This window comes from Corythoichthys intestinalis, chromosome 14 (assembly GCF_030265065.1).
Source record: "Corythoichthys intestinalis isolate RoL2023-P3 chromosome 14, ASM3026506v1, whole genome shotgun sequence".
NCBI classification, from domain to species: Eukaryota; Metazoa; Chordata; class Actinopteri; order Syngnathiformes; family Syngnathidae; genus Corythoichthys; species Corythoichthys intestinalis.
In genome coordinates this window covers 5,296,563-5,368,651 of record NC_080408.1, presented here as the reverse complement: position 1 = coordinate 5,368,651, position 72,089 = coordinate 5,296,563, and the positions used below count along the sequence as shown (strand labels likewise).

The 72,089-nt window shown below is 39.4% G+C and overlaps 2 protein-coding genes and 1 long non-coding RNA gene across 3 annotated transcripts; all 3 read right to left on the bottom strand.

Annotated features, from left to right (window-relative positions):
* Positions 1-3,625: 3,625 nt before the first annotated feature.
* On the bottom strand, positions 3,626-14,339 carry LOC130929467 (uncharacterized). The gene is made up of 3 exons (XR_009066898.1): positions 13,826-14,339; positions 13,592-13,756; positions 3,626-3,716 (listed from the first exon to the last, which is right to left on the bottom strand). It is a non-coding gene; the product is annotated as an uncharacterized LOC130929467 (long non-coding RNA).
* A 12,714-nt stretch (positions 14,340-27,053) lies between these two features.
* On the bottom strand, positions 27,054-56,035 carry LOC130930230 (fizzy-related protein homolog). The gene is made up of 14 exons (XM_057858027.1): positions 55,671-56,035; positions 53,521-53,594; positions 49,061-49,189; positions 48,859-48,922; positions 47,467-47,597; positions 47,308-47,390; positions 47,057-47,240; positions 46,912-46,977; positions 44,910-45,012; positions 44,644-44,828; positions 42,179-42,412; positions 36,873-36,977; positions 33,264-33,356; positions 27,054-28,634 (listed from the first exon to the last, which is right to left on the bottom strand). The coding sequence occupies exons 2-14, from the start codon at positions 53,587-53,589 to the stop codon at positions 28,593-28,595; spliced, it is 1,488 nt and encodes a 495-aa protein (XP_057714010.1). The 5' UTR covers positions 53,590-53,594; positions 55,671-56,035; the 3' UTR covers positions 27,054-28,592.
* A 1,790-nt stretch (positions 56,036-57,825) lies between these two features.
* On the bottom strand, positions 57,826-71,374 carry plekhj1 (pleckstrin homology domain containing, family J member 1). The gene is made up of 6 exons (XM_057858146.1): positions 71,009-71,374; positions 70,852-70,919; positions 65,920-65,986; positions 63,119-63,209; positions 62,693-62,756; positions 57,826-62,344 (listed from the first exon to the last, which is right to left on the bottom strand). Exons 1-6 carry the CDS (start codon positions 71,100-71,102, stop codon positions 62,252-62,254), a joined length of 477 nt encoding a protein of 158 aa, XP_057714129.1. The 5' UTR covers positions 71,103-71,374; the 3' UTR covers positions 57,826-62,251.
* Between the last annotated feature and the right edge of the window lie 715 nt (positions 71,375-72,089).

Genomic DNA, 72,089 nt, shown 5'->3' with positions numbered 1-72,089 from the left:
CTGAATTGCATCCGAAGAACACCATACCCACTGTGAAGCATCGGGGTGGAAACATCATGCTTTGGGGCTGTTTTTCTGCAAAGGGACCAGGAGAGTGTGTTCCAATTATAGGGGGATCACACTCCTCAGCCTCCCCGGTAAAGTCTATTCAGGGGTGCTGGAGAGGAGGGTCCGTCGGGAAGTCGAATCTCGCATTCAGGAGGAGCAATGTGGTTTTCGTCCCGGCCGTGGAACAGTGGACCAGCTCTACACCCTCAGCAGGGTCCTCGAGGGTGCATGGGGGTTCGCCCAACCAGTCTACGGTACATGTGTTTTGTGGATTTGGAGTAGGCGTTCGACCGTGTGCCTAGGGGAGTCCTGTGGAGGGTGCTCCGGGAGTACGGGGTACCGAGCCCGTTGGTAAGGGCTGTTCGGTCCCTGCACGACCGGTGTCAGAGTCTGGTCTGCATTGCCGGCAGTAAGTCGAATTCGTTCCCAGTGAGGATTGGACTCCGCCAAGGCTGCCCTTTGTCACCGATTCTGTTCATAATTTTTATGGACAGAATTACTAGGCGCAGCCAAAGTGTTGAGGGTGTCCGGTTTGGTGGCCTCAGCATTGCATCTCTGCTTTTTGCAGATGATGTGGTGCTGTTGGCTTCATTGAGCCGTGACCTCCAACTCTCACTGGGGCGTTTCGCAGCCGAGTCTGAAGCGGTTGGGATGACGATCAGCACCTCCAAATCCGAGACTATGGTCCTCAGCCGAAAAGGGTGGCATGCCCTCTCCGGGTCGGGGATGAGATCCTGCCCCAAGTGGAGGAATTCAAGTATCTTGGGGTCTTGTTCACGAGTGAGGGTAGGAGGGAGCGGGAGATTGACAGGCGGATCGGTGCGGCGTCTGCAGTGATGCGGACTCTGCTCCGGTCCGTTGTGGTGAAGAAGGCGCTGAGCCAAAAGGCGAAGCTCTCGATTTACCGGTCGATCTACTTCCTACCCTCACCTATGGTCGCGAGCTGTGGGTCGTGACCGAAAGAACAAGATCCCGGATACAAGCGGCCGAAATGAGTTTCCTCCGCAGGGTGTCCGAGCTCTCCCTTAGAGATAGGGTGAGAAGCTCGGTCATCCGGGAGGGGCTTGGTGTCGAGCCGCTACTCCTCCGCATTGAGAGGAGCCAGTTGAGGTGGCTCGGGCATCTGGTTCGGATGCCTCCTGGACGCCTCCCTGGAGAGGTGATCCGGGCATGTCCCACTGGCGGGAGGCCCCGGGGTCGACCCAGGACATGCTGGAGAGACTATGTCGCTCAGCTGGCCTGGGAACGCCTTGGAATCCCGCCGGAGGAGCTGGCTGAAGTGGCTGGGGAGAGGGAAGTCTGGACTTCCCTGCTTCCCCCGCGACCCGACACCGGACTAAGTGGAAGATGATGGATGGATGGATGGATGGATGGATGGATGGATGGATGGATGGATGGATGGATGGATGGATGGATGGATGGATGGATGGGACCAGGATGACTGATCTGTGTAAAGGAAAGAATGAATGGGGCCATGTATCGAGAGATTTTGAGTGAAAATCTCCTTCCATCAGCAAGGGCATTAAAGATGAGACGTGGCTGGGTCTTTCAACATGACAATGATCCCAAACACACAGCCAGGGCAACAAAGGAATGGCTTCGTAAGAAGCATTTCAAGGTCCTGAAGTGGCCTAGCGAGTCTCCAGATCTCAACCCCATCGAAAATCTGTGGAAGGAGTTGAAAGTCCGTGCTGCCAAACGACAGCCCCAAAACATCACTGCTCTAGAGGAGATCTGCATGGAGGAATGGGCCAAAATTCTAGCAACAGTGTGTGAAAAGATTGTGAAGAGTTACAGAAAACGTTTGGCCTCTGTTATTGCCAACAAAGGGTACATAACAAAGTATTGAGATGAACTTTTGGTATTGACCAAATACTTATTTTCCACCATGATTTGCAAATAAATTCTTTAAAAATCAAAAAATATGATTTTCTGTTTTTTTTCCCCCACATTCTGTCTCTCATGGTTGAGGTTTACCCATGTGGACAATTACAGGCCTCTCTAATATTTTCAAGTGGGAGAACTTGCACAATTAGTGGTTGACTAAATATGTATTTGCCACACTGTAGGTAGAGGTCTGAAATTTCAATCATAGATGCATTTCCACTCATAGAGACATAATCTAAACAAAAAATCCAGAAATCACATTGCATGATTTTTAAAAATAAAATAAAAGGGTTCATAACAAGGGCGTGGATTTGCATAGGGACGGTAGGGACATAACACTAGCAACTTTTCAGGATGGTCAAATTCTCCCCACCAACTTTTAAGCAACCTTATTTGCATAATATTATGAGTTCACTTATATACAGTGTCATGAAAAAGTATCTGAACTTTTGGAATTTCTTACATTTCTGCATAAAATCGCCATCAAATGTGATCTGAGCATTGTCAAAATCATACAGATGAAAAAACAGTGTATGCTTTAACTTAAACCACCCAAACATTTATAGGTTTTCATTTTTTAATGAGGACAGTATGCAAAAAATGACAAAAGGGGGAAAAGTAAGTAAGTGAACCATCACATTGAATATATTGTGCCCCCCTTTGGCAGCAATAACTTCAACCAGACAATTTCAGTAGCTGCAGATCACTCTGGCACACTGATCAGGACTAATCTTGGCCTATTCTTCTCGATAAAACTGCTGTAGTTCAGTCCGAATCATGGAATGTCTAGCATGAATCGCTGTCTATAGGTTATGCTGTCGCATCTCAATGGGGTTCAAGTCTGGACTTGGCCACTCCAGAATGTGTATGCTGTTCTTCTGACACCCTTCTGAAGTTGATTTACAGCAGCATCCATCCTCTTTTTAGCTTGACATGAAACAATTGTTATTTAAACGTCCATCTAGTCTGATCGATATGTAAATTTAGTTGATTTAATTAGCCTAATTTGCCTGGCAAAAGGCCGCTAGCTTAAATGCGACGAATGCTATCGTATTTACAATTCTCAGAGCAAATCGCTCACACATAACTTCACAAACTGTAGCTGCAAACTCAATTAAAATGCATACACAAACATATATTAGCTGAAACAACTTATAGCCTTATGTGGGCCAAACCAGAGCACAGCTATCCTTTATCCAATCTGAGTCTGCTTCTCAGTGATATAAGGCGACGGTCCAGCCAGACCCAACGCTGCCACCAGAGGGCAGTGTATTCTCAATCATTAAACTAAATACAATACTTTCTGACTTTATGGGCAGTTATTTTGATTTTTTTAAGGGTTGATTCAAATTTGCGTGCAAATTCTGGTTACGTCACCAGCGTAGGAACGGCACTCGTTCGCAACCCGGGGATTACCTGTATTTTACTCTTTAACTCAATGGCTGCCATTGATGGTTATACGCGTTCAATCCATTTTGACTGGACATGTATCTCCGTCAATGCCATTGTGTTAATTTCTTAAAAATCTGTAATTATGTCACAAAGGAAGAAACAGGAGGTTTTTTCTTTTTTTACACAAGACTTTATTGAAAAAAAACCACATTATTCAGATATAAATGCAAACTTTAGTGTCTAAAAATATCCGAAGATCTCCGGCCGGTGCCGAGAGGCAGACTGGGACTTGTTGTTCTTTTTGACGAGCATCGCAACAAAATCACTAGTCTTCCACTCGGCACTCGCCGCCTCACAATTCCCGCCTCCGTGGTTACTCTGCCGACACTCTGGAAAGGAAAAAAAGTTTGTTTTATTTCAATATGACTTGTTAATTTCTTAACAAGTTTGTTACAGAACATTTAGAATGTAAATCTAACTCATTTTGGTTTGCGCGCCATAGTCATGGCAATTCCATCTCATGTGGGTGGGACGATTTTTTTATTTTTCTGTGCTGCAACTAACGTTTATTTTCGGAAGATTAATTAAACAATTAATTGAATAAATGTCACTTTTTTGTCAATTACCGTAATTTTTGGACTATAAGGTGCCACCCACCAAATTTGACACAAAAACGGCATTTGTTCATAGATAAGCCGCGCTGGACTATAAACAGCAGTTGTCCTCACCGTACTATGGGATATTTACACCAAAAGATCTTAACCGGTAACACTTTATTTGACAGTGGCATCATAAGACTCTCATAAGACCAAATGAACCCCCATGAAGCTTTAAACCAATTGTCTGCAAAGCTTCATTGCTTTAAGAAGCTTCATTTAGCTATCACTGCTCCCTTGGTGGAGACCATTAACCTCTGCTGCCACCTTGTGTCAACACGGTTAGCATGCATTGCAGCGCTACAGATGTAAATAACAATCAAAATTCATGTTCTGTGCTAATTATTTCTACAGTTACTGTTCCAGTTGTTTCATTAATTGCTAGTTATGGTGTTTGGTAAGACTTTATTCGACAGTGGCGACATAAGACTGTCATAAAACCAAATGAACCCCCGTGAAGCTTGCTTCAAGAAGCTTCATTTGGCCATCAGTGCTTCTTTTGGGGGGGACAGTCAGTGCTATGCTAATGATTTCTTCAGTTACTGTTCTAGTTGTTTCATTAATTTCTAGTTATGGTATTTGGTAACACTTTATTTGACAGCGGCATCATAAAATTGGCATACAAACAAATGAACCACTATGAAGCTTTGAACCAATTGGCTGCGAAGCTTCATTGCTTCAAGAGGCTTCATTTGGCCATCACTGCTCCCTTGGGGGAGACCGTCAACCTCTGCTGTTAACACTTGTTGTCCAACATGCCTCCTAGCATGCATTGCAATATTACAGATTTAAATAAGAATCAAAATTCATTTTCTATGCTAATTATTTCTTTAGTTACTGTTCCAGTTGTTTCATTAATTGCTTGTTATGGTGTCTGGTAAGACTTTATTTGACAGTGGCGCCATAAGACTCATAAAACCAAATGAACCCCCGTGAAGCTTGCTTCAAGAAGCTTCATTTAGCCATCACTGCTCCTTTGGGGGAGACAGTCAATGCTATGCTAATGATTTCTTCAGTTACTGTTCCAGTTGTTTCAGTAAATTTTAGTTATGGTATTTGGTAATACTTTATTTGACAGCGGCATCATAAAACTGTCATAAGACCGAATGAACCACCGTGAAGCTTTGAACCAATTGGCTGCCAAGCTTCATTGCTTCAAGAGGCCTCATTCGGCCATCACTGCTCCTTTGGGGGAGACAGTCAACCTCCTAGCATGATTTGCAGTGCTAAATATGTAAATAACAATCAAAATTCATGTTCTATGCCAATTATTTCTTCAGTTAGTGCTCCAGTTGTTTCATTAATTCCTCGTTAGGGTATTTGGCAACACTTTATTTGACAGCGGCATCATAAGACTGTCATAAGACCAAATGAACCCCCATGAAGCTTTGAACCAATTGGCTGCGAAGCTTCATTTGGCCATCACTGCTCCTTTGGGGGAGACCGTCAACCTCTGCTGCCACCTTGTGTCAACACTGTTGTTGTTCAACATGCCTCCTAGCATGCATTGCGGCACTAAAGATGTAAATAACAATCAAAAATCATGTTCTGTGCTAATTATTTCTTTAGTTACTGCTCCAGTTGTTTCATTAACTGCTAGTTATGGTAATTGGTAACACTTTATCTGACAGTGGCATCATAAAACTGTCATAAGACCAAATGAACCACCATGAAGCTTTGAACCAATTGGCTGCGAAGCTTCATTGCTTCAAGAGGCTTCATTTGGCCATCACTGCTCCTTTGGGGGAGACAGTCAACCTCTTCTGTTAACACTGTTAATGTCCAACAAGCCTCATAGCATGCATTGCAGTGTTACAGATGTAAATAACAATCAAAATTCATGTTCTGTGCTAATTATTTCTTCAGTTACTGTTCCAGTTGTTTCATTAATTGCTAGTTATGGTGTTTGGTAAGACTTTATTTGACAATGGTGCCATAAGACTGTCATAAAACCAAATGAACCCCCATGAAGCTTGCTTCAAGAAGCTTCATTTGGCCATCACTGCTCCTTTGGGGGAGACAGTCAATGCTATGCTAATGATTTCTTCAGTTACTGTTCCAGTTGTTTCATTAAATTTTAGTTATGGTATTTGGTAATACTTTATTTGACAGCGGCATCATAAAACTGTCATAAGACCAAATGAACCACCATGAAGCTTTGAACCAATTGGCTGCGAAGCTTCATTGCTTCAAGAGGCTTCATTTGGGCATCACTGCTCCTTTGGGGGAGACAGTCATCCTCTGCTGTTAACACTGTTGCTGTCCAACAAGCCTCCTAGCATGCATTGCAGTGTTACAGATGTAGATAACAATCAAAATTCATGTTCTATGCTAATTATTTCTTCAGTTACTGTTCCAGTTTTTCATTAATTGCTAGTTATGGTGTTTGATAACACTTTATTTGACAGCGGCATCATAAGACTGTCATAAGACCAAATGAACCACCATGAAGCTTTGAACCAATTGGCTGCGAAGCTTCATTTAGCCATCACTGCTCCCTTGGGGGAGACCGTCAACCTCTGCTGCCACCTTGTATCAACACCTTTGTTGTTCAACATGCCTCCTAGCATGCATTGCCGTGCTAAAGATGTAAATAACAATCAGAATTCATGTTCTATGCTAATTATTTCTTCAGTTACTGTTCCAGTTGTTTCATTAATTGCTAGTTATGGTATTTGGTAACACTTTATTTGACAGCGGCCTAATAAGACTGTCATAAGACCAAATGACCCCCTATGAAGCTTGCTTCAAGAAGCTTTATTTGGCCATCACTGCTCCCTAGGGGAGACAGTCAACCTCTGCTGCCACCTGCTGTCAACACTGCTGTCGTCCAAATGCCTCCTAGCATGCAGTGCAGCGCTAAAGAAACTGTTCCAGTTATTTGATTAATTTGTAGTTATGGTATTTGGTAAAACTTTATTCGACAGTGGCGCCATAAGACTGTTATAAGACCATCATAATTATGACATGACACTGTCATGAGCGTTAATGATTGCTTATAACAGGTGTCATTTAGTGTCATCCGGCAAATTATTTCACTTTTGAATGGATGTAAAAGATCTGAGCTTGACATAAATGGAGTTAGTGACATAATTTGCCGGATGACCCTTAATGACATCAGTCATATGCATTCATTAATGCCCATGATAGTGTCATGTCATAATCATGATGGTCTTATGACAGTCTTATGACGCCGCTGTCAAAATAAGTGTTACCTATTAACCCAAATAAATAAACGAATAAGCTGCACTGGACTATTAGCAGCAGGGTTCAAAATGAGGGGTAAAAGGTAGCGGTTTGTAATCTTAAAATGACGGTACACATCGAATTGAACTGAGGCCCTTTAAATACATTCCACAATTGATTGCGTATTGAAGCCAGACATCAGAAGCGTGCGGCCAGTGAACTTTAGATGTATGAAAAGGGGAACGTGCCACCCCCACCAACTAATTTATCTGTGAAGCCTGCTGACATTCCATCCTTCCTTTGTTGTTTTAATGCCAACCTTTCTGTACCTCACCAAAGCAGAAGGCCCAAAAGAAAGGAGTATCAGTGTATCATTGGTTCATTCCATATTTGTTTTGGAATCCAAAATCGGTAAACGGATAACAACTTATTTCATTTCTCGTTTTCAAATAAGAAAATATCAGTGTATCATTCGTTTATTACATATGTTTTAGAATTCAATATCGGAAAACGGATAACGACTTATTTCATTTCTCATTTTAAATTCCAAAATTGGAAAAAAAATAACAGCCTTTTTTTTTTTTTTTTTTTTTTTGCTGTTTTGAAATCAAAAACATAATATGACAGAATGCAATTATCATGATATTTGTGGTCCGTGTACCTTGTGGCCATTCATTTTTCTTAATTTAGGAAAACAGTTCTGTTTTTTTTGTGTTTATGTGTGTTAGCAAAATACGAAAAATGAACCGTCTCCCGTTTCCCGATTAAAAACTGGTAATTCAGCAACGAAAAACAAGTCTTACTCTCCGGAGCCCCAGATAGTTTCTGGTGCGCACCAGAAACAATCTGGTAAAGATAAGCATTATATAGCATTTAAGCTAGCGGACTTTTGCGATGCAAATTAGCCAATTGTTATAAACATTAGATTATGTAGCATTTAAGATAGCAGACTTTTGCTATGCAAGTTAGCCAATTGTTGAAAAAATTAGCATTATATAGCATTTAAGCTAGCGGACTTTTGCGATGCAAGTTAGCCAATTGTTATAAACATTAGATTATGTAGCATTTAAGCTAGCAGACTTTTGCTATGCAAGTTAGCCAATTGTTGAAAAAATTAGCATTATATAGCATTTAGGCTAGCAGACTTTTGCTATGTAAATTAACCAGTTGTTGTAAACATAAGCATTATATAGCATTTAAGATAGTGTACTCTTGTTATGCTAGTTGGCCAATTGTTGTAAAGATTAGCATTATATAGCATTTAAGCTAGCGGAATTTTGCGATGCAAGTTAGCCAATTCTTATAAACATTAGATTGTATAGCATTTAAGCTAGCAGACCTTTGCTAAGCAAGTTAACCAATTGTTGTCAACATTAGCATTTTTATAGCATTTAAGCTCGCAGACTTTTGCTATGCAAGTTAGCCAATTGTTGTAAACATTAGCATCATATAGCATTTAGGCTAGCAGACTTTTGCTATGTAAATTAATCAATTGTTGTAAACATTAGCATTATATAGCATTTAAGCTAGTGGACTTTTGTTATGGAAGTTAGCCAATTGTTGTAAACATTAGCATTATATAGCATTTAAGCTAGCAGACGTTTGCTATGCGATTTAACCAATTGTTGTAAACATTTGCATTATATAGCATTTAAGCAGGCAGACTCTTGCAATGCAAATTAGCCAATTGTTGTAAACATTAGCATTATATAGCATTTAAGCTGGCGGACTTTTGCACAGCAATTGCAATGCAACAACAACAACTGGCTAACTTGTACGGCAAAAGTCCGCTCACTTAAATGCTACATAATGCTAATGTTTACATCAATTGGCTAATCTGCATAGCAAAAGTCAGCTCGCTTAAATGCTACATAATGCTAATGTTTAAGATTTAAGATTAATCAATTAACCTTTGAGTATTCGTTTAAATCTGGGGTTCCCAAACTACGGCCCGTGGGCCGAATACGGCCCGCCTCCACATTTGGTCCGGCCCCCTGAACAATACCAGAGAGCATTTTGATTTTTTTTTTTTCCCCCAATAGTGTTATTTCCTGGCTTTTTTTCTGTGAAGAACCCACAGAGGGTTATTTGGTTATTATCTATTTAATTAATAGTGTTATTATTATTTATATTATATTATATTATATTATAATTTTTATTTTATTTACTTTTGTTCCGTGAAGAATCCAGAAAGGGTTATTTGATTGTGTCTTTCTGAAAAAGAATAGTTTTTTACATTTAGGCACTCCTGCAATCGTCACACTTTTTCTGTTACAAACATACCCCGGCCCCTCATCAGAGAAGGGAAAAGTTTGGGGACCCCTGGTTTAAATAGCAGCATTGCAATGGTTTATTTTGAGAGTTTTTACATTTAGTTTGATTGATTTGGGTGGATACACCGCCCTCTAGTGGCAACAGTGAATATGACTGATTAAACTGATCAAAATGACTGAATGCAGCTGCCCCGTTTAGACCAACATAAGGAAAGTTTTTGTTTGAGCTAATGTCTTTTTATGCATTCGTAATTTAGTTTATAAGTATATTTAGCCGTTTTTTATGGGAACATGTGAAAACATCTGTTCAAAATAACATTTTCATCATGCAGCCTGTGGTGTTTTTTCTCTCTGGCGACTTTCTGTGTTGAGAGAGGGTAGGCGTGTGTGTGTATAATGTGTAAATAATGATTACGAGTCATACACACACACTCTGTCTCTTGCTGTAGCGCTCCATTAATAGTCCACTAATTAATATTAATAGTAGTAGTGATGTGTGTATTATACATTAAAATCAATTTGCTCATATATTGTTTAAGTCCAGTTTTTTTTTGTGTGTGTGTTCTTGTTCTAATTTTTTATTAATTTCAATTATATTTAAATTATTTTATATATACTATAAACTATATATAGTTATTTTTATTCTTATATTTTAACTAAGGCTGTCAAACGATTACATTTTTTAATTGAGTTAATTACAGCTTAAAAATGAATTCGTAATTAATCGCAATTCAAACCATCTATGAAATATGCCATATTTTTCTGTAAATTATTGTTGGAATGGAAAGACAAGACAAGATGAATATATACATTCAACATACGGTACATAAGGACTGTATTTGTTTATTATAACAATAAATCAACAAGATGGCATTAACATTATTAACACTCTGTTAAAGCGATCCATGGATAGAAAGGCTTGTAGTTCTTAAAAGATAAATGTTAGTACAAGTTATAGAAATTCTATATTAAAACCTCTCCTAATGTTTTCGTTTTAATAAAATTTGTAAACATTTTCAATCAAAAAATAAACTAGTAGCTCACCATTGTTGCTAATGGTGCTGAAACCCATAAAATCAGTTGCTACCAAGCGCCAGCAGAGGGCGACAAAACACCAAAAAACACAAGTAACAAATGGACATTACACTCTACTGTCATTTTAATCTGTTTTAATCTGTTAAAAAATTAATTGCCGCCCATTAACGCGATAATTTTGACAGCCCTAATTTTAACATGATAGTTATGTTGATGTTCCAATTTGCAAATATGTTGGGAAAAAATTTTTTTTTAAATCCTGTTTCATGGAAAAAAGTTTTTTTTTTTTAGCGGCTGGATTTATCTCGGGTTTACAACCCACTGTGTATTATAGCAAATGCTAATACAGTATTAGTGCTCAGTGGAGAGTCTCTATTGAGCGTGCTCAAAAAATGGATTTCACTGATGTTATAAATGACTTTGCTGTCAAAAAATCTAGGCGCATCACTGTTTGAGGGCTTGACAACCACTGGGATATGGGTGGGGCAGGCACAGTACGTTTAGTTATACTGTTTTGTTGCTTAGCAGGCAGGCATCGCACTCTCAGTTGTATTGTATTGTAGCCTACATGGAACAATAGAGGGAAATTGTTTATATTGTGACACATCACATTACAGTCTGTTAAATTTTGTTTTTAAGACAAGCCGGTGGCAGGGGTAAGGTGGGGTTGGTGGGGGGCTATTATGGTCTCCTGTCCCCGGGCCCCTGCAAGTCTGTTGACAGCCCTGGTCACAACACATTTATAAAAATGACACAAACCAAAAAACGACTAGTACAAAGATAACATTATAATTCTCTTCTCTCACATGTTTTTTTGTAGGGCTGTCAAATTTATCGCGTTAACGGGCGGTAATTAATTTTTAAAAATTAATCACGTTAAAATATTTGACGCAATTAACGCATGCACGGAATGATACGTTCATGCGTTGCAACAGTTTACAGTGACGCCATTTTAGCAAATTGAGAGCAAAATGGCAGAGAAATGTGTGTTATTGGACCGCACCTTTTAGTGGCTTAAGCTTTGGCAGCCACTACTAACAGTCACGGTTGCCCAACTTCCCGTCATGCATTTAGGCAGAGCAGGAGACAATCTTTTTCTTAACACGCCTAACTGAACGCAATGCAGAACATACTGTATACTATTTGCAGCCACCACTGACAGTCATGGTTGCCCAAATTCCCATCATGTTACTATAACTAGTATTCAGATTTATATTTTAAGAACTACAAATCTTTCTATCAATGGATCCCTTTAACAGAAAGAATGTTAATAATGTTATATGCCATCTCGTGGATTTATTGTTATAATAAACAAATACAGTACTTATGTACAGTGTGTTGAATGTTTATGTCCGTCTTGTGTCTTATCTTTCCATTCCAACAATAATTTAAAGAAAAATATGGCATATTTTAGAGATGGTTTGAATTGCGATTAATTATGATTCATTACTATTAATTTTTAAGCTGTAATTAACTCGATTAAAAATTGTAATCGTTTGACAGCCCTGGTTAAAACAAAAAAAAAGTGCAGGTAGCATTTATTTTGCATAAATATTGCGAAATATGTGGCTAGTCAGTTACGAAAATTAGCCCCTGCCATTTGTACACAAAGATGTTTTTCTGTTGAAAAGTCTTGTGAATAAATAAATCTCTGTATTTTATATATATATATATATATATATATATATATATATATATATATATATATATATATATATATATATATATATATATATATATATATAGACATAAAATAGTCTCCATTCTTGGTTAAAAGCAACAAAAAAAAACGGGTATTTATTTGACGTAAATACTGTATGTCGAAGTGCAATGCTAGTCTGTTAGTGAATGTAGCTACCAGCCGCCTGATATAAACAGAGCTTTTCCAGTGAAAATTCTTTGAAATAAATGCTTAAATCGCTGAATTCTTTATAGATATGGACGTAAAACAGTCTCGATTCTTGGTTAAAAGTAGGGCTGTCAAAATTATTGCGTTAACGGGCGGTAATTAATTTTTAAAAAATTAATCACGTTAAAATATTTGACGCAATTAACGCACATGCCCCGCTAAAACAGATTAAAATGACAGCACAATGCAATGCCAACTTGTTACTCGTGTTTTTTTTGGAGTTTTGTCGCCCTCAGCTGGCGCTTGGGTGCGACTGATTTTATGGGCTTAAGCACCCATGAGCATTGTGTAATTATTGACATCAACAATGGCGGGCTACTAGTTTATTTTTTGATTGAAATTTTTACAAATTTTATTAAAACGAAAACATTAAGAGGGGTTTTAATATAAAATTTCTATAACTTGTACTAACATTTATCTTTTAAGCACTAAAAGTCTTCGATCCATGGATCGCTTTGACAGAATGTTAATAATGTTAATGCCATCTTGTGGATTTATTCTTATAATAAACAAACACAGTACTTATGTACAGTGTGTAGAATGTTTATGTCCGTCTTGTGTCTTATATTTCCATCCCAACAATATTTTACAGAAAAATATGGCATATTTTAGAGATGGTTTGAATTGCGATTAATTACGATTAATTCATTTTAAAGCTGCGATTAACTTTTCAATCGTTTGACAGCCCTAGTTTTTTGTTTTCCGTTTTTTTTATATTTGAAAACAAAAAATGAAATATTTTTTCAGGTACGGATTAAACGATCGAATAACTGATAAACATTTCCATTGAGGTGACAAATATGGAGGTTAGAGAGCGTTTCCAGACAAGACAGATTGTCCTGCATATCCACTATGTTTCTGGGCTGGTAGCTATGCAACAGGGAGGAAAAAAAGGGGGGATGGGAAGATGGGGACACTTTAGTGTGAGGAGAATTCTGGAAATAATTCGTTTGTGTGGCGTTCAAGTACCGCTTGCTTGCGTTAATATGAATACATTTTAATTTTAAAAAAAGGGGAAAAAAAGGAAAAGTGTTTTAGATTAAAGAAGCGCCGTCGGTTGGGAGCTCTCCACTGTATCGGTGCTGAAGACGCCCTACTTTTTCCCTCCGCGTTATTATCGTGTATAAAAAAGCCACCTGTTGCTGCGCGGAAGTTTTCTCCCAAAGATTTCTTTTGACTCTTAACAGATATTTTTAAACGCTCACCTGGTATTTTTTTGACCATTTTCAAATTTTTGTGGTGGTCAAATCTCAGCAAGCTGACGACGCGATGGTAAACATTTGACGCTTGACATTTTGATTGTGCTGCTCCCCGCGTTGCGTTCACGTCGGGATGGCGTCGAGACGTCAACGCACGTTTAGATATGGACGCTGTCAAAACAAGTAAATGGGAAAGGTGGTTATTGATCGTGAGGAATGAGGGGAAGGAGATGGACTCACCGTTTTTTTGTGTGTGTAGTGTATAGTGGAGATGATGCGACATCTGGATGAGCGACCAGATTTTCTTTCTTCTTCTTGTGTGTTTTTTTTTTTTTTTTTAAATATTTTTTTCAAAATATATTTTCAATATCTGAGCCGGCATCGATGGTGTTACCGGGTAAGCTGCAGGCGGATGGATGGATGGCTGTTTTTATATGTCCGCCGCCAGAAGACAAGAAGTGGGCGGGGTTACGTCATGTGACGTAGGCATTTCCTTTTTTTTTGTAGGGTTAAAAATTATGTCGAGGGTGCGGCCCGAACCAATTTTACTAAATTCAAAGTGTGGTCAACAAAAAAAAGGGTGTTTCCCTTTAATTTTTTTTTTCTTGGGGGGGCATACACTAATCGTGATAGATCCCCAAATTATTTGATATCATGTGGCTGTTTTCATCCGTCTGCTGGTGAATTTCAATTAGTTTGACACCACACTGCAAAAATACGCCTAATTAAATTCCCTTGTTTTCAGTGTAAATATACTCGAAATAAGTTAAATTATTTGCCAGTGCTTCAACTAAATTTTACTCACTTATATTTCTTGAAATAAGAAAAATAGCTAGTTGAAAATAAGCTTGACAATTTCAAGCAATGAATTAGTATATTTAGTCTTTTTTTAAAAATGCTTTAAGCAGTCATTTTGAGTAACACTTTGTGTATAATAAGCAAAAATAACATTTTAGGCAGCAAATTAAGGAATTTAAAAAAAAAAAAAAAAAAGACTCAATGACATATCAAACAACAAATCAAGTTAGGGCTGCGGCTATCGATTATTTTATTAGTCGATTAATGGATGAACTAGTTAGTTCGAATAATCGAGTAATCGGGTAAAGAACATGAAAAATCAAAATACCTGAGCTGAGCCTCAAACGGTATGAAATAAATAAATAAATAAGGATCTACGTACTACAAAAGAACAATGGCTAACTTAAATGGCAAAAGTCCGCTAGCTTAAATGCTATACAACGCTCACGCTTTTTTTTTTTTTTTTTTTTAACAATGTTCTTGACAAATGGCACATATTCCCATTAAAAAAAAACAAAAAAAACCGAATGAATATACTAGGGTTGTTTCGATCATGTTTTTTTGCTCCCGATCCGATCCTGATCGTTTTAGTTTGAGTATCTGCCGATCCCGATATCTCCTGATCCGATTGCTTTTTTTTTTGCTCCTGATAATTTTTCCCGATCATATACATTTTGGCAATGCATTAAGAAAAAAATGAATAAAACTTGGATGAATATATACATTCAACATACAGTACATAAGTACTGTATTTGTTTATTATGACAATAAATCCTCAAGATGGCATTTACATTATTAACATGCTGCGAGAGGGATCCACGGATAGAAAGACTTGTGACTTTGTATATTGTGACTAAATATTGCCATCTAGTGTATTTGTTGAGCTTTCAGTAAATGATACTGCAGCCATTCAACCCAAATGCATGATGGGAAGTGGAACCATGACTGTGCGTAGTGCTACCAATTCATATATCTTCTCTGCGTTGGGAAATAACATAAGGTGTTAAGAAAAACATCAATTGCTACTTTGCTTCCCATGATATTTCTAATCATAAGGAGAGGGATTGTAAGGCTTTAGCCAATTAAAAAAAGGCTCCAAAAGCTGCCAAAATTCACTCTACTCATTATATGCTGGGTTTTAGCTCTCTATATTGGCAAAATGGCACCATTACAGATGGAGCGCAACAATGCATGAGTGGGTCGTGCAGCACATTTTCAAAAAAATTAATTACCGCCGTTATTGGGATAAAATTGATAACCCTGCCTTAAGCCTAAACTAAAGACTCTGGATAAGTGTAACATATTATGTCTGTAACGTTAAATACAATTAGAAAACGATTTAATTAAAAAATACATATATATTTAAAAAATACATGGCTGATATTTTTTTGCTGATTCGATACTTTGAAAATGACGTGATCGGACCCGATCGATCGGGACATCTCTAAAATATACCAATAATCTAAATTACGAATGCATTAGAAAAACCATTACCTCAAAGAAAAACTTGGCTTATGTTGGTCTTAACATGGAGCAGCTGGATTCAGCCGTGAGAAATGAGGCAGACAAAAGGGCAGTGTATCCACCCAAATCAACAAAACTAAATGCAAACACTTAAATAAACCATCACAACGCCACTTTAACTAAACGAATACTCGAAGCAGCAAAATTTAACTCGAATCTTTTTGTCTAATCAAATACTCGAGTTAATCGATTAATCGTTGCAGCACTAAATCAAGTATATTCAATCTTTTTTTTTTTTTTTTTTAGAAAAAAAGCATTAAATATGTATACAGTGCAAAAACACACCTCCTAAAAACTAGTTCAATTCCCTTGTTTTCAGTGTAAATCTATTAGAAATAAATGAAATTTTCTGCCAGTGCTTCAAGTAAATTTTACTCACTTAGATTTCTTGAAATAAGAAAATTAGCTAGCTGAAAATAAGCCTAACATACTTATTTTAGGCAAAAATTAAGTATATAACATATTTTTAAAAAAAATTATCAGAAATGTTCTTAATTAAGATGTTCAAAACATGAAAGTGTTAAAGACTATTTAACAGATTGAGTGTCAGATTATTCCATATTCCATTATTATTTCCATTATTCCAAGTAAATATTACTATTTGTTCTTATTAAGCCCATACAGTGGTATGAAAAAGTATCTAAACCTTTTGGAATTTCTCACATTTCTGCGTAAAATCACCATCAAATGTGATCTGATCTTTGTCAAAATCACTCAGATGAAAAAACAGTGTCGGCATCAACCAAAACCACCCAAACATTTATAGGTTTTCATATTTTAATGAGAATAGTATGCAAACAATGACAGAAGGGGGAAAAATAAGTAAATGAACCCTCTGCCTAAGGAGACTTAAAGAGCAATTGAAACTAGGGCTGTCAAACGATTAAAATTTTTAATCGAGTTAATCACAGCTTAAAAATTAATTAATCGTAATTAATCGCAATTCAAACCATCTCTAAAATATGCCATATTTTTCTGTAAATTATTGTTGGAATGGAAAGATAAGACACAAGACGGATATATACATACAACATACTGTACATAAGTACTGTATTTGTTTATTATAACAGTAAATCCACAAATGGCGTTATTAACATTCTTTCTGTTGAAGTGATCCACGGATAGACTTGTAGTTCTTAAAAGATAAATGTTATAGTTACAAGTTATAGTAATTTATATTAAAACCCCTCTTCATGTTTTCGTTTTAATAAAATTAGTAAAAATTTTCATTCAAAAGTAAAGTTAATATAATAATAATAAGAATAAAAATAACGATAATAAGAATAGAGTGACCAAAGTATGAGTAAGTTTTATGTGTATTTTGCATAGCTATTTTGATTGGGAATGACAGTTCACTTTGCATTGTTGTTTAACTGTGTGAGAATAGGGTCTCATTACTACAGACTGAAGTGCTTTTCTTTTTGTGAACATTTTTTTTTTTTTTTGAGAGAGATAGGAATATTATTTTTGTTGTGCTTTCACTAAATGATACTTATGTTTGTTGTGAAGTTGCCGAAGCTTATGCCAATAAACGGCGCGGTCCAAAGAACGCCTGTGTCCACTCGCCTTCATAACATATATATCTCTGAACATATCTTACCCAAAATACAACAAGAGACACATAATTGCCACTAAAAGAAAGAAAACTTACAGAAATATGTCCAATCCAACAGCATAAACGTCTCACAACTACTAATTCTCCCACTTTTAGAAGGAATAACATTAGTATTGAACGGCGCTGCCCCCAAACGGCCGGTGGCATTATCTTCACTCTTAATGTCCATAAACAGCGTCATTGTAGTCTGTTTGAGGCAATGCGTGAGCTGGTCATTCAGTGCATGCGTTAATTGCTTCAAATATTTTAACGTGATTAATTTAAAAAATTAATTAACGCCCGTTAACGCGATAATTTTGACAGCCTTAATTGAAACCAATTTTTAACAAACATTTTAAGTTAGGTGTGTGCCAATTTACTGATGAGTGGTTTAAAGCTGCCCTGCACACTATAAAACACACACCTGGTAAGTATTTTTTTTGATGAGAAGCAGTTTGATGTGCATCATGGCTCGGTGAAAAGAAATGTCTGAAGACCTACGATCAAGGATTGTTGATTTGTATATAGCTGGGAAAGGATACAAAACCATCTCTAAAAGTCTGGATGTTCATCAATCGACAGTCAGAGAAGCTGTCTACAAATGGAGAGATTTTGGCACTGTTGCTTCTCCCACCAAAGACGAAACCAAGAGTTCAGTGCAGAATACTCAGAGAGGTAAAAAAGAACCCTAGAGTGTCTGCTAAAGACTTACAGAAATCACTGGCACAGTCCAATATCTATGTGAACACATCAGCTATATGTAAAAAGGCAGTTGGACACACCACAGAGGTTTTGGCAAAATATTTTGTGGACTGATGAAACTGTTTGGGAGTCACACACAATGTCATGTGTGGAGGAAAATGGAACAGCTCACCACCATCAACACCTCATCCCCATCATGAAGCATGGTGGAGGAAGCATCATGATTTGGGGCTGTTTTGCTGCCTCGGGGCCTGGACAACTTGCAATTATTAATGGAAGAATACATTCAAAAGTTTTGTAGGAAAACCTGAGGCCGTCTGTCAGATAGTTGAAGCTAAAAAGACAATGATCCAAAACACAGAAGTAAATCAACTTCAGAATGGTTTCTGAAGAACAAAATATACATTCTGGAGTGGCCAAGTAAAAGTCCAGACTTGAACCCCATTGAGATGCTATGACATGACCCAAAGACAGAGATACATGCCAGGCATCCCAGGAATCTGACTGATTTACAGCAGTTTTGGAGAGAAGAATGGGCCAAGATTAGTCCTGATCGATGTGCCCGACTGATCTGCAACTACAGGAAGCATCTGGTTGAAATTATTGCTGCCAAAGGGGGGAGCACAAAATACTAAATGCGATGGTTCACTTACTTATTTTTCCTCCTTCTGTCATTGTTTGCATACTATCCTCATTAAAATATGAAAACCTATAAATGTTTGGTTTTAGTTAAAGCAGACACTGTTTTTTTGTCTGTGATTTTGACAAAAATCAGGTCACATTTGATGGTGATTTTATGCAGAAATGTGAGAAATTCCAAAAGGTTCAGATACTTTTTCATACCACTGTAAAAACAGGCGCTTCCAGTAGTTCACGCACAGCACAGAAAGTCTCGGGAGTCCCATCTACGTCGTACTGAATCCATTTTGGGAGATTCCGTGGGTTCCTTTGGTTTGATTTAACAGTTTTTGTCAACACACTGCTTACTTCAACCGCACTTAATGTTGTTCTGTCCAAACCGGACATTCGGAGCAGAAACTGTCAAATATGGCGCCACCCGTGTTTCACTCAGGAAACGTGTCTATAGTATTTGTTTTACCATCGCTAGACACACTAAACATGCTGGAGTGAACTTGTACGTAGTGGGAAAAGTTGATGACAGCGTTCACTTACCTTAAATTTTGTGGAAAGTGACAGATGATAGTCACGTAAATGTGAAACTATGTTGGAGGTCCTGCTGTCCTTCCTCCTCTAGGCCGCGGCCGTCTTTGTCTTTTCGGTAGCCGAAGTACTCCAATACGAGCGACTTTTTAGAGGAGGGGAGCTCAGGTGTAGTTTCACCACCTTCAACCATTGTGTGTACAGTGTATCACAAAAGAGAGTACACCCCTCGCATTTCTGCAGATATTTAAGTACCGTATTGGCCCGAATAAGACGTCCCTCTCTTTTTCAAGACTCAAATTTGAAAAAAGACTTTTTGAACACCAAATTAATTTTTATACAGAAAATAATTACAGTACATCAGAAACAAATGATTATAACAATATATTTGAGAGAAAAAGCATGTTATGTTGCCTCATTCAAATCTTAATATCTGAACATTTAAATATGTAAACTAAAGTGGAATCACATTCGTAAATGAATGGGCTTCTGGTTTTTGAAATGTAAATAAAACCAATCTATTGTGATAAAACAACAAAAGTGCAATAAATGCATTATCCATCAAAATGAAGTCTAACTGTAACTGTAGTCTTGAAACAAATCTGAATAAGGAAAAACATTGCAATAAAATAATGCAAACTGGTTAAACTTGTAGCTGAGATCTGTCATGACAGAACATTGCTTCAATGATATCTGGCGCCATCTAGCGTCGTCAATGGGTATAATGTCTAGACCGCGAATATAAGACCATCTCTCCTTTTTCAATCTTATTTCAATGCAAAAAACACCGTCTTATATTCAGGCCAATACGCTTATATAATAGAGTTAATTTATTTTTCCCTCAAAATAACTCAAAATATAGCCGTTAATATCTAAACCACAGGTAACAAAAGTGAGTACATTGCATGGGAAATTCGTACATCCCCAAATGTCCAAATTGAGTACTGCTTGTCATTTCCCCTTCAAAATGTCATGTGAGTCGTTACAGGAGTCCTGTCGGCATTGCTGCAGAGATTGAAGAGGTGGGGGGTCAGCCTGTTAGTGCTCAGACCATACGCCGCACTCTACATCAAATTGGTGTGCATGGCTGTCACCCCAGGAGGAAGCTTCTTCTGAAGATAATACACAACAAAGCCCGCGAACAATTTGCTGACGACATGTCAACAAAGCACATGGATTACTGGAACCATTTCCAATGGTCTGATGAGACATGCTGACCCCCCACCTCTTCAATCTCTGCAGCTATGCTGACAGCACTCCTGCAACAAGTCACATGGCATTTTACAGGGAAAATGACAAGCAGTACTCAATTTGGACATTTATGGATGTACGTCGTTTCTAAGGGGTGGACTCACTTTTGTTGCCAGTGGTTAAGATATTAATAGCTATATTTTGAGTTATTTTGAGGGGGAAAAAAATTAACTCAATTGTATAAGGTGCACACAGACTACTTTTCATTGTGTCAAAGTGTCATTTTGTCAGCGATGTCCCATGAAAATATATACCGTATTGGCCCGAATTTAAGACAGTGTTTTTTGCATTGAAATAAGACTGAAAAAGAGGGGAAACAACATACATCCCTAAATGTCTAAATTGAGTACTGCTTGTCATTTTCCATCCAAAATGTCATGTGACTCTTTACAGGAGTGCTGTCAGCATGGCTGCAGAGATTGAAGAGGTGGGGGGTCAGCCTGTTAGTGCTCAGACCATACGCCGCACTCTACATCAAATTGGTGTGCATGGCTGTCACCCCAGGAGGAAGCCTCATCTGAAGACGGTACACAAGAAAGTCTGCAAACAGTTCGCTGAAGACCTGTCAACAAAACACATGGATTACTGGAACCATGTCCCACCACCATGCTTGACTGTAGGCATGACACACTTATCTTTCTACTCCTCACCTGGTTGCCGCCACACATGCTTGAGACCATCGGAACCAAGCAAATTCATCTTCGTCTCATCAGACCATAGGACATGGTTCCAGTAATCCATGTGCTTTGTTGACATGTCTTCAGCAAACTGTTTGCAGGCTTTCTTGTGTACCGTCTTCAGAAGAGGCTTCCTCCTGGGGTGACAGCCATGCACACCAATTTGATGTAGGGTGCGGCGTATGGTCTGAGCACTAACAGGCTGACCCCCCACCTCTTCAATCTCTGCAGCAATGCTGACAGCACTCCTGAAACAAGTCACATGGCATTTTGGAGGGAAAATGACAAGCAGTACTCAATCTGGACATTTTGGGATGTACGTAGTTCCCATGCGGCGTACTCACTTTTGTTGCCAGGGGTTTAGATATTAATGGCTATATTTAGAGTTATTTTGAGGGGAAAATAAATGAACTCTATTATATAAGATGCACAGAGACTACTTTTCATTGTGTCAAAGTGTCATTTTGTCAGTGTTGTCCCATGAAAAGATATTAGCGCTGCAACGATTAATCGATTAACTCGAATATTCGATTAGAAAAGATCATTCGGATTAAATTTTGTTGCTTCGAGTATTCGTTTAATTAAAGTAGCGTTGTAATGTTTTTTTTTTTTTTTTTAAGTGTTTGCATTTAATTTTATTGATTAGGGTGGATACACTGCCCTCTGGTCTGCCTCTTTTCACATGGCTGAATCCAACTGCTCCCTGTAAAGCCCAACGTAAGCAAAGTTTTTTTTGGAGCTAATGTTTTTCAATGCATTCATAATTTAGTTAATAGGTATGCTTAGACGTTTTTTTGTGGGAATGTGTCTGAACCGTTTGTTAAGAGCATTGTAAAAAAAAACAAAAAAACAAAAAAAAACTGGCATTTAAGCTAGTGGACTTTTTCTATGTAAGGTAGCCAATTGTTCTTTTGTTGTACATAGATCCCCATTAAAAAAAAAAAAAAAAAGTACAGTTTGAGGCTCAGCTCCGGTATTTAAATTTTTCATGTTCCTTATCCGATTACTCGATTATTCGAACTAACTAGTCCATCGATTAATCGACTACTAAAATATTCGATAGCTGCAGCCCTAAAAGATATACTTAAATATCTGCAGAAATGCGACGGGTGTACATACTTTTGTGATACACTGTATTCTCATCGTGTCACCAACAGACGCAGGACAGAGCAATAACCGGAGAGAGAGGGGTGAGCGCTGCTGTTTGGGACATAAAAAATAGTTAATAACGCACTACGGTATGACGGAAAATTTTAGCGGTTTTGAAAACGTGACGTTTTCATACCACAGTAAACCTTAAAACTGGTAATCGGCACATGGCTATAGCTTATAGCATTAGAATTTTTGTTTACCCCAAAGCAATTTGGCGCCCCCTCCACTAGACGGCGCCCTATTTGCCTAGCTCGCCTATGCTGAGGGCCAGCACTGCGTTCAAGGCCCAGCGCGACATCTGCGCTCATGAATATCAACGACTTGTGCTCTCGTCATCTCGTTTTCCTTTTATTTTTTTGATTCCGGAAAGCTATTGAAATCATCTGCTGTGTGACAGCTCATCGCGGTGTGGCGCAAAAACCCATCCCCCACTTTTGAATGAATACAAGGTGCTTCTGGGGCGAGAGTGTATTTGTAAATAAGGCACACGAGGGACCTTTTCTGCGCTGGTAAAGAAAAAAAAAAAAATAGAAAAGAAGCCAGGGTGGCTGCGGCTATTACTTATTTCCAAAACCCTTGTTCCTTTGATACGAGCTAGTTAACGATGAAGCTGAAGAGTCGGGCTTTAAGGGAGGATGCTGCCGGGCTTTAGTTGTATAACGAACATCACACTCTGTGCCTCTTGATGGAAACATCGGGAGGTAGGATTATGCATAGAGGCGATCCCCCCTCGTTGCTTTCAGCTTTGAATGTTAACATCTGCCCACTGACAACAGCAACAGATTGAGAGTATTTCATCTGATACCTACAACATGTTGTTATAATTGGGCTGGATGGGGGGTAAAATCTCCCAAATTAGTTTTTTCCCCCCCTCTCTGTAACTTATCGACTGCCATTGACGGACGTGCAATCCATTTTGGGTACAGTGGCACCTCTACTTACGAAATTAATTGGTTCTAGAAGTAGTTCCGTAACTTGAAAAAACGAAGTAGATTTTTACATGTAAATTCCCTAATTCCCCCCAAATTCAGACATACATCTTTTATAATGCATCAAAACATATAACAAATACATGTTACAATTATATTATTGCACAATTACCATGCAACTCCTAGCAAAAAGTATGGAATCACCAGTCTCGGACGAGCACTCACTCAGATATTTTATTATGTAGAGCAAACTCAGGTAAAAATCTTGAAAAAATAATGAATTGAATGAATGAATCGAGACTGTTTTATGTCTATATGTATATATATTTAAAAAATACAGGGATTTAAGCATTTATTCACAAGAATTTTCAACTGAAAAACCTCTGTGTACACATGGCGGGGGTAATTTTCGTAACTGACTAGCCACATAGTTCGCAATATTTACTAAAGATGTCCCGCTCGATCGGCATCGATCGGGTCCGATCACGTCATTTTCAAAGTATCGGCAAAAAAATATCGGACATGCCTTTTTTTAATACTTTTTTTTTTTTTAATTAAATCGTTTTCTAATTGTATTTAACGTTATAGACGAAATGTCTTACACTCATCCAGAGTCTTTAGTTTTGGCTTAAAGTAGGGTTATCAAATTTATCGTGTTAACGGCGGTAATTAATTTTTTAAAAAATTAACCACGTTACAATATTTAACGCAATTAACGCATGCGGTGCACGACCCACTCACGCATTATCGCGTTCAATCTATAATGGCGCCGTTTTGCCTATATATAGAGCTAAAAGGCAACGTAAAATGAGTAGAGAGAATTTTGGCAGCCTTTGGAGCCTTTTTTTAATTGGCTAAAGCCTTACAATCCCTCTCTCAACAATTAGAAATATCGTGGGAAGCAATGTGGGGAAGAAATGGTAGTAGTTGATCTTTTTCTTAACACCCTATGTTATTTCCCAACGCAGAGAAGATATATCAATTGGTGCCACTACGCACAGTCATGGTTGCACTTCCCATCAAGCATTTGGGCAGAACAGTTAAATGGCTACAGTATCATTTACTGAAAGCTCAACAAATACACTAGATGGCAATATTTAGTCACAATATACAAAGTCACATTTATCATTTAAGAATTACGTCTTTCTATCCGTGGATCCCTCTCACAGAAAGAATGTTAATCATGTAAATGCCATCTTGAGGATTTATTGTCATAATAAATAAATACAGTACTTATGTACTGTACGTTGAATGTATATATTCGTCCGAGTTTTATTCATTTTTTTCTTAATGCATTGCAAAAATGTATATGATCGGGAAAAATTATCGGGAATGATTGGAATTGAATCGGGAGCAAAAAAAAAGCAATCGGATCGGGAAATATCGGGATCGGCAGATACTCAAACTAAAACGATCGGGATCCGGAGCAAAAAAACATGATCGGAACAACCCTAATATTTATGCAAAATAAATGCTACCTGCACTTTTTTTTTTTTTGCTTTTAACCAAGAATCGAGACTGTTTTGCGTCTATATCTATAAAGAATTCAGCGATTTAAGCATTTATTCACAAGAATTTTCACTGGAAAAGCTCTATAAAACCATCTATAAAATATGCCATATTTTTCTGTAAATTATTGTTAGAATGGAAAGATAATACACAAGACGGATATATACATTCAACATACGGTACATAAATACTGTATTTGTTTATTATAACAATAAATCAACAAGATGGCATTAACATTATTAACATTCTCTTAAAGCGATCCATGGATAGAAAGACTTGTAGTTCTTAAAAGATAAACGTTAGTACAAGTTGTAGAAATTTTATATTAAAACCCCTCAATGTTTTCGTTTTAATAAAATTCGTAAACTTTTCAATCAAAAAATAAACTAGTAGCTCGCCATTGTTGATGTCAATAATTACACATTGCTCATGTCATGGTGCTTAAACCCATAAAATCAGTCCAACCCAAGCGCCAGCAGAGGGTGACAAAACTCCAAAAAAAGCAAGTAACAAGTGGCCATGGCACTGTGCTGTCATTTTAATCTGTTTGCGCGGGGCATGTGCGTTAATTGCGTCAAATACTTTGACGTGATTAATTACCGACTGTTAACGCAATAATTTTGACAGCCCTAATTTTAACATGGTAGTCATGTTGATGTTCCAATTTGCAAATATGTTGGGAAATTTTTTTTAAGAAATCCTGTTTAATGGAAAAACTTTTTTTTCAGCGGCTGGATTTATCTCGGGTTTACAACCCACTGTGTATTATAGCAAATGCTAATACCATATTAGTGCTCAATGGAGAGTCTCCATTATTATTATATATTATATTTTAACGTGATGAATTTAAAAAATTAATTACCGCCCGTTAACGCTATAATTTTGACAGCCCTAGTCTACGTATATATATATATATATATATATATATATATATATATATATATACACACACGTATATATATATATATACACGTATATATATATATATATTTTTTTTCAACTTATACATTGCCCTCTATAATTATTGGCACCCCTGAAAAAGATCTTAAAGATATTTTTTTTTTAATTCAAATAATATGGGACCTTAATGGAAAAAAAAGAGAAAAATCCAACCTTCAATACAAGTGCATTCATTCAGTGGGGAAAAAAATCCCACATAAAGAAAAAAATATTTGACATCAAATAATGTGTGTCACAATTATTAGCACCCCTGGTGTTAATACTTTGTACAACCCCCTCTTGCCAACAAAACAAGGTCTGGAGACTGAGATGGCCATGGGGGGAGCTTGATTTTGTGAAATTTTTCATAGGGGTGGCCAGATGGGGCCACTTAAAATCTTGGGGTGGCCAAAACTAAAGCCATAATTTCAGCCATAATTAAATAATAATAAAAGCCATAATTTCAGGTTTTCATTATATTATTGCAGTAAAAAGGTCAGGGGAAAACTATCAGAAAGACTTAAGGACACGGCTACTGATATACTTTGGTGTATTGCGTGATATTTGATGTTACTAATGAATTAATGTGCATAGTCCATAACTGTCCAGTCAACATTTTGAGTTCCACAACAATTGTTTTATCGTGTTATGTATATATTAGGCATAAAGCGTACATTTAACTGGGGCTGTCAAACGATTAAACATTTTAATCGAGTTAATCACAGCTTAAAAATTAATTAATCGTAATTAATCGCAATTCAAACCATCTCTAAAATACGCCATATTTTTCTGTAAATTAGACGGATATATACATTCAACCTACTGTACGCAAGTACTATATTTGTTTATTATAACAATAAATCCACAAGATTGCATTAACATTATTAACATTCTGTGAAAGGGATCCACGGATAGAAAGACTTATGAAAATGTGAGTTTGTATATTGTGACTAAATATTGCAATCTAGTGTATTTGTTGAGCTTTCAGTAAATGATACTGTAGCGACTTAACTGTTCTGGCCAAATCCATGATGGGAAGTGGTGCAACCATGACTGTGTGGTGGCTGCAAATGCTATATCTTCTCTGCGTTGGGTACACGACAGGGTATTAAGAAAAAGATCAACTCCTGTCATTCTTCCCCACGTCGCTTCCCACAATATTTATAGTTGCTGTGGGAGGGATGACAAAGTTTTTGCCAATTAAAAGCACGGCCCCAATGAATGCTTGTATCTACTCCACTCACTTGACACTGCCTCTTATCTCTGTATATAAGTAAAACGGCGCCATTGTAGGCTGTTTACGGCAATGCGTGAATGAGTCGTACAGCGAATGCGTTAATTGCGATAAATATTTTCACGTAATTCATTTTAAAAAATAATTAATTACCGCCCGTGAACGCGATAAATTTGACAGCCCTACATTTAACAAAACAAAGTAAATGCATTCATTTGGGATGAAATGCATAACTGATGCTACAACAATCTAACGATATACTGGCAAGCGGGGTGGCCGTGGCCACCCCCTGGTGGCGCCACTGTAAACTCGCAGCAATTTTTTCTGTTTATTAATTGTTTTCTTGAATAATTCATATCCATGTAACGATAACTATCGCACCGCCCTCCGTGGCGTGACAATATATCAAAATTCATTCATCTAGAAGACATTTCTAAAGGGTTAGTGGTGTTTACCATCTAGTGTTTTTCTCTCCTTATTACAATTTTCAGCACAAAATGAGGCCTCGGGATATTTTGTAGCCATTTAGCTTCACGGCTGTAACAAATGTCTCCCCACCCTCACGCCTAAGACCGTGTCCGTTATTGTCTCGCAAGTGGTTAACCCGAGTTTCACCTTGCGGTAACTCGGTTAGGGTCGATCGCACGGGTGTGGCAGCAGCAGTTCACTGCAAAATTGGATGTTAAAGAGGCTCCCTCTGGTGGTCCATATGAACAAATGACAATGAAAAGCACAATTGTACAAGATATGTTTTTAATCGCCAACGACCCGAGTACAGAAAACGACATAATTCCACAATCGGCGTTAAAGTACTTCGATGGTCAATTGGCGTCCAACTCAGCAAACATGCCGTTAACCGTACAACGACTTCTTCACACAACACAAATAAATAGCCTTAATGGAAAAGTGGCACGCTTGTTTACTCGGCATTCAACCTGGGGAAATAAGTCAATTAAATCGCGCGGACGACGAGGACGGCGGCCTGGCAGATTAGACGAACCCGCGTGAAAATATCTACGCGAATCAAATGTCAGAATGCGAACAAAAGCGGAACGTTTTAGCGTGCGGCTAATTATTTTGAATTGTAAGCATTTAATGGCTCTTACTAATGACTCTGATAGGAGGCGTTTTAATTACGCGCGCTGGACAATTTCTCTTTTTTTTTTGCGCTTTCTCAAACCTGTTTTGCTTTAGCGTGATAAAACACAGCCGTAATGCAAGCCTAAACCCCTGAGGGCAAATCCAAACTCCACAGATGAAACCGAAATTTGCGACAATGCAAATAATTACAAACAGAGAAATGCAGGCTAAAGACGCAGCTAACAAAACAAAAATAAATTATTCAACAATTAAAAAAGGACAAACTCAAAATTTGGCAGTCATGCACAAAATAGGTCTGGAAAGATGATTTGTCAACATTGAATACTGCGTGTAGTCGCAGGAACGTGATGATAACCTTCAGAACTGATGTCAACACTTCAAGCCCTGCACTTGATGCATGCAAAATAGAAATTCCCAATAGTGCTGAGTGTGCTCACTATCGGATCCTGGTGAAAAGGTTGAGGACTGAAACGGACTCCTGAAAAAGATAAACAGAGGTGAGTTGACAATAATAACAAAATTCGAAACTTAAATACAGTGGTACCTCTACATACGAATGTCTCCACTAGACACATGCTGACTACCAGTTGCAAGGTACAGTATTTAAGTATTTTAGTCAACCACTAATTGTGCAAGTTCTCCTACTTGAAAAGATTAGAGAGGCCTGTAATTGTCAACATGGGTAAACCTCGACCATGAGAGACAGAATGTGGAGAAAAAAAACAGAAAATTACATTGTTTGATTTTTTAAGAATTTATTTCCAAATTAGAGTTAAGCTGGGACCACATTAACAAAGGCTACTATCAGTCACACATTGCACCGCCAGGGACTCCTGCACTGCCAGACGTGTCCCCCTGCTGAAGCCAGTACACGTCCAGGCCCGTCTGCGGTTCGCTAGAAAGCATTTGGATGATCCAGAAGAGGACTGGGAGAATGTGTTATGGTCAGATGAAACCAAAATAGAACTTTTTGGTAGAAGCTCAGGTTCTCGTGTTTGGAGGAGAAAGAATACTGAATTGCATCTGAAGAACACCATACCCATTGGAGCATGGGGGTGGAAACATCATGCTTTGGGGCTGTTTTTCTGCAAAGGGACCAGGACGACTGATCTGTGTAAAGGAAAGAATGAATGGGGCCATGTATCGAGAGATTTTGAGTGAAAATCTCCTTCTGTCAGCAAGGGTATTGAAGATGAGTTGTGGTTAAGTTTTTCAGCATGACAATTATCCCAAACACGCAGCCAGGGCAACAAAGGAGTGGCTTCGTAAGAAGCATTTCAAGGTCCTGGAGTGGCCTAGAAAATCTGTGAAGGGAATTGAAAGTCCGTGTTGCCCAACAACAGCCCCAAAACATCATTGCTCTAGAGGAGATCTGCATGGGGGAATGGGCCAAAATACCAGCAACAGTGTGTGAAGAGCTTGTGAAGTGTTACAGAAAACGTTTGGCCTCAGTTATTGCCAACAAAGGTACATAACAAAGTATTGAGATGAAATTTTGGTATTGACCAAATACTTATTTTCCACCATGATTTGCAAATAAATTATTTAAAAATCAAACAATGTGATTTTCTGGGTTTTTTCTCCACATTCTGTCTCTCATGGTTGAGGTCTACCCATGTTGACGATGACAATTTCTAATATTTTCAAGTGGGAGAACTTATACTTATTTGCCCCACTGTAAGTAGTCATCCAAAAAATGTACTGAAGTACAAGTAAAAAAGTACTTGGTGAAAAGAGAAAAGTAATGAGTAACATTGAGTAACTGCTTACATTTTTGCTTTTTTTTTTTTTTTTTAAAAACAATGGTATTTTTGTTCTTGTGTTTGGAGGAGAAAGAATACTGAATTGCATCCGAAGAACACCATACCCACTGTGAAGCATGGGGGTGGAAACATCATGCTTTGGGGCTGCTTTTCTGCAAATGGACCAGGACAACTGATCCGTGTCAAGGAAAGCATGAATGGGACCATGTATCGAGAGATTTTGAGTGAAAATCTCCTTATCGTTGTACCAGCCAGGACCGGTGCTCAAGGGCTCAGCTGAAAGATGTTTTTGTATGGAAAAATACCCAGGCTTGTGAGATGATGAGTTTCGTTTCTTGGTAAAGTTTCGTTTCACGGTGGGCTTCGGAACCGCCCTTTTCAACAGTATAAATGTCCAGCCTCTATTGTACTGCTTCGTACTTTCTGGGTGATCACAGCTCCTGGCTGGGTCGCATCATTTTGTACCCAAGAGCTCTTGTTTATCAAGCCTTCGAGGAAAAGCAATCCATGGTTGGGGTCGTATTCATTTCTGTAATCGAGCTATCGAGGTTACACTTGTCTTGGAGTTCAAATTTGAGCTTCCTTGACAGGGACCAGGACGACTGGTCTGTGTAAAGGAAACAATTAATGGGGCTATGTATCGAGAAATTTTGAGTGAAAATCTCCTTCCATCAGCAAGGGCATTGAAGATGAGACGTGGCTGGCTCTTTCAGCATGACAATGATCCCAAACACGCAGCCAGGGCAACAAAGGAGTGGCTTCGTAAGAAGCATTTCAAGGTCCTGGAGTGGCCTAGCCAGTCTCCAGGTCTCAACCCCATAGAAAATCTGTGAAGGGAGTTGAAAGTCTGTGTTGCCCAGCGACAGCCCCAAAACATCACTGCTCTAGAGGAGATCTGCATGGAGGAATGGGCAAAACAGTGTGTGAAAAGCTTGTGAAGAGTTACAGAAAACGCTTGGCCTCCATTATTGCCAACAAAGGGTACATAACAAAGTACTGAGATGAACTTTTGGTATTGACGAACTACTTATTTTCCACCATGATTTGCAAATAAATTATTTAATAATCAAACAATGTGATTTTCAGGTTTTTTTTCCACATTCTGTCTCTCATGGTTGAGGTTTACCCATGTTGACTATTACAGGCCTCTCTAATATTTTCAGGTTTACCCATGTTGACTATTACAGGCCTCTCTAATATTTTCAAGTGGGAGAACTTGCCCAATTAGTGGTTGACTAAATACTTATTTGCCCCACTGTAGACTGTGGTATGATAACGTCACGGTTTCAAAACCACAAAAATTTCCCATGATACTTTCCCTATGGTATTAGCTATTTTTTATGTCCCAAAAATGCAGGGAGAAATCCGTCACTTGCAGCTGCAAGGCTCAACCTTCCCCCACCGGTTGTTGCTCAGTGTCAGTGAGTCAGCAGTGTTACATTATGGCTGGAGGAGGTGAAACTCCAGAACTATTTCCCTCATCGAAGAAAACAAAATCGCAGGTCCTTCTCAAAAAATTAGCTTATTGTGATAAAGTTCATTATTTTCTGTAATGTACTGATAAACATTAGACTTTCATAGATTCATTACACACAACTGAAGTAGTTCAAGCCTTTTATTGTTTTAATATTAATGATTTAGGCGAAAAAGTCGAGAAAAACCAAAAATTCCTATCTCAAAAAATTAGCATATCATGTAAAGGTACTCTAGAGAAGCTACTAACCTAATCTTGTGAATCAACGAATTAACTCAAAGATTCCTGAGGCTTTTAAAAACTCCCAGCCTGGTTCATTACTCAAAACCGCCATCATGGGCAAGACTGCCGACCTGACTGCTGTCCAGAAGGCCACCATTGACACCCTCAAGCAAGAGGCAAAGACACAGAAATAAATTTCTGAGCGAATAGGCTGTTCCCAGAGTGCTGTATCAAGGCACCTCAGTGGGAAGGAAAAACTGTGGCAGGAAACGCTGCACAACCAGAGGAGGTGACCGCACCCTGAGAAAGATTGTGGAGAAGGGCCGATTCCAGACCTTGGGGGACCTGCAGAAACAGTGGACTGAGTCTGGAGTAGAAACATCCAGATCCACCGTGCACAGGCGTGTGCTGGAAATGGGCTACAGGTCAAGCCACTTTTGAACCTGAAACAGCGGCAGAAGCGCCTGACGTGGGCTACAGAGAAGCAGCACTGGACTGTTGCTCAGTGGTCCAAAGTACTTTTTTCAGATGAAAGCAAATTTTGCATGTCATTCATTCAAGGAAATTCCAAAATACCTGAAGTCCACTGTCGAGTACCCACCAGTGATGGTCTGGGTTGCCATGTCGGCTGCTGGTGTTGGCCTACTGTGTTTTATCAAGGGCAGGGTCAATGCAGGAGATTTTGGAGCACTTCATGCTTCCATCTGCTAAAAAGCTTTATGGAGATGAAGATTTCCTTTTTCAGCACGGCCTGGTAAATGGTTTACTGACCATGGCATTACTGTGCTCAATTGGCCTGCCAACTCTCCTGACCTGAACTCCATAGAGAATCTGTGGGATATTGTGACGAGGAAGTTGAGAGACACCAGACCCAACACAGTGGATGAGCTTAAGGCCGCTATTGAAGCATCCTGGGCCACCATAACACCTCAGCAGTGCCACATGCTGATTGCCTCCATGCCATGCCACATTGAAGCAGTCATTTCTGCAAAAGGATTCCCGACCAAGTATTGAGTGCATAGCTGAAATAATTGATTGAAGGTTGACTTTTTTGTATTTGTCGGATGAAATATGCAAATTTTTTGAGATAGGGATTTTTGGTTTTTCTTGACTTTTTTTTGCCAAAATCATCAATATTAAAACAATAAAACGCTTGAACTACTTAAGTTGTGTGTAATGAATCTAGAATATATGAAAGTCTAACGTTTATCAGTACATGACAGAAAATAATGAACTTTATCACAATATGCTGATTTTTTGAGAAGGACTAGTACATATTGGGCCAGTCTTGGTTTAGTGGTCTGATGATGCTTCAGGCATAAAGATTAAAACATAAAATTTGACCTGTGTATAACATGCTGTCTAAATGAGAACAAATTTGTATAGAAATTATTTTAAATTGAAATTAACAAGCTAAAACCTATCAATTTTAAAGTTGGGGAAAAAAAAAAAAAAAAGATTTTTCTAATTACAAAGGGTTAAATTAATGCACGTATGGAACTCATGGGGTTCGGTACCTTCAGCGAGGTCATTTACATGGAAAACGCGTCTCTACTAGAATTTTCAAGTTACGAAACTACTTCCCGAACTAATCAATTTCGTAAGTAGAGGTACCACTGTATGCAAAAAAAAAATAAAATAAAACGACCTTAGTTGATCTCATCTTGCTAAAGACATTCCAGAAGCGAAGAGTTTCATCTCCTGCTCCCGTCACGATCGCCTCTCCGTCAGGCGACATGGCCTGCGTTCACATCAACATCATCATTACTTGGGGTGGGAACCTCTGGGTATCTCACAATACGAAAAGATTTAGGCTTATGATAACTATGTCACTATATGGCGATACAATAATAGATCCATTCTATGATATTCTCCAATTAACAGGAAAAAAATCTCTTATCATTATGGATGTCCCGATGGCATATTTTTGCACCCAAGTAAGATTCACCTGATTCTAAAAATCTGCTGAAACGGAAAAAAATATTTGGTCTCGTTTGAACAAAAGTTCCAAACATGACACAGTACTGTACTTTTTACAAAACTTCCACTTCCGCTTTTTCCCCGGAAGTCTTCGGGTGGGGGGATTCCGGTGCCGGGATTGGCGATGGGGCGGCATAGGGTCGGTTGCCAACGGGCTTACACTCACAAGGGATTCACACGATTACTGGTTTCTAGATCACAGAGCTGAGTTGTGTACACTCCACCCCTCCCATTCACTTAGCTTATAGACTCTCCCACCCCTTCTCCTTCTTTCCCTGGTCAACAGCCCCCCCCCCACATGGTGTGAACCGGAAATACATCTGGCTGACGATAGCACCAACATATTCATAGTGTAGGCGTTCAATGTATTTTTTTGTTGTTGTTTGTGTTTCTTTCTTGTGTTTCTTTTCTTGTGTTCCCCCATAACCCCTTCTTGTTTGCTGCTTTGTCATAATAAACGAGTTATGTTGAATGATCACAATGGGAGACTCATACTCTCAATGTGAAACATTAAAACTGTTCAGACCATTCGGACACTTAGACTTCCATTCTCCGTGTCAAACAGCTGAACAGGACAGTTTAAAAAAAAAAAAAAAAACTAGAGGGATTTTCACCAGATGACTTCGATAGCTCTGTTTGGAAAGACTTTGGTTGACCACATTCTATTCATGAGATGTCCAGATCTGATCACGTTATCAGAAATAGGGCCAAACGCATTATTATTCAGAAGATCAGAATCAGGTGAAAATGATCGGGTTTTATGTTTTTTTTGCTCGTACAGCCTTTCACCCTCCCTCCTGCTAAGCGGTGCAACCAAACTGTTTTTCTTGGTCACCAGTGCAGCTGCCGTTTGGTACTTAACGATGATTGACAGGTTTGTAGCTTTTAAAGGCACAAATGCGTTAATCATCAATAAGCTTGGTACACGGTCTTAATTGCGTTGTGGCAATTCGTTCATTGTGTAAGTGAGAGGCTGTTCTTGGCGGCGTGAACATCAACGTAAAATCGAATTATTGACAGGTTTGTAGCGTTGATCTGGCCAGAGACGCCTTGGTAGCTCTACAATCAAAGGCACAAATGTGTGAATCATCATTGAGCTTGGTTCACAGTAGGGGTGTAACGGTACACAAAAATCTCGGTTTGGTACGTACCTCAGTTTTGAGGTCACGGTTCGGTTCATTTTTGGTACAGTAAGAAAACAAAATGCAAAATATAAATGTGCTAGTTGTTTATTACACACCTTTGTGCTTTCAACAATAAGAACATTAACCTATACAAAGCTAGAATTCGGCTCAAAAAGTAGTGGGTATTTAAAGATAACCCAACAACAATTTGCCTTTCAGACCCCGCATATTGGTCAGCTTTCTTTCTGAAAGAAAGAAGAAAAAAACAAGTCCTGCGCTAAAGAGAAAAGCAATCCCAATGACATAGATTTTAACATGTATTTTACAAATGAAATGCCTCAATGAATCATTTTTTTCCCTTATGAACGGTTTTCAAAAGCTTTATTGGTGGATTTTCTCAAGTTAAAGTGCCACACAGAAATTAATCAATTTAATTGTGTAAGCAAGACCTGTGTATTATTCTTATTATTTAATTACAGGTGTTTTAACATTTTATTTAAATGGACTATTATTTATTTTATTATGTGTTTAGATTTTACAAATGTGATGTAGTATGCATTTATATTGTATATTTTATGTTGTATAACTTTAGTTCCTATGTGAATATTAGTTCCTACTTGTTTTGTTGTGGTAGGAGGGTTTTGTATTGAACACGGGGCCATGTTGGTTATTATTCTAGCAGAGAAGACAGCAGTAAATCAACAAAGACAAATCAAATGTGCCCCGATCTACCACTCAAGAGATCTGATGGACTCAAAAAGTGGGTTACGATTGCATATTAGTTTGAAAATCGACCGGATCCACCGTATTTTTACACGAGTGACTTCTGGTTTGCCCGATCCTAGCTACCAGTAGTAGTATTGACGCAGGAGGGTCGCGTCTCGTGTCAAATAATAAACTCTGCCGTTCTTTCCGCGTGCGTCGTGTTGAGCCGCTTCTGGAACGTGTCTAACACGCGGCTGCACTGCGACTGGTGTGCATTAGCTGATTGACTTTAACGTCCGCATTTCCCTGCGTTCTCGCGGTGGCCACGTTGTCGTGCCGTTGACGTTTCCGGGTTATACTGTCCTCCCGTATTGGTCCTCATTATAGTAGAGAAGCCTGAGTAAATATAATCAACACAAAGAAACTGTAACCCGATCGACTCACAGCCTCGAAAAGTAAGGGTTACATTACGTCAGAAGCTCGTTCGATACACCTCCGTTCCGAACCGAGCACCACGTACCGAAACGGTTCAATACAAATACATGTACCATTACAACCTTAGTACACAGTCAGAAGTGTGCAGTGGAAAATCATTCATTGTATAAGTGACAAGCTGTTCTTGGCAGCATGAGAGTGAAAAAAAACTTTTTCTTCAGTGTCGAATCTTACACTTAAAATCAGGTGACTTGGACTCGGGTGCAAAAATATGCCATCGGGACATCCCTAGTGTTCATATGCTTCCGTTTAATCCAGGCTAAGCGGGTTTATCTGTAAATGATGAAGATTGGTGAATATAAAAGAGATCCAGAAAGTCATGTCCCTGCACAATTGCTGCTTTTATGAAGGAAAGCAAGTTTACATAAAAAAGAAAAGAAAAAGTGAACAATTTGCTAGCTTGCATAGCAAAAGCCCGCTAGCTTAAATGCTATAAAATGCTAACTTTTTTTTTTTAGAATGCTCTTAACAAATCGTTCAAACACATATTCCCACAAAAAATGGCTAAATATACCTATAAACTAAATTTCGAATGCACAAAAAACATTAGCTCAAACAAAAACTTACCTTATGTTGGCCTTAACAGGGAGCAGCTGAATTTAGCCGTGTTAAATGAGTTATGTCATATTCACTGCTGCCACTAGAGGGCAGTCTGTCCACCCAAATCAATAAAACAATTTAAACACTTTCAAAACAAACCATTACAATGTCACTAATTGAACGAATACTCGAAGCAGCAAAATTTGATTCTTTTCCAATTGAATTACTTGAGTTAACTGATTAACCATTGCAGCACTAACATGCATATCGACTCAAAACCGATGTCGACATTATCCGATATCATTTTAGAATGCTTATATCGGTCGATATTATCGGCTACCCGATAATATCAGACAACTCTAATAAATTTAGTAAAAATACTTTTTTTAACCATGAAGACTTAAGCTACTTACCAGGTAAAGAACTCTGTAAGAGTGCCCTGTAAGTTTAGCCACCTGAGTGAGGGAGGGATACTTCCACACCAGGATCTGGTTCTGGGAGTACCCATGTGTGCTGACCTGAGAGGACAAACAAAAAATACAATTGTGTCGTTGCTGCTGGGCTCACTAGGCAGTGCACTCCTGGAAAATCAAGTAGGATGAATGCCTTTTTACTGTACTAGAGGTACATACCGTAATTTTCAGACTATAAGACGCCACCCACCAAATTTGACACAAAAATGACATTTTTCATTGATAAGCCACACTGGACTATAAGCCGCAGCTGTCCTCACTGTATTATGGGAAATTTATAGCAAAAGATATTAAAAACTTTATTTGCCAGCAGCATCATAAGACTGTCTAACATCAAATGAACCTCCATGAAGCTTTGAACCAATAGGTTGCAAAGCTTCATTGCTTCATTTGGCCATCACTGCTCCTTTAGGGGAGACAGTTAACTTCTGCTGCCACCTGCTGTCAACACTGTTGTCATCCAACATGCCTCCTAGCATGCATTGCAGCGCTACAGATGTAAATAACAATCAAAATTCATGTTCTGTGTTAATTATTTCTTCAGTTACTGTTCCAGTTGTTTCATTAGTTGCTAGTTATGGTATTTGGTGACACTTTATCTTAGCGAATGTAAGATCCGAGCTGGACTTGAATGGAGTTTGCCGAAAATTTGCTGGATGATTCTTAACTCATTTGCTCCAAAAAAACGTATAAATACGTTCAATTTTTAATTGTTTCAGTGTCCCAAAGACGTATTTATACGTCTTCTATGTTTTTTTTCATAATAGACATCTCTGGGTCCTGATTCAACTGAGCTCCAAAGCACAAAGCTGAAAATCCATTTTAAAGCAATAAAACTGGCCACTGGAGGGCAGTAGCGCATTTGGTAAGACCCGCAACCCGATTCAACGGCAACGAACAGCCGGGCTGCACGGTCGGAGCGCCGGTGGAATGATGCCAGGCGGCGGACGACCGAGCAGAACAACCGGGACCACCACTGCAGCGGAAGATGCCGTTGAGTCCGAGCAGACCCTGCAGAGACTCAAAAAAATCCATCTTTATGAGATAGGCGGCGATGAGGGAAAACCCGGCTGTCACGGCGACAACAGCGTCATCTCAGTTAGTTATGTGTTAATAAATTGTTACTTTTCTATCAAAAGCTCTATTGGTCTTGTTCTTTATGATATTTTGTAAAAGGAAAACATTATTCAAGTGTTTGGGATGTAACTAAAGCAAAAAATAGCTGTGTTAAAGTCAAAGTTATGTTTGAAGTGTGTGCTTTCACAAAAAGCTCAATTTCTCTGTTTTTTTCATCAGAAATGGGAAAATTGCTCAAACTAAGCTATTTTCTAATGCTGATTTATAGAGAATGGAAAAAGATATGAACTTACTTTTTTCCTGCTGAAAGAAGAGTGTCTAATCTTTCCTTTGGTGGGTTCCATGTTTATATAGCAATAGAACAGAATTTTCTGTGGGCCTTGCAAAATCGGTCAAAATTCAGTAAAACAGCCGGTAGCGAAGGGCCTTGCTCTGGTGAAAATGACTGGGAGTGAATGAGTTAATGAGACGTGTCATAAGCATTTATTAATGCCCATGATAACGTGATGTGATAATTATGACAGTCTTATGGCAGTCTTATGACGCCGCTGTCGAATAAAGTGTTACCATCCATCCATCCATTATCTTCCGCTTGTTCCGGGGTCGGGTCGCGGGGGCAGCAGCTTTAACAGGGAAGCCCAGACTTCCCTCTCCCCAGCCACTTCAACCAGCTCCTCCGGCGGGATCCCAAGGCGTTCCCAGGCCAGCCGAGAGACATAGTCTCTCCAGCGTGTCCTGGGTCGTCCCCGGGGCCTCCCGCCGGTGGGACATGCCCGGAACACCTCTCCAGGGAGGCGTCCGGGAGGCATCCGAACCAGATGCCCGAGCCACCTCAGCTGGCTCCTCTCTACGCGGAGGAGTAGCGGCTCGACGCCGAGTCCCTCCCGGATGACCGAGCTTCTCACCCTATCTCTAAGGGAGAGCCCGGACACCCTGCGGAGGAAACTCATTTCGGCCGCTTGTATCCGGGATCTTGTTCTTTCGGTCACAACCCAAAGCTCGTGACCATAGGTGAGGGCAGGAACGTAGATCGACTGGTAAATCGAGAGCTTTGCCTTTCGGCTCAGCTCCTTCTTCACCACTACGGACCGGTGCAGCGTCCGCATTACTGCAGACGCCGCACCGATTCGCCTGTCGATCTCCCGCTCCCTCCTACCGTCACTCGTGAACAAGACCCCAAGATACTTGAACTCCTCCACTTGGGGCAGGATCTCATCCCCGACCCGGAGAGGGCACTCCACCCTTTTCCGACTGAGGACCATGGTCTCGGATTTGGAGGTGCTGATCTTCATCCCAACCGCTTCACACTCAGCTGCGAACCGCTCCAGTGAGAGTTGGAGGTCACGGCTTGATGAAGCCAACAGCACTAAATCATCTGCAAAAAGCAGAGATTCAATGCTGAGGTCACCAAACCGGACCCCCTCAACGCTTCGGCTGCGCCTAGAAATTCTGTCCATAAAAGTTATGAACAAAATCGGTGACAAAGGGCAGCCTTGGCGGAGTCCAACCCTCACTGGGAACGAATTCGACTTACTGCCGGCAATGCGGACCAGACTCTGACACCGGTCGTACAGGGACCGAACAGCCCTTACCAAGGGGCTCGGTACCCCGTACTCCCGGAGCACCCTCCACAGGATTCCCCTAGGCACACGGTCGAACGCCTTCTCCAAATCCACAAAACACATGTAGACTGGTTGGGCGAACTCCCATGCACCCTCGAGGACCCTGCTGAGGGTGTAGAGCTGGTCCACTGTTCCACGGCCGGGACGAAAACCACACTGCTCCTCCTGAATCCGAGATTCGACTTCCCGACGGACCCTCCTCTCCAGCACCCCTGAATAGACTTTACCGGGGAGGCTGAGGAGTGTGATTCCTCTATAATTGGAACACACCCTCCGGTCCCCCTTTTTAAAAAGGGGGACCACCACCCCGGTCTGCCAATCCAGAGGCACTGTCCCCGATGTCCACGCGATGTTGTAGAGGCGTGTCAGCCATGACAGCCCTACAACATCCAGAGCCTTTAGGAACTCCGGGCGGATCTCATCCACCCCCGGGGCCTTGCCACAGAGGAGCTTACCAACCGCCTCAGTGACTTCAACCCCAGAGATCGAAGAGCCCACCTCAGAGTCCCCAGACTCTGCTTCCTCAAAGGAAGGCGTGTCGGTGGAATTGAGGAGGGCTTCGAAGTATTCTCTCCACCGACTCACGACGTCCCGAGTCGAGGTCAGCAGTACACCATCTTCACTATACACAGTGTTAATAGTGCACTGCTTTCCTCTCCTCAGACGCCGGATGGTGGACCAGAATTTCCTCGAAGCCATCCGGAAGTCGTTTTCCATGGCCTCACCGAACTCCTCCCATGTCCGAGTTTTTGCCTCGGCGACTGCCGAGGCCGCAGTCCGCTTGGCCAGCCGGTACCTGTCAGCTGCCTCCGGAGTCCCACAGGCCAAAAAGGCCCGATAGGCCTCCTTCTTCAGCTTGACGGCATCCCTTACCGCTGGTGTCCACCAGCGGGTTCGGGGATTGCCGCCACGACAGGCACCAACCACCTTACGGCCACAGCTCTGATCGGCCGCCTCAACAATGGAGGTGCGGAACATGGCCCACTCGGACTCAATGTCCCCCACCTCCCCCGGGACAAGGGAGAAGTTCTGCCGGAGGTGGGTGTTGAAACTCTTTCTGACAGGGGATTCTGCCAGACGTTCCCAGCAGACCCTCACAATACGTTTGGGCCTGCCAGGTCTGGCCAGCATCTTCCCCCGCCATCGGAGCCAACACACCACCAGGTGGTGATCGGTTGACAGCTCCGCCCCTCTCTTCACCCGAGTGTCCAAAACATGCGGCCGCAAGTCCGATGACACGATTACGAAGTCGATCATCGAACTGCGGCCTAGGGTGTCCTGGTGCCAAGTGCACATATGGACACCCCTATGTTTGAACATGGTGTTCGTTATAGACAAACCGTGACGAGCACAGAAGTCCAATAACAGAACACCACTCGGGTTCTGATCAGGGGGGCCGTTCCTCCCAATCACGCCCCTCCAGGTCTCACTGTCATTGCCCACGTGAGCGTTGAAGTCCCCCAGTAGAACGAGGGAGTCCCCAGAGGGGGCGCTCTCTAGCACACCCTCCAAGGACTCCAAAAAGGGTGGGTATTCTGAACTGCTGTTCGGTGCATAAGCACAAACAACAGTTAGAACCCGTCCCCCCACCCGAAGGCGGAGGGAGGCTACCCTCTCGTCTACCGGGGTAAACCCCAACGTACAGGCACCAAGCCGGGGGGCAATAAGTATGCCCACACCTGCCCGGCGCCTCTCACCATGGGCAACTCCAGAGTGGAAGAGAGTCCAACCCCTCTCGAGAGGATTGGTACCAGAACCCAAGCTGTGTGTGGAGGAGAGTCCGACTATATCTAGTCGGAACTTCTCTGCCTCACACACCAGCTCAGGCTCCTTCCCTGCCAGAGAGGTGACATTCCATGTCCCAAGAGTTAGCTTCAGCAGCTGGGGGTCGGACCGCCAAGGCCCCCGCCTTTGGCTGCCGCCCAACTCCCTACGCACCCGACCCCTTTGGCCCCTCCCACAGGTGGTGAGCCCATGGGAAGGGGAACCCACGTTGCCTTTTCGGGCTGAGCCCGGCCGGGCCCCATGGGGACAGGCCCGGCCACCAGACGCTTGCCTTCGAGCCCCACCTCCAGGCCTGGCTCCAGAGGGGGGCCCCGGTAACCCGCGTCCGGGCAAGGGAAACTGGGGTTCAATAATCTTGCTCATCATAAGGGGTCTTTTTGAGCCATACTTTGTCTGGCCTCTCACCTAGGACCTGTTTGCCATGGGTGACCCTACCAGGGGCTTAAAGCCCCAGACAACATAGCTCCTAGGATCATTGAGACACGCAAACCCCTCCACCACGATAAGGTGATGACTCATGGGGGGTGTTACCTATTACCCAAATAAATCAACAAATAAGCCGCACTGGACTATAAGCTGCAGGATTCAAAATGAGCGAAAAAAGTAGCGTCTTATAGTTCGAAAATTACCGTATGTAAAAAATATACTGTCACACCCTACCATAAAATATGAAGAGGTGTCCAAATAGTTTTGTCCACGTGCGTAAATGAAAACTTGCTTGATGACTGTAACTGTATTTGTGTACTTTTATACGTGACTCACCAGTTCGTTAGTGTGCTTGGACCAGGCCAGGTTGCACACCTGAGAGCCCGTGTCGGTGCACTGTAGCGGCTGGCCCGTGAGAGTGTTCCAGAAGCGGATGCAGCGGTCGGCGGTGCCTCCGCCGGACGCCAATAGGCCGTGCTGGTGGGGCGACCAGGCGATTGCCTTCACTGCCGCCAAATGCTCCGTGTACTGCTGCACCGGGAGGACGCTGGAGTGGTTCCACACGAGCAACTGCAGACGAAAGGGAGGCTACCGTCAATTTTGCTCATTTGACTTACGAGTGGAATTGTTTCTTGGTCCAGTTTACTCATTTCACAAATAAAATGTGTATTTATTTTTAAATTCTGTAGTATTTAATTTATTTGCTGCCACTGAATAGAATATATATATCCTAATTCATTTAAACTGTGAGGAGTGCCATAACAACAATAATCATTATATAATAATTAGGGATGTTTTGAAAACAACTTTGTGCTGAGAACAAAAATACCATTGTTTAAATTTTTTTTTTTTTTTAAGTAAGCAGTTACTCACAATGTTACTCATTACTTGACTATTCTTTTCACCAAGTACTTTTTTACTTGTACTTGAGTACATTTTTTGGATGACTACTTACAGTGGGGCAAATAAGTATTTAGTCAACCACTAACTGTGTAAGTTCTCCCACTTGAAAATATTAGAGAGGCCTGTAATTGTCAACATGGGTAAACCTCAACCAGGAGAGACAGAATGTGGAGAAAAAAAAACAGAAAATCTCATTGTTTGATTTATTTGCAAATCATGGTGGAAAATAAGTACTTGTTCAATACCAAAAGTTCATCTCAATACTTTGTTATGTACCTTTGTTGACAATAACGGAGGCCAAACGTTTTCTGTAACTCTTCACAAGCTCTTCACACACTGTTGCTGGTATTTTGGCCCATTTCTCCATGCAGATCTCCTCTAGAGCAATGATGTTTTGGGGCTGTTGTTGGGCAACACGGACTTTCAACTCCCTCCGCGGATTTTCTATGGGGTTGAGATCTGGAGACTGGCTAGGCCACTCCAGGACCTTGCTTTTTACGAAGCCACTCCTTTGTTGCCCCGGCTGTGTGTTTGGGATCATTGTCATGCTGAAAGACCCAGCCACGTCTCATCTTCAATGCACTTGCTGATGTAAGGAGATTTTCACTCAAAATCTCTCGATACATGGCCCCATTCAATCTTTCCTTTACACTGATCAGTCATTCTGGTCCCTTTGCAGAAAAACAGCCCCAATGCATGATGTTTCCACCCCCATGCCTCACAGTGGGTATGGTGTTCTTCAGATGCAATTCAGTATTCTTTCTCCTCCAAACACGAGAGGTTGTGTTTCTACCAAAAAGTTCAATTTTGGTTTCATCTGACCGTAACACATTCTCCCAGTCCTCTTCTGGATCATCCAAATGCTCTCTAGTGAACCGCAGACGGGCCTGTATGTGTACTGGCTTCAGCAGGGGGAAATGTCTGGCAGTGCAGGATTTGAGTCCCTGGCGGCGCATTGTGCTACTGATAGTAGCCTTTGTTACTGTGGTCCCAGCTCTCTGTAGGTCATTCACTAGGTCCCCCTGTGTGGTTCTGGGATTTTTGCTCACCGTTCTTGTTATCATTTTGACGCCACGGGGTGAGATCTTGCATGGAGCCCCAGATCGAGGGAGATTATCGGTGGTCTTGTATGTCTTCCATTTTCTAATAATTACTCCCACAGTTGATTTCTTTACACCAAGCGTTTACCTATTGCAGATTCAGTCTTCCCAGCCTGGTGCAGGTCAACAATTTTGTCTCTTGTGTCCTTCAACAGCTCTTTGGTCTTGGCCATAGTGGAGTTTGGAGTGTGACTGACTGAGCTTGTGGACAGGTGTCTTTTATACCGATAATGAGTTAAAACAGGTGCCATTAATACAGGTAACGAGTGGAGCCTCGTTAGACCTCATTAGAAGAAGTTAGACCTCTTTGAAAGCCAGAAATCTTGCTTGTATGTAGGTGACCAAATACTTATTTTCCACTCTAATTTGGTAATAAATTCTTTAAAAATCAAACAATGTGATTTTCTGTATTTTTTCCACATTCTGTCTCTCATGGTTTAGGTTTACCCATATTGACAATTACAGGCCTCTCTAATCTTTTCAAGTAGGAGAACTTGCACAATTAGAGGTTGAATAAATACTTATTTGCCCCACTGTATACTTTTACTTGAGTAATATTATTTTGAAGTCACGCTACTTTACTTAAGGAAAATTTTTGGCTACTCTACCCACCTCACCTTTTCGATATATTGGAACACCCCTAAAAACGAACAAGGATCTTTGGTATCCCGCACACCCTTAGCGAGTATACTGTACATTCTTGTGATTTCACTTTCAGACCAGGCTCCCTTTAGGCCGACCGTAATTACAAAAGCTGTCTGCTCTGCTCTAATTTAAACTCATAAATTTTCTGCATACCTTGTTATCGTTGCCACCAGATGCTAAAAGCTGATGATCCGTGCTCCACTTTAGACCACAAACTTCCTGCCGGTGTCCCTGGAGCCGGCGTTCTGACTGAAGAGGCGGCGCTCTGATGTCCCGCTGCAGGATGACCCTATCGCGGCTGCCTGATGATAGCTGGTCTGCGTTCCATGCCAAGGCACCTAACAGGAGAATGCACGTAAAGGTAAACAAGGACATCAAACTAAGCGAACGCCTCCATGTTTGGCTTTCTTTCAACTCACCCACTCTGGCTGTGTGTCCCTCAAGCGCAGAGAGCTTTTTCGCTGCGGCTGCATCCCAGATTTGAACGTACCCTTTATGAGTCCCCACAGCAACCAGGTTACCCTTCAATTAAAAACAAGACCAAAGACGTTTGCTGAAATAGCTAACGACAAGATTTTTAATGCTTTAAAAAAAGGACAGTTTGGGAAATGCTATAAACCAGTGAGTTTTCATGTTTGAAATGTCACCTTTTAACTGCAATTTTGCATTTGGAGAAGACTGCCAATGTTTTATAGCAGGCTAGTGGTTAGTACATTGTCTGTTTTCCATTAGCATCAATATAGCAATGCTAACATTTCACAATGTTTGATATACAGTGGGGCAAATAAGTATTTAGTCAACCACCAATTGTGCAAGTTCTCCTGCTTGAAAAGATTAGAGAGGCCTGTAATTGTCAACATGGGTAAACCTCAACCATGAGAGACATAATGTGGAATAAAAAAAAAGAAAATCAAATTGTTTGATTTTTAAAGGATTTATTTCCAAATTAGAGTGGAAAATAAGTATTTGGTCACCTACAAACAAGCAAGATTTCTGGCTCTCAAAGAGGTCTAACTTCGTCTAACGAGGCTCCACTCATTACCTGTATTAAAGGAACCTGTCTTAACTCATTATTGGTATAAAAGACACCTGTCCACAACCTCAGTCAGTCACACTCCAAACTCCACTATGGCCAAGACCAAAGAGCTGTTGAAGGACACCAGAGACAAAATTGTAGACCTGCACCAGGCTGTGAAGACTGAATCTGCAATAGGTAAAACGCTTGGTGTAAAGAAATCAACTGTGGGAGCAATTATTAGAAAATGGAAGACATACAAGACCACTGATAATCTCCCTTGATCTGGGGCTCCATGCAAGATCTCACCCCGTGGCGTCAAAATGATAACGAGAACGGGGAGCAAAAATCCCAGAAGCATACGGGGGGACCTAGTGAATGACCTACAGAGAGCTGGGACCACAATAACAAAGGCTACTATCAGTAACACAATGTGCCGCCAGGGACTCAAGTCCTGCACTGCCAGACGTGTCCCCCTGCTGAAGCCAGTACATGTCCAGGCCCGTCTGCGGTTCGCTAGTGAGCATTTGGATGATCCAGAAGAGGACTGGGAGAATGTGTTATAGTCAGATGACACCAAAATAGAACTTTTTGGTAGAAACACAGGTTCTCTTGTTTGGAGGAAAAAGAATACTGAATTGCACCATACCCACTGTGAAGCATGGGGTGGAAACATCATGCTTTGGGGCTGTTTTTCTGCAAAGGGACCAGGATGACTGATCTGTGTAAAGGAAAGAATGAATGGGGCCATGTATCAAGAGATTTTGAGTAAAAATCTCCTTCCATCAGCCAGGGGAATGAAGATGAGACGTGGCTGGGTCTTTCAGCGTGACAATGATCCCAAACACACAGCCGGGGCAACAAAGGAGTGGCTTCGTAAGAAGCATTTCAAGGTCCTGGAGTGGCCTAGCCAGTCTCCAGATCTCAATCCCATTGAAAATCTGTGGAGGGAGTTAAAAGTCCGTGTTGCCCAACGACAGCCCCAAAACATCACTGCTCTAGAGGAGATCTGCATGGAGGAATGGGCCAAAATACCAGCAACAGTGTGTGAAGAGCTTGTGAAGAGTTACAGAAAACATTTGGCCTCCGTTATTGCCAACAAAGTATTGAGATGAACTTTTGGTATTGACCAAATACTTATTTTCCACCATGATTTGCAAAGAAATTCTTTAAAAATCAAACAATGTGATTTTCTGTTTTGTTTTTTTTCCACATTCTATCTCTCACGGTTGAGGTTTAACCATGTTGACAACTACAGGCCTCTCTAATATTTTCAATTCAGAGAACTTGCACAATTAGTGGTTGACTAAATACGTATTTGCCCCACTGTTCATTAAAAAGCTGAATTAAAATATTTGAAAGCAAAAACAAAATCCACCAATGTTCTGAAGAAAAAAAAAACCCACCCTTTCCGACCAGCCCACTGACGTCACAGAGTCTCCTTCAACAGAAAGGTCACACAGACGCGTCACCTAAAAAGACACATATAAGAAGAAGTTGCATGGAATTTGAGATACTTTATCACCCTCTGCAGCATCACGACATACATACCTGGCTAGTACAAGCGCTCCACAGGTACACACATGTTCCCAGTCCTACACTAAGCACATTAAGAGAGGACCAGTCCACTAAGTTGAGGTAGAAGTCATCCTGAAGCTCTGGCGCATCAAGAACTTTGAAGGGTATTTTAGAGATCTTCCGCATGGGCTTCCGTGGCGAGCGTAGTAGTTTTTGGCTGCAAAGCACAACAGAGTTTATTGGCGATTACGATCCAAACCCACCTAAACTTGGGGGATATTTACCTGTTGCTACTGACGGGTGATAAGGAATAAGGAGAAACAGCGTTTCCATCTTCTTCGAGAGACCTCTTAGTACTTATTGAGTACTACAAAAACACACGCACAAGTATTGCTTACCGAAACACGGAACTTGTAGTTAAAAGAATTAGTTAACGTTTTTACTTTGAAAAGGCTCCGCCTGGTCGGAGTGGACGGCTGAAGACGGCGGTCTTCGGACTGAGGGTCCTGGACTTTGTCGATACCGGCTCCCAACAACTCGTTTTTCAGCAGTGCGGAGTATGCAAGACCATCCGCTGAGGGCAAACAAGTCCAAACTTTAGACTGGACTGAACCGTTCACTGTTTTTTCTTGCAAAATCCACTCTGTTTATTTAGGCAAAACAATCAAGAGAAATCTAATAAATACGTTAGACTGTGTGGAAATGAGCATAGTGCTGCGACGAGTAATCGATTAACTCGAGAAATTAGATTAGGAGAAAACTTCGAATAATGATGACACAGATGACAAAAAAGATTAGAATTCAAATTTGCCGCTTCACGTATTCGTTTAATTAAAGTGCCGTTGAAATGGTTTGTTTTGAAAGTGTTTGCACTTCGTTTTATTAATTTGGGTGGATACACTGCCCTCTAGTGGCGACAGTGACTATGACAACTCATTTCACAAGGCTGAATCCCGTCGCTCCCTGTTAAGACCAACATTTTTGTTTGAGCCAATGTTTTTTAATGCATTTGTAATTTAGTTTACAGGTATACTTTGCCGATTTTGTGGGAATATGTGTTTGAACCATCGCCAATGCTAACCAAAAGTTAGCATTTTATAGCATTTAAGCTAGCGGACTTTTGCAATGTATGTTAGCCAATTGTTCTTTTGTAGTACCAAGATCCTCATTTACTTAAATTTTTTCTCCGTTTGAGGCTCAGCTCAGGTCTCAGGTCATGCCTTCACCGGTCGACAGGAAGCATTGTCACCCACAAAATGCAAGCCACCTCCTTATTAAAACGTGATCCCAGTATTTGACATAATATAAAATACACGTAGCTTACTCACTTCCTCATCCCTCCAATGGTCCCTCGAGTGTTGGACTTGTTTTGCCCATTCTTCAGGGTGAACAGGATCTTTTGGAAACCCAAAAAGGCTAACAACATTCTCCCTGGTGTAGCAACAAAAGCCTGAAGCACATTGGGCTGGCGTGATGTGAAAACTAAACGAACGAATCCGCAAACTCAGCTGAATCCGCAGTCCTTCTGCATAAAGTAGTATGGCTGTATTGTGAAGATGATCTCATCCGCTGACGTCACATTAAATTTCTTCCTCAATCCGAGATTCTAGCCGGAAGTCACTAATTTTCACGGCGCAGGATTCAAAAAGTTGAATAAATACATCGATCGCTTCCACACACTACCAAGCGGTCCATTTCATGTGAGGATCTAAAATACCACGTGTAATATGAAATAAACATGCTTTCTGGTGTCATATGCGCTTTAAGATTTCATTTTTTGTGTACAATTTAAACACTGTGGAGCTTGAAAAGGATGAGCAAAAAATAAACACTACCTTTATTGCTGTCTGCTGTGCCATCTTTTGTTTTCCTGTTTTGGTTGTGCGACTTCTCAATTTCCTACACCAGGACGACAAAAACACGTTAGCTCCGTCAACCGAGACCTCGCACTTGATTTGGCACAGCGTAAGCCATCAGTTCAAGGAATGGCTTTGACAATGATGCAACTGACAGTTGCTCCTTTGCGGCCAAACTCACATTGATGCGGTGGAAGTTGACGCTCCAGTTGGCGCCGGCCCGCGAAGGGATGAAGCGATCGCCGTGCTTGCTCGGGGAGGACAGCGGGGAGCTGGCTGGTGACAGAGCTCGAAGCGCACTTACAGATTTCTACACGAGAAAACCCATTTATTACTCAAGAGAATCAATCTAAGAAGCGTGGTATACGAGGGCTCTCTTGTGGTAGGCAAAAGAACGGCTCCTTTTTAAAATGAATGTCGATTTTTATTCCTTGGGTTTTTCTATATAGATCGAGCACGAAGCATGGGTCACATTCAAATATGCATGGTGTTAAAAGGGGCTTACATTCGAGCTGCCACGATTAATTGACAAATAATCGATTATCAGGCAAATTTAAGTCTAAATGGATTGAAAGTATCACCGTCAATCGTCATCTATGAGTTAATAGGCGATGTCCATTCCCGTCAATGGTAGAAAATAGGGGTGAGAAAATATATCGAAAAGGTGATATACTTGTAGCTCGAAAGGTTATCTACAGTGGGGCAAATAAGTATTTAGTCAACCACTAATTGTGCAAGCTGTTGAAAATATTAGAGGCCTGTAATTGTCAACATGGGTAAAACTCAACCAAGAGAGACAATGTGGGAAAAAAAAAACAGAAAAACACATTGTTTGATTTTTTTAAAAATTATTTGCAAATCATGGTGGAAAATAAGTATTTGTTCAATACCAAAAGTTCATCTCAATACTTTGTTATGTACCCTTTGTTGGCAATAACAGAGGCCAAAAGCTTTCTGTAACTCTTCACATTCTTTTCAAACACTGTTGCTGGTATTTTGGCCCATTCCTCCATGCAGATCTCCTCTAGAGCAGTGATGTTTTGGGGCTGCCGTTGGGCAACACGGACTTTCTCCCTCCACAGATTTTCTATGGGGTTGAGATCCGGAGACTGGCTAGGCCACTCCAGGACCTTGAAATGCTTCTTACGAAGCCACTGCTTTGTTGCCCCGGCTGTGTGTTTGGCATCATTGTCATGCTGAAAGACCCAGGCACGTCTCATCTTCAATGCCCTTGCTAATGGAAGGAGATTTTCACTCAAAATCTCTCGATACATGGCCCCGTTCATTCTTTCCTTTACACAGATCAGTCGTCCTGGTCCCTTTGCAGAAAAACAGCCACAAAGCATGATGTGTCCACCCCCATGCTTCACAGTGGGTATGGTGTTCTTCGGATGCAATTCAGTATTCTTTCTCCTCCAAACACGAGAACCTGTGTTTTTACCAAATAGTTCTATTTTAGTTTCATCTGACCATAACACATTCCCTCAGTCCTCTTCTGGATCATCCAAATGCTCTCTAGCGAACCGCAGACGGGCCTGGACGTGTACTGGCTTCAGCAGGGGGACACGTCTGGCAGTGCAGGATTTGAGTCTCTGGCGGCGCATTGTGTTACTGATAGTAGTATTTGTTACTGCAGTCCCAGCTCTCTGTAGGTCATTCACTAGGTCCCCCCGTGTGGTTCAGGGATTTTTGCTCACCGTTCTCGTTATCATTTTGACGCCACGGGGTGAGATCTTGCATGGAGCCCCAGATCGAGGGAGATTATCAGTGGTCTTGTATGTCTTCCATTTTCTAATAATTGCTCCCACAGTTGATTTCTTTACACCAAGCGTTTTACCTATTGCAGATTCCGTCTTCCCAGCCTGGTGCAGGTCTACAATTTTGTCCCTGGTGTGCTTCAACAGCGGTCTTGGCCATAGTGGAGTTTGAAGTGTGACTGACTGATGTTGTGGACAGGTGTCTTTTATACCGATAATGAGTTAAAACAGGTGCCATTAATACAGGTAACGAGTGGAGCCTCGTTAGACCTCGTTAGAAGATGTTAGACCTCTTTGAAAGCCAGAAATCTTGCTTGTTTGTAGGTGACCAAATACTTATTTTCCACTCTAATTTGGAAATAAATTATTTAAAAATCAAACAGTTTTATTTTGTCTTTTTTTTCTCCACATTCTGTCTCTCATGGTTGAGGTTTACCCATGTTGACAATTACAGGCCTCTCTAATGTTTTCAAGTAGGAGAACTTGCACAATGGGTGGTTGACTAAATACTTATTTACCCCACTGTATATGCTCCCACCAAGAATCATTCATTGTTTTAAAAGGGTGTCAAATTGTCTTTTTTTTTTTTTCAAAAAAAAAGGAACCAACAAGTTGCTATCATAATTTTCCATCAGAATAGTGTCTACGTTAGCTCACTGACTGCCATTGACGGTGCTAGACATCCAATTCATTTTGACTGGATTGGATATTAGTCAATGGCACAGAAACCAGAGCATTCACAGCCAGTCTGGAGTCACTTACAATTCATTTGGGGACATTCTTTAGTCACTTCCTTTTCAGTAACTCAAAGTCAACAGAAAGTGACCTGTAAAAGCCTGAAAATCATCAGGAAGCGACTCGTAAATGCCCCAAAATCAACATGAAGTGACTGAAAATCAATAGGAAATGACATGAAATGCCCCAAAATGAACTCATTGCCTGACATTGGCTGCCACTGACGGTCATAGACGTCCCATCCGTTTGAAGTGGGAGGGGTAGCTGCCACCCTCCTAGTTCAAACAAATTTGCGGAGCCCCTAAAGGGACATCGACAGAAAGAAAATAAATTTAAGCAATCTGGACTAATAAACTAAATCTGCACTAATAAAAATCTGGTGTGCGCAAGACACAATCTGGTAAACATTTGCATTATATAGCATTAAGCTAGGGGACTTTTGCGATGCAAGTTAGCCAATTGTTGTAAACATTATAGGACAGTATGTTGTAGAGCAATTATATAGCATTTAAGCTAGCGGACTCCTGCTAAGCAAGCTAGCAATTGTAAATATTCGCATTGTGTAGCATTTAAGCCAATAGACTTTTGCTAGGCAAGTTAGCCAATTGTTGTAAACATTAGCATCATATAGCATTTTAGCTAGCGGACTTTTGCAGTGCAAGTTAGCCAATTGTCGTAAACATTAGCATTATATAGCATTTAAGCTATCGGACGTTTGTGATGCAAGTTAGCCAATTGTTGTAACCATTAGCATTATTTGGCACTTAAGCTAGCGGACATTTGCTATGCAGGTTAGCCAATTGTTGTAAACATTAGTATTATATAGCATTTAAGCTAGCAGACGTTTGCGATGCAAGTTAGCCAATTGTTGTAAACATTAGCATTATATAGCATTTAAGTTAGCGGACATTTGCTATACAGGTTAGCCAATTGTTGTAAACATTAGTATTATATAGCATTTAAGCTAGCGGACGTTTGCGATGCCAGTTAGTAATTGTTGTAAACATTAGCATTATATAGCATTTAAGCTAGCGGACATTTGCTATGCAGGTTAGCCAATTGTTGTAAACATTAGCATTATATAGCATTTAAGCTAGTGGACGTTTGCGATGCAAGTTAGCCAATTGTTGTAAACATTAGCATTATATAGCATTTAACCTAGCTGACTTTTGCGATGCAAGTTAGCCAATTGTTGTAAACATTAGGTAACCACTGGGTAGCTCACGATACGAAATGGGTCAAGGAATAATTCTACGATATTCTAGAAAAATAATAAAACCCTAGAGGGACATCGGCAGAAATAAAATTAAGCAATCTGGTGCGCACCAGATTGGTTTTAGTGTGCACCAGAAAGTATCTGGTAAACATTATCATTATATAGCATTTAAGCTAGCGGACTTTTGCTATACAATTTAGCAAATTGTTGTAAACATCAGCATTATATAGCATTTAAGCTATCAGACTTTTGCTACGCAAGTTAGCCAAATGTTGCAAACATTAGATTTATATAACATTTAAGCTAGCGGACTTTTGCGATGCAAGTTAGTCAATTGTTGCAAACATTAGCATCATATAGCATTAAAGCTAGTGGACGTTTGCGATACAAGTTAGCCAGTTGCAATACGCTAACTTGCATAGCAAAAGTCCGCTAGCTTAAATGCTATATAATGCTAATGTTTACCAGATACTTTCTGATGCGCACTAGAACTAATCGGGTGCACACCAGATTGCTTAAATTTATTTTATTTCTGTCACTGCCCCTTTAGGGGTTTACTATTTCTCTAGAATATCGTAGAATTATTTCCTGACCCATTTCGTATCGTGACCCAGTGGTTACCACCCCTAGTAGAAAATGTGTTAATATTGTTCATTATGCTATTATCTAGCACTGTTTTTTTGTTGTAGTTTTTTACAGTAGCATTCAAACCGGCATCAATGCGACTAACACAACGACCACAATAGAGGATGTCAAACAGCAGACCAAGCATTTGTTTGAGGCGTTAATACACACATTATAAAAGCCACAAAAGGCAGCCATTTAGATGTTATGGTCTTCTCGAACGACACCATCAAAATATGTGCGACTGTACAGTTAAGTGCTCATTCTCACACACACACGTCAGGCGGTTTAAGTGATTTTTCTACTTACCACTGGACTGGCATTCGCATTTTGGATGTTGATTTGCCTTAGCAGTCTGGACTCGTAGTCCTGATCCATAATGCCTGAAAACAGATTTGAAATGAATCCACTTGGAATAACATTTTTTGTACACCCACCTTTTAATTTTAAAGCCAGTGTTCATCAGTACCATAATTTTTGGACTATAAGGCGCACCTGACTATAAGCCGCACCCACCAAATTTGACACAAAAACAGCATTTGGCCACAGATACGCCGCACTGGACTATAAGCCGCAGCACTCCTCACTGTATAATGGAATATTTTCACCAAAAGATAGTAACCGGTAACACTTTGACAGCGGCACCGTAAGACGGTCATAAGACCAAATGAACCACCATGAAGCTTTGAACCAATAGGCTGAAAAGCTTCATTGCTTCGAGAAGCTTAATTTGCCCATCATTGCTCCACCTGCTGTCAACACTGTTGTCGTCCAACATGCCTTCTAGCATGCATTGCAGCACTACAGATGTAAATAACAATCAAAATTCATGTTGTCTGCAAATTATTTCTTCAGTTACTGTTTCAGTTTCATTTATTGCTAGAGATGGTATTTGGTAACTCTTTATTTGAAAGTGGCCCCATAAAACTGCATTAGACAATCATAATTATGACATGACACTGTTATGACAATTAATGAATGCTTAAACCAGATGTCATTTAGCGTTATCCGGCAAACTACCTCACTTTGAAATGATGTAAAAGATCCGAGCTGAACATAAATGGAGATAGTGACATAGTTTGCAGGATGACACTTAATGACATGTCATAGTTATGACGGTCATAAGACCAAATGAACCACCATTGCTTCAAGAAGCTTCATTTGGACATCACTGCTCCCTTGGAGAGACAGTCAACCTCTGCTGCCACCTGCCGTCAACACTGTTGTTGTCCAACATGCCTCCTAGCATGCATTGCAGCGCTACAGATGTAAATAACAATCAAAATTCATGTTATGTGCTAATTATTTCTTCAGTTGAAATGACAAACTATGTACAACAAAAGAAGAATTGTCTAAAGCTGGGGTGGGCAAACCGGTCCTCGAGGGCCGCAGTGGGTCCTGGTCTTTGTTCCAACTGACCCAGCACAGAGAGTTTAAATAGTTTATCCAATGAGGTTTCAGCAGAAATGAGAAGCACCTGCCAGCAATCGACTGATTGCACTTCAGATTGGTGAAAAGGTGTCCTCTTAGTGGGTTGCAACAAAAACCCGCACCCACTGCGGCCCTTTGTGGAATAGTTTGCCCACCCCTGGTCTAAAGTCTGCAACTTTAAATGCTTTAAAATGCAATTTTTTTAACAATGCTTGTAACAAATGGTTCAGACATGTACTCCCACAAAACAACGGCCACATTTACCTATAAACTAAATTACGAATGCATCAGAAAATAAACATTAGCTCAAACCAAAAACTTTGCTTATGTTCGTCTTAACAGAGAGCAGCTGGATTCAGCCACATGAAATGAAGCAGACTAGAGGGCAGTGTATCCACCCAAATCGATAAAACTAAATGCAAACACTTTCAAAACAAAACATTACAACACCACTTTTAGTAAACGAATACTCGAAGCAGCAAAATTTGAATCACATCTTTTTTTTCCCTAATCGAATACTCGAGTTAATCGATTAATCGTTGCAGCACTAAACTTTATTGACCCATTTCAACTCACTAGTTTTAATAGTGACATTTTTAAAAAATGTTATTTTATTATTCATTGGCTACAAATGAAATCTGGTTTAGATGTTTAAATGTATGGGGAAATTTTGAGATAAAATGAGTTATTACAGGTTGCACAGTTACCTTTAATAAAATACATCAACACTAAATAGATGAGTATTAGCTCAGAAACCCAAACAAGGGACTGCGGACCGCTTTTTCCCCCCGCAATCATATTTCGAGTGGCAGCAAACATTTTTACTCCATGTATCTCTTCTCCAATTTGAGTGAAAAAAATAAAATCACACTGATAAACGTCTAATTCATCAAAGCCTAACCAATAAATAAAGCAATCTCTTCAATGCTAATGCTAATGATTAGGTAGCTCCAGCTCGCAGTCGACCGAAGCTGTACAGGAACTTGAACAGCAACATTGTTTACAAGCCACATTTGATTTATTCTTACCGGTTCCGAAGAAAATTCTTCCAATGCCACACCCGGCACAATTATTGCCTAACGTATGCCAATACTTGCGGGAATAGTTTGTTCGGTTCGGTGCCGTCGATAAAGGATTTATGGTAAGCTTTCAGTCAGTGGCTTCTTTCGCTAAGCGCTGAGCTGAAGCCATTGTCGCTAAGCATCACGGGAAAATCTGACGTCACAGTTTTTGAATCACGCATTTTTAGTTGCCAAGGAAACGTGAGTGGGGTTCAGCTGCCTCCTGCAAAAATATTTTTTATCTATTTTTTGACGCAGTTTTTGTTTGTTACAGGTTTACGGTGGAACATTACGGGAGAGTAATGAAACAGATATGGCAGGCGCCATTTTGGCTTTTGCAATAAAGAACATATTAGGGCAAAAAAAGTCAACCTATTTATCATGTCATTTCAGATATTGTGCTTTTGGTATGATTTTTAGAATATTGAATTGTGTATTTTATGACGGTGCATTCACCAACTTTTATTTCATTAACCCTTTCGTGGTCACTACCGGTGTTTTTTTCGTCAAAGATTTACTATAACGGAAACATTTTGTCAACGAACAATTTTTTAATGACGAGACGATAACGAGCAAATAACGGATTTTGCGAGACTAAAACGCAACGTAACTAATGCCAGTTTTCGTCTGATGCCAGTTTTCGTCTGACGAGAACGAAACAAAAATGCGCCATTTTTTCCGTTACATGTTCACAATGTGACAGCTTATGTGTAGTTAGCTTCCATTGTAGCAGTGTCTGGTTGTGTCACTCATGTGACGTGCCAATGTCCTCTCAATTGCTTGTTTGAGACACTCAGGTAAGCTTTGTTTTCTTTTCTTGGTCAGAAATAAAAAAAACTCAAAAATACACAAATAAATTAAATAAAATTATTAAATGTGTAATCAAAAGGCTTCAATTTCAATATTTATTTATTTCAATATTTATTTCGATTTTTATTTATTTCAATTTATATTCATTTATTTAAATTTTTATTTATTTATTTAAATTTTTGTTTAATCATTTCAACATTTTTCGTTTTGAGGGAGAGCCAACATTTCCAATTTTATTTACCGTCATTTTTGGCCTATAATGCACGCCTGACTATAAGCCGCCATCCACCAAATTTGACACGAAAACGACATTTGTTCATAGATAAGCCGCACTGGACTGTAAGCCGCAGCTGTCCTCACTGTATTACGGGATATTTACACCAAAATGTATTAATCTGTGACACTTTATTTGACAGCGGCATCATAAGACTGTCCGAAGATCAAATGAACCACTATGAAGATTTAAACCAATTGGCTGCAAAGCGTCATTGCTTCAAGAAGCTTCATTTGGCCATCACTGCTCCTCTGGGGGAGACAGTCAACCTCTGCTGTCAACATTGTTGTCATCCAACATGCCTCCTAGCATGCAATGCAGTGCTACTGATGTAAATAACAATCAAAAAATGTTCTGTGCTAATTATTTCTTCAGTTACTGTTCCAGTTGTTTCATTAATTCTTATTTATGGTATTTGGTAACACTTTATTTGACAGTGGCGCCAGTATGACAATAATAATTATGACATGACACTGTCATGAGCATTAATGAACGCTTCTAGCAGATGTTATTTAATGTCATCCGGCAAATTATCTCACTTTTGAATGGATGTTAAAGAACAGAGCTGTACATAAATGGAGTTAGTGCCATAATTTGCCGGATGACACCTAATGACATCCATCATAAGCATTCAGTAATGCCCATGATAGTGTCATGTTATAATTATGAAATTCTTATGACGCCGCTGTCAAAGTGTTATCTATTAACATAAATAAATCAACAAATAAGAAGCACTGGACTATAAGCCGCAGGATTCAAAATGACGGGAAAAAAGTAGCGGCTTACAGACCGAAAATTACAGTATTTACTGTATCTCAACATTTATTCATTCCATCATATATTTATTTCAAATTTTTTTACAATTCTTATTTATTTCAAATATATTTGTTGAAGTTTTAGTTAAAAAAATCTATATAGAATTATTCATATTTTTTTTTTATTTTTTTTTTTTAATTTATACATTATACTTATTTAAATCATCAAACCCCAAACACTGATCCTTTAGTTAATTCATTAATTTTATTTAAAACCAACAAATACTACACTTGGATGTCAAACGGGGGGAGCAAATTATGAATGAGTGTTTCATTAATGTAACATTTAAGGGGGGGGGGGGTGCATGAAAGGGTTAAATATAGGGGGACAAATATGTATAAAAGGTTTAAAGAGACATGTGTTTTAAGTGTTTGAAATCCCACAACTGACTAGTTTAACTTCTTATGGTACATAAATATCAATATTTTCACTGAATTGAAACTTTGGCCCCAAAAAAAGAACCTATCATTTAAAAAATAATTATGTTTTAATTGAAAAAAAAAAAATGTTTTAATTGAAAAAAAAAAATCATTACAACTGAGGGGAAAGCATCACATTTGTTCTTAACCTAAAAGGCTCATTACGACAGCAAAATAGAACATTCTCATTACAAAAAGGAGTGTTCCAAAATATATTTACATTACAGTCTACAGAACTATTTTCACATGTAATGTGGTTCAGCGCTGAAGAGACATACTAAAGATTGAACAAAAGAAACGTGAATGAAAGTGCGAAAGAAAATACAAAATGAATTCAAGTACACTGGGAAACTTAAGTCAAACTAAACCAACTCAAGACCACGTTAATTAGGCTAGGTTCATACTGCAGGTCTTAATGCACAATTCCGATTTTTTGTCATGTTTTTTTTTTTTTTTTTTGGGCATGCCCCGTTCAGACTGCCTTTGTCCATTGAGTTTGTTCAATTATCACGCATGTGCACTAATTCACAGTCTGACAGGCGCTGATCAAACTGACCCGCATGCGCAGAAGGGTGATCATATTTTGATTTCCAAAAAGAGGACACAAATTACATAATAATCCCCGTCTAGTCTTATATTCAATGTTTATATGGCTTGATAGAACGCATGCACGCACTGTGCGTGCGTGACGTACACACATAATTCTTATGTGTGCACGTCAGTTTGCCCCGACTTGGCCATGATCATATGTTTTTTCGTGGTCGATGGGTGCCAAATAAAAACAGGTAAAACTCTGTGCTTTTGAGTCATGTTCATGTTGATATCGAGATTTTGGTCAAAAATGGTAAAATTTTGGTGAAAAAAATCTGAAATATCAGTAAAAATTTTGTGGAGTTTTGAGAAAAACAATGACGTTTCAGTCAAAATGGTAAAATTTCGGTGAAAAATTGTGAAATTTTGGCTGAAAATGGCAAAATTTGAGTGAACAATTTCGTAATTTTGGTATAAATTTGTGAAGTTTTAGTCAAAAATGGTAAAACTAGTGGAAAAATGGTGAGATTTTGGTGGGAAATTGTGAAATTTCAGTAAAGATTTGTGAAGTTTTGGTCAAAAATTGTGACATTTTGGTCAAAAATGGTGACATTTCGGTCAGAAGTTGCGAAATTTGGGGGGTGAATTGCAAAATTTTGGTGAACATTTTTTAAATTGGGGGTTAAATTTTGGGAAAAAATTGGAAAATTTGGTTGAAAAATAGTGAGATTTTCTGAAATTTTAGTTTAAAAATTGTGAAGTTTTGGTAAAATTTGGTGACATTTTGGTAAAAAATTATCAAATTCCGGTCAAAAATTGTAAAATTTTGGTAAAAACGGTGATGTTTTGGAGGAAGATTCTGAAATTTCAGTTTTAAAAAACTAAACTTTCGGACAAAAATTTTGATGTTTTAGTCAAAAATGATAAAATTTTGGTCAAAATGGTGATTTTTTTGGTGGAAAATTCTAAAATTTTGGTAAAAAATGGTCAAATATGGTTGGGAAAAAAACGGTGAGATTTTGATGGAAAATTCTGAAATTTCAGTAAAAAAAGTTTTGGTCAATATGGTAACGTTTTGTCAAAAATTGTAAAATTCCGGTCAAAAATGGTGAAGTCTTGGTGGTAAATTGTGAAATTTAGGTGAAAAATTCTGAAATTTCAGTATAAATTTTGTGAAGTTTTGGTAAAAAATGGTACAACTGCAGGGGTAAATGGTGAAATTTTGGTGGAAAATTTTGAAATTTCATTTATGTGTGTGTGTCAGTTTGCCCCGACTTGGCCATGCAAGCAATACTTATAGATTGCTTATTTGGCGGACAGAAAGAACACTGAACATTATCAGGCTTATCCTTCATTTTATTTTAGGACTGTGGTCAAGCCCGCCTCCTCCTTAAAAGCCGAGTTCAAGCTAGGCGCTAACGCTAATGCACAGCTATCGCTGCCGCATCTTTGCTGATATAATTGCTGTATGAATTCTGATTTGGGAGACTTGCCAGTTCAGACCGCCGCCACATTCTGGAAAAATGTGGCCCAGATCAGATTTAAACCACATACGAAAATTACCCAGATCTGATTTGAAATGGTCTACTTCTATGTGACTTGTCCCATTCAGACCATCAAATGAATGCCTCACTCTAATCGGGAAAACACATCGGATTTGTGCATTAAGACCTGCGGTCTGAACCTAGCCTTACAGTACTGTGTGCAAAAGTACCTTTTAAAAGGCCAAGTAGCTTAGATGAAAAAGACAACAAACACATTCATAAATACAGAAGCATATTGCTGTCACCAAAAATTTTTTAAAAATCCAGTATCACCTTTGTACATGATAGTTATTTCATTATTACATGATAATTATCATGTTTTTAAATACTATCATCAGAGGTGGGTAAAGTTGCCAATAGGTTTACTCAAGTAAAAGTAGCGTTACTTCAAAATAATATTAGTCAAGCAAAAGTAGTCATCCAAAAATGTACTCAAGTAAAAAATTATTTGGTGAAAAGAATACTAAAATAATTGGTAACACTGTGAGTAACGTTTTACGATGTTTGATCTTTTTTTAAACAATGGTATTTTTTTTTATCTCAGCACAAAGTTATCTATATGAACTGTTATTATACTGTACTATGAGCTATCACACAACCACATTAGCCCAAAGAAATACGAAAAAAAAATCATTGAATTCCAGCGAGAGAAAAAAATCTACAGAAATGAAGTTTATTCATCCAAAGAGGATGAGTGCCCTCTTGTGGAAAAAAAATAATGTGAAACGTGATAGTTACCACATAAAAAGTGATAAAAACTTGATAATGATCACGCTTTTGCGTGATCATTATCATGCAAAATCTTGATAATTATCATGTAAAAACATAAAAATTATGAAAAACTCAAAAAACTATCACGCCCAAACGTGATAACTATCACACACAAACGTGATAATTATCATGTAAAAATGTGAAAAAATGATGTCAAACTTGATAGATATAAAATTAAAAGTGATTATATAAAAACGTGATAATTATCATGCAAAAACGGAATCATTATCATGCAAAAACGTGATAATTATCATGCAAAATCTTGATAATCATCCGGTAAAAATGTGATAATTATCAAAAATAAACATAACTATCACACACAAACGTTATAATTATCATGCAAAAACATGATAATTATCATGTAAAAACGTAAAACTTCTGTAAAAATGTGATGTCATGTAAAAATGTGACAACTGTCATGTATACACGCAATCCATAAAAACCTGATAGTATCATGTAATCACGTGATAATTATCATGAAAAAACGTGATCATTATCATGCAAAATCATAATTATGTAAAAATTATGAAAAACCTGAAAAACTATCACGCCCAAACGTGATAACTATCACACACAAACCTGACAATTATGTAAAAACGTGATTTTTTTTTTTAATTATCAAATTAAAAGTGATATTTAAAAACCTGATAATTATCATGCAAAAACGTGATAATTATCATGTAAAAATGTGATAATCATGCAAAAATGTGATAATGATCACATATAAACATTATAACTATCACGCACAAACGTTATAATTATCATGCAAAAACAATTATCAAGAAAAAATGTAAAACTTACGTGAAAATGGGATGTCATGTAACAATGTGACAACTATCATGTATAAACGCAATAGGTAAAAACCTGCTAGTATCATGTAATAACGTGATAATTATCATGTAATAACATGATAATTATGTAAAAGCGTGATGCTGTCATATAAAAACGTAATACTACACATTTATATTTTGGTGTGGCAGCAATACAAAAAAACATTTTTCTCCCAAGGAAAAATATATACACATAATTACGGCTCAACTCAGCAGTTTAAATCCTGGTGCGGCTACGTTTAGTGACGCTGTTCAGTTTAAACATTGTGCTGTATCATCTTTCTTATTGTCTTAATAGATTCTCCCAGTGATTGTGTTGAGACTCCCATAATCATATTATCTAAAATGAAGGTTATTAACCACAAAATAAAATCTAACCTGTGATGGGTTAAAATGAGTCCCACAAAAATGTTTAGTTTTCACTTTATGTGAAGAAAAAAATATAGTAAAAATAAAGTCTGTATAAACTCTGCAATGGTGATAGTTATGCAATTTTTGTTGGGTTTTCCGAATGGCAAAATGAAGTGCTGGGAAAGCTAGGCACGATCCTGGTCTACATAGAGGAGGCATCTCTGGATGTCTGTTGCAGGCCGTTAGTGACTTGAAAGCGAGTTTCATCTGATATGCCGTACTGTTCCAATGGATCCTGTGGATATAGAAAAAGTTCGGTCACTTCCTTTTTCCTTTGGGGCATTTACGGGTCAATTCCTCTTGATTTTCGGGGCATTTACAGGTCACTTCCTCTTGATTTTGGGTTACTTAACAGGAAGTGACTCAAGAATGTCCCCAAATGAATGCGAAGTGACTCAAAAACAACAGGAAGTAACCTGCAAAACTGACATGCTAACAGTTAGCATGAATTTGCGTTAAATAACAAATATTGGAGCACAAACATCATGTCACAGTTCTCACAATCATGTATTCTCCAAAAAAATGGAAATATTGGAAACTGAGTGCCTTTTTAAAGCGTTTAGTGTTCATTTGATCCATTTACCTTGCCTGTGAGCCTGTGGATCTCAGTTCTGTAGAATATGAGGTTTCTCCTCATGAATTCATAGCTGCAAGAGATACAAGATCAGTTTTAGCACAAGATAGTTTTACCACACTACTTTCAGGGGGTTCACCACATGATGAGAGCATTTGGATGTTTAAACAGCAACAATTTCAACTGGAATTGAAACTATAGACAATCTACTTGTGCTATAACCTTTATGGAAGTTTTTGTTCATATTCTTAGGGGGAAATACTTTTTTTAAGCAGTACCGTTTGCTTCTATTAAAACTCTTCAAGCATCAGAGCTTATATAATTAATTGGACAGAAATGGTTGTCATCGTGTTGATTGCATTGTTATTTTTGGGGAAAACTGAGCCTAAACCTTGACATGAGATCAAACTAGCCACAAAAAAAAAAACCTCTTACCTAGCCTTGATGATGGAGTCTATCCACTTCCCACATTGCTCCTCAGACTCACACTCAAAAAGATATTTCCTCTCTGCCTCTTCTAGAAATGCTACAAACACAGAGTTGGTGAACATTGACAGATATATACAGTTAATTAAACTCGAAAGTGTTATTCATGGAGCAATTGCGATGGTAGCTTTGCTTGGTGGGGCATTTCAGGGTCACTGCCTGTTCATACTGGGTCGCTTCCTGTTAATTTGGGGGTACTTCAGCTTCACTGACTGTTGAGTTACTTGGTTTGGAAACCAACAGAGTGAATGTTTGTCCTATTGAAATGAATGGCAATTAGGGCCACTGGAAATCAATTGGAAAAGCTGTCATAGTAAATGATCCAATTTCATTGAAATGAACCAAAAATTGAAAAAATTGTGCATCTGGATGTGCAAGTGACCTCTGTATCAACCTGACATTAATACAACAGCATAATACTAAAAAATGCAATTTTGGGAGAATTTGCCATTGTAACTTTGCTCTGGCAGGTAAACCCCTTGGGGTCACTTTGTGTTCATATAGAGCTTTTGGTCAAAAATGGTGAACTTTCAGTAAAACCTTTATGGAGTTTTTGTAAAAAATAGTAAGTTTTTGGTGAAAAATTGTGAAATTTTGGTGGAAAATTCTGAAATATAAGTAAAGACTCTGTGACGTCAGTGGGCTGGTCGGAAAGGGTGGGTTTTTTTTCTTCAGAACATTGGTGGATTTTGTTTTTGCTTTCAAATATTTTAATTCAGCTTTTTAATGAACAGTGGGGCAAATACGTATTTAGTCAACCACTAATTGTGCAAGTTCTCTGAATTGAAAATATTAGAGAGGCCTGTAATTGTCAACATGGTTAAACCTCAACCATGAGAGTTAGAATGTGGAAAAAAAAAAAAAACTGAAAATCACATTGTTTGATTTTTAAAGAATTTCTTTGCAAATCATGGTGGAAAATAAGTATTTGGTCAATACCAAAAGTTCATCTCTTTGTGTACACTCTACCCCTTTCAATCACTTAGCTTATAGGCTTATAGACACCCCCACCCCCATTCTCCTCTTTCACTGGCCAATAGGCCCCCACATGGTGTAAACCGGAAATACATCTCGCTGACGATAGCACCAGCATATTAGTAACTAGTTTAGATGTTCAATGTATTTCTAGTTGTTGTTTGTGTATGTGTTTCTTTTCCTTCTTCTCTTGTATTTCTTTTCTTCTGTCCCCCCATAATCCCTTCCTGTTCGCTGCTTTGTCATAATAAAAAGGTATTTTGAAGGATCACAATGGGAGTATGTCAGACTCTCCATGTGAAACATTAAAACTGTTCAGAATCCGGGCACTTAGACTTCCATTCTCTGTGTCAAACAGCTGAACAGGACAGGTTTAAAAAAAAAAAAAAAAAAAAAAAAAAAAGTAAAGATTTTATGGAGTTCTGGTGAAATACGGTGAAGTTTTGGTCAAAAATGGTACAGTTTTGGCAAAAAATTGTGACATTTTGGCTAAATATTGTAAAGTTTCAGTGGAAAATTAAGAAATTTGGGATAAATTTGTGAATTTTTGGTCAAAATGGTAAAAATTGGTGAGAAAATGGTGAAATTTCAGTAAATATTTGTGAGGTTTTGGTAAAAATAGGTGAAATTTTGTTCAAAAATTGTAAAATTTCGGTCAAAACGGGGAAATTTTGGTGGCAGATTGCAAATTTTTCATGAACATTTCTGAAATTTAGGGGGGGGCCTTTGGTAAAAAATGGTAAAATATGGTTGAAAAAACGGTAAGATTTTCTGAAATTTGTGTTTAAAAAAATTGTGAAGTTTTGGTCAAAAATTGTAACGTTTTGTAAAAAAATCTATAATTCCGGTCAAAAATGGTAAACGTTTGGTGAAGACGGTTACATTTTTGTGGGAAATTCTGAAATTTCAGTTTAAAATAAAGTGAACATTTGGTCAAAAAAATGGTGATGTTTTGTTCAAAAATGGTGGAAACGGTGACTTTTTGGTGGAAAATTCTGAAATTTTGGTCAAAAATGGTCAAATTTGGTTGGAAAAAGGGCAAAATTTAGTGAAAAATTTGGAAATGTCAGTAAAAAAAAATTTGTGAAGTTTTGGTCGAATGGTGATGTTTTGTCAAAAATGGTACAATTCTGGTAAAAAATTGTGAAATTTTGGTGGTAAATTGAGAAATCTTTGTGAAAATTTCTGAAATTTCAGTATGAATTTGAAGTTTTGGTCAAAAATGGTGAAATTTTTGTGAAATCTTCATTGAATATATTAAATGTCATGTCATATATTGAATGTCATGCAAAAGGATTGGGATGCTTTCCAAGCTGAAATATTGGATGTACCAAAGAAAATGAATGGGGAAAAAACTGAACGAAAAACTGAATAAAACCTGTGTGGCAAAAATTTTGGGAATAAGCTGAAAGATTAAAGAGAAGAATAATGATAAAACAAACTGAACATTATACATGGTAGCTTTTGCATGGAACGCAAAGCTACCATCAATTAACTGTGGTCAATGATCTGGGCACAGATTGCACAATGTAAATTAAGCCAATTAAAATGAGACCATCGCTATTTCAGCAAATTGACATGATAAATTTCCCCATTTCATGTTTTTAAACACTTCACCTTGGCAAGCTACTACATAAAATTGACTTTTAATGTGATATTCACGCTCTTGACATTTGCCACTTTATACTATTCTGAACTTTTTTCTGTTTCCGTGCAGTATCATTTTTCATGGCGTGTTGATCAGAAACCACAATGTTTCGTTTACTGCCACTCACCAATAGAAAAAGTCAGGCTGTCCTCCTTCTCCACCCGACACTGCTCCAAAAGCAAAGCTCCAATAGGCTAAAAGAGAAATTAAAATGTACGCAGTTAACTTATTCACTGCCATTTAGGACTGTGACAATACAGTGGCACCTTGACATACGATCGCATCGACATTTGATCCTTTTGACGTCCAACGTAAAATTTGACTCGTCACAAGTCCGCTAGCTTAAATGCTATGAATGCTAACACATTTACAATTCTCATAGCAGATCGCTCACATGTAACTCCACAAACTGCAGCTCTAAGCTCAATAACAAATGCATACACAAACATATATTAGCTGAAACAACTTACAGCTTTATGTGGGCCAAACCAGAGTGCAGCTATCCTTTATCCATGTCAGACGTCTTGTGTCTGCTTCTCAGTCGTACAAGGCAACAGTCCAGCCAGAACCAACGCTGCCACCAGAGGGCAGTGTATTCTCCATCATTAAGCAAAATACAATGCAGGCAGTCCGCGTAATTTCCGCATAAATTGGGATTAACCCTTTAAGTACCCCAAAATAACTATCCAAAAAGTCCGAAAGTATTGTATTTTGTTTAACGATGGGGGATACACTGCCGTCTGGCGGCAGCGTTGGCTCTGGCTGGACTGTAGCCTTGTATGACAGAAGCAGACTCAAACATCTGACATGGATAAAGGACACTTCAAACATGAAAACTCGCTGGTTTACTTCATTTGCAAAGAATGTGATTTTTTTTTTTTTTTTTTTTAAATCTATTACTGACACCACACACATGACAAAAAGAGAAGTGCACTTTACGGCTAGCGGCTTAGTGAACATACTTCCAGTGAACATTCAAAACAAAAGCACGTCATGTTCAATGCGTAAATAAAGATTTTGCAACTGAAAGTCCGATCTGCATCAGAGTTAGCATAACATGAGAATGTGAACTTGCTAACCTGCAAAACCACTGCGGTCAGGCCAGCCTCTACAAGGAATAACAATGTCAAGCAAGCCGTCCCTCATTTGGATCATTGTTTGCATTATGTGGATTACGGTTATGAAACGTGGTGGCTTCAGAGTGTAAGTCCCTTAATTTAAAAAAAAAAAAAACAGCGACCTATCCAAGACCTGGTCCACTTCAGGGTGACACTGACATGAACTGACATGAAAAAGAATCTGAAATGAAGTCACACATCAGAATTTCATGAGAGTACTTTGGTTCAAGTCTTGGGGTAGTCTAGTATGCCTCAGATGCAGATCGGCCCTTGGCTATCTTCATTCATTTTTTTTCCCAAATCACTTTTACAATACAATACTTTAGTTTGAGTCTGGGGGTGCTCCAGTGATTCCCAGAAGTGGACCCGTTCTTGGTTAGCTCCCCGCTTTTTTTTTTTTTTTTTTTTTTTTTTTTAAATAAAGGGACTTGCACTTCAAAATGTTTCCTTAGTAGTTTATGAAAACAAAGACTTGAATCAAACCTTGTATCACCTGAACCAATGACATTAAAGTTTGTACAAGTCAATACAGATTTGTCTTTGCATTAATCATTTAGCCTACCCATTAGTTAGGTTCAAATTCATGAGAAATGACCCCGTTCAATAATCTGTTTATCAGGAAATGATGTGAAATGCTACAAAATGAGCTCATTGCTCGGCATTTGCTGCCACTGACGGCTATAGACGTCTGTTTAAAGTGGAAGGGATGGCAGCGAATGAACGAATGTGTTTCTGATGGTGCAGATCTAGGGGTAAAAGTGGACCAGAATGGTCAGGAACGCAGTGCCGGTATAAGATTCAGGGCCGGAATGCTGTTCCGGAATAAGATTCAGGGCCGGAATGCTGTTCCAGTACACTGTGCTTTGATTCCGAAAATATGACGGCAACTGTCAAAGCGCTATGTAAAAAAAATATATATATATATTTTTTTTTAAAAACCCTAAGCTGCCACACATGCATTTCATCTCCAATAAGAAAACAATCTACCAACATCAGATTTACAAGCATAATAAAGTGCTTGTGTAGCGTAATCAGTTTCCAACAATATACCGTATTGGCCCGAATATAAGATGTTTTTTGCATTGAAATAAGACCGAAAAAGTGGGGTCGTCTTATATTTGGGGTCTAGACGTTATACCCATTCACGACGCTGGATGGCGCCAGATATCATTGAAGCGAATGCTGAACTTGACTCCCCAGGCCAAAGCGAACCCCTGACACGAAGAAGAATCTCAGCCACTCTCAAGTTTAACAAGTTTGCATTATTTTATTGCAATGTTTTTCCTTATTCAGATTTGTTTCAAGACTACAGTTACAGTTAAACTTCACTGTGATGGTTAATGCAATTATTGCAATTTTGTTGTTTTATCACAATAGATTGGTTTATTTACATTTCAAAAATCAGAGGCCATTCATTTACAAATGAAATTGTACTTTAGTTTACATATTTAAATGTTCAGATATTAAGATTTGAGGCAAAATAACATGCTTTTTCTCTCAAATATATTGTTATAATAATTTGTTTCAGATGTACTGTAATTATTTTCTGTATAAAAATTAATTTGGTGTTCAAAGTCTTTTTTCAAACTTGAGTCTTGAAAAAGACAGGGCCGTCTTATATTCGGGCCAATACGGTATTTTTTAATTATGAAAATAAATAAATAAATAAATGTTTACATTAACCTAAATTTTAATATACATCCTATGTTCTTAAAGGCCAAATGTGAACTAAGGTTGTCCAACCATGTTTTTGAATAATATCAATGGCTAAACAATTATAAGCATATTTTCTTTTTTTTTTTTAACGCAACCCTTCCAGATTGTTTGTTTAACCCATAGCAATGCCCCTGACAACGAAAATGCTTTCCTTTCAAAACTACTGTGCTATGTAGTGTACAAATAGTTATTTATCGGAATATAGTATCCATGAGTTCCCGAACGCGAAAAAAAAAGCTGGACTACGCAGACAATGGGTAAAGTTCGTCCGTGCAAAGAGGGCTAATTTTCTAGACACAGCCTCCGGCACGGTTTTCTGTTATTTTCCACCTGAAAGCTTCTCGAACTATGGACAAGTGAAATCGGATTTTGCTAAAAGATTGCTGCTCAAAGGAGATGCGGTGCCGACCATACACGCGCAGCAACCTAAATGTCGCGAGATGTCAAGAAAGAGGACGATGACTGGCAAAGGAGGCTAAGGCTACGCAAAGGAGGGGAGCAGCCAGAGTGAGTACTCTTTTATAATTAAAAAAATGTCACGCATTGGATACAGGACTGGACACATGTATAAATTATCGTTCGTAAAATATATAGAACAAATCCTCTGATCCCATTCTTATTTGTGTGTGTTGGCAGAGCGAAAAGCTATGATAGCGCAATAAATGATAATTATTCTATGCATTCCTTTATTTTGCAGTCACGGTGTATCAGCTTCACAAAAAGAAATGCAAAACAAATCATTCGTGTTTCCAACACGATCTGCTGCCGATGTTTCATCAATGTCATTGCTCCCCTCAATGACCGTTTCATTACGCTGCATTGGCGTTCGTTTGGGCTCAAATTGGTAACCTAAAACACCGATTAAAGCTTCGTAACTCTCCTCGTCACCATTAGATGAGCATTCGTTACGTCCTTCTACGTCGGATTCGTCGCTGAAACTAGAAACGAAATTGTCTGCCATCATCGCCGCCATTCAGTTCAGTATTAAAGCACTGAGCCTTTTTCTTGTTGAAGAAACACCCCTCACTGTCAATTCTGAATTCTCTTTTATTGACAATGAAGGGTGTTTCTTCATGAGGGAACCTGGAATATGTGCAGGACGAACACAATGCATCAGCATAAACAGCTCAAAACACCGCTAATTCTCCCCTCACTAGAAGGAATTATATTGATGCAGACAGGCGCTGCCCCCCTAGTGGCCGTTGGCACTCGCTTCACTTGTCGTGACGTCACGCACACAATCTGCCAGATCTCGGGCGCCGGTGTTCTGACAAAATTTGCAACCCATCAAAAATTGCTACCTTGCGGGTTTTGCGCATACGCGTAACGTTAAAAATGGCCGCGAATGCGGTAATTCCTAAGTAAACACTACAAACTTTCTTTAAAGAAAGGAATATTTACTTAAGTTTGATCATGTAAAGACATGTACAAAAGTTCTCAGACACATCCTACCATGTTAGCTGCACACAGTAACTGCACGCCGCGCTCTCACAGTTAACAACTTTGCCGCGTCGTTAAGTATTAATTTACGCCATTTTGGTGTTGCAAATGTATGTTTATGATGTATCTAGTTTAGTTGGCACTTTGGATAACATTGAGAGTCCAATTGAATGTAAAAGAGGGGTTTTTCAGCGCCACAAAAGCTTTGGGAGCAAAATTTTATAAGGGAGCAAATTTTGACAGAACACCTGTCGTTTTAGCTTGACAATCGAGCCAAATTTCTCTCATTTTCTTGTGTGTAATTACACGAAGTGGCATGATATGAATACAAAAGGCATGCGTTTATGGATAAATGATGGAATATTAACATTTTCCCAGGGCATGACATACCCTTGAAGTAGTAATTGAGATTTGGCATTTAGTATGTGAGGAAATGAGGGAAAATGGAAATTAGTAGATGGCGGTTGGGGTTATTGCTGTTTTTGTTAACTTTTATTTTGCAAATCATTGAAGAAATACAATTTTAAATGAAAATCAGTTTTTGTATGTGTGATAGAAAAAACTTTGCTAAAACTGTTTTCTCTGCATTTCAGTAGTTTAAGAGTTTTGCCCCCCCCCCCCCCAAAAAAAATAAAAATAAATAAAATAAACGAAAATTTCTGGCTCCATGGCGACCTTCACGTCGGGGAATTCCGGCAAGAAATTCTAGCCACTTTCACCCCTGTGCATATCCAATGAGTTTATGACAGGACAAAAAGTCAAAATATTAGTAATTATACACTCACTTCTTCCTCATCCGTCTTAAAATAGAAGAGGAAGTTAACAACGAGTTTCACTAGCCTCTTCTTCACAACTGGAACACAAAGGCAAACAAGGTGAAAGAAAGGCACATACAGGAAGCTGTCATTTGGCTCATGCTAGGCTAGGCTAGCAAAAGGTTACCATCTCCTTTCTTGGGTCCTCGCATCCCAAGCTCGGCGACCATTTCGGACGACTGTCGGCTCAAATGCACCATTTCCTTCTCGTTGAAACGCATCACTGACGGTAAAAGTGGAATTTAACAAGAGCTCCGGACGCTAGCTACATTTCCCACGCTGATAACGCAACTATCTGATGACATCATCAGAAACGTTCGCTGTCATTAAAAAAAAAAAAAGGAGTTTCAATCTTTAAATGTTGTTTGCTGGGTGAGACGGGATGCCGTTTGTCATTTAACAGCGAACAAAATGTGAAAGTGACCGAATGTTGTTCCTCGGGGTACACACGACAGAACCACTCCTCTCGACTGCTTGTACGGAAATCGAATTAGGTCAAACAGGACGAATGTTCCTGTTAGTGAATGCGAACAGCCTTGAATAAGTTCAATCACGTTTTTTTTACCTGATGAAACGTTTCAAATACAGTACAGTGATACCAACAACATAACACAACATACCCGGTGCCCCCCCCCCTTTGTCGACGGGCTTGTATACAGTATGTGGCGGAAAATTAGGTGACTTCAGAGGCGTCGCGTCCCATTAGGCAAACCAGGCAATTGCCTAGGGCCCCCAGCCAGCAGGGACCCCCAGAGGGCCAACAGATTTAGCACACGCAGCTTTACTGCACTGTCGCAACGACAAGTGCGACAGTGCCAGTGAAAGCCTTGTGTCTGAGTTCCCTGAAGGGGCCCGTTCACTCCCTCTACCCCCCCCCACCCCCCCCCCACCCCCACACACACACGTTACTCAGAGTGAGAGTGAGCGGCGATTTGGCTTTTTTTTATTTGGCATATATCCAAAATGAAGATAAGTTATCCTTCTGGAAGCGACAAAAGAAAGAAAAAAGAAACAGAAGAGGTGAAAAGGAAGCAAGACAGCGGTGAGTGTACTATGTTACTGTAGTTTTATGTCCTAATGTAGTAGAAGCCGGGCATTTTGAGTGTCCTAAAAAGCACTCTATGAGACCGAGGTGTTATTATACTTTTATTAAATATGCTATTGCTCCAAGCCCAACTGTCCCCCTTACTTGCACATGCTCGAAGGGC

What these genes read in the sequence shown, in the direction of transcription:
- plekhj1 (XM_057858146.1), bottom strand. Translation starts at nt 71,102, where the DNA reads ATGCGTTTCAACGAGAAGGAAATGGTGCATTTGAGCCGACAGTCGTCC. An exon ending in TTAAGACGGATGAGGAAGAA is followed by an intron (nt 65,987 to 70,851) that starts GTGAGTGTATAA and finishes TTTCTCTTTTAG; the next exon opens with CCTATTGGAGCTTTGCTTTT. An exon ending in CAGCCTGACTTTTTCTATTG is followed by an intron (nt 63,210 to 65,919) that starts GTGAGTGGCAGT and finishes CTGTGTTTGTAG; the next exon opens with CATTTCTAGAAGAGGCAGAG.
- LOC130930230 (XM_057858027.1), bottom strand. Translation starts at nt 53,589, where the DNA reads ATGGATCAGGACTACGAGTCCAGACTGCTAAGGCAAATCAACATCCAA. An exon ending in GGGACACACAGCCAGAGTGG is followed by an intron (nt 44,829 to 44,909) that starts GTGAGTTGAAAG and finishes TTCTCCTGTTAG; the next exon opens with GTGCCTTGGCATGGAACGCA. An exon ending in CTTACAGAGTTCTTTACCTG is followed by an intron (nt 33,357 to 36,872) that starts GTAAGTAGCTTA and finishes ATGTGAACGCAG; the next exon opens with GCCATGTCGCCTGACGGAGA.